Here is a 72,089-nt window from a genome sequence, read left to right as displayed (position 1 = left end):
GACCCCTATTATTCCTTAGATCAAAAGGACAGCTCATTCAACAGTGTCTTCATGGCACGCCAGCAATTTGCATAGGATGTTCATAATTGCACTTTGATTATCTAGTGCTTTGTGGATGTGTTGTGTATTCTAGAAATCCATTTGCAACATGGAGGCAAATTATCTCTTTTGTTTGTTTGTTTATCTGAAAATCAACAAATGGTTATAGAATGCCTACTATGTGCCAGGGACTTCTGGTCACAGCCTCAAACAAAAGAGATTTTTCTGTATTCTATTCTTCTGTAGCTTACCATAAATAAGAGCATTACATAGGTAAGAAAACAGTTAAATAATAAGATAATTTCACAGAATCATAACTTTGGGCCTGGTGTGATGGCTCATGCTTGTAATCCCAGCACTTTGGGAGACCAAAATGGGAGGATCACTTGAGCCCGGGAGTTCAAGACAAGCCCTAGCAACATAGTGAGACCACTCCCCCAGCCCCGAAAAAAAAGGAAAAATTAGCCAAGAATGGTGGTGCACACCTGTAGTCTCACTTACTGTGGAGGCTGAGATGGGAGGATTGCTTGAGCCTGGGAGGTGACGGTTATGAGCCCAGAAGGTGAAGATGAAGGTTATTGCTTGAGCCCTGGTGGTGAAGCTAAGATGGTGCCACTGCACTCCAGTCTGGGCAACAGAGCAAGACCCTGTCTCAAAAAAAAAAAAAAAAAAGAAAAAAGAAAAGCTAAATTTTATGAAAAAAATTATACAAAATAAATTCTATGAAAAGAATTATGCAGAGCAGTCTGACACAAAAGGTGGCTGGGATTTGCTGGCCTATGTCAGTCACATCCCCCTTGTCCCTTGCAGTTTCTAGAGTACATGCCAGAAGGTGAAATGCTTGTTTCCCCATCTCCCTTACTGCTAAGGGAGGAGCAACCTGACACAAATCCATGGCTCCAAACAAAATATCCTGAGGAACACTTTCCTGCCCAATAAAATGCAGAGCCAGAGCCACATAAGAAAAGACTTTGATCCTTTAAACTCTCCCTTCTCCTTGTTTGAAACAAAGACATAATGCCCAGAGGCACAGCAGCTATCTTGCAATCATGGAGTGATCATCACATGGAAGAATGTCATGGTGTTAATGACTACCGCAGAGTAGGAAGCAAGAAGGAGCCTGCATCTCTGCTGTCACCACTGAGCCCTGCAGAGCCTTCACCTAACTACCCTGGACATCTTCATCTGTGTGAGACAAATAAAGCTCCATCCATTTAGGCCTTTGTTAAGTTTGTTTTTATTTGGAGCCAAACACTTTACTAACTACTAGAGAGGCATACAGTTGTGGGTCAGAAGCCACTTTAGGCCAGTCATGGTGCCTCACGCCTGTAATCCCAGCACTTTGGGGGTCCGAGGTGGGCAGATCATGAGGTCAGGAGTTCGAGACCAGCCTGGCCAACATAGTGAAACCCCACCTCTACTAAAAATACAAAAATTAGCTGGGCATGGTGGCACATGTCTGTAATCCCAGCTACTCAGGAGGCTGAGGCAGAAGAATAGCTTGAACCTGGGAGGCGGAGGTTGCAGTGAGCCGAGACCACGCCATTGCACTCCAGCCTGGGTGACAGAGTGAGCCTCTATCTCAAGAAAAAAAAGCTAAAGCTAGTTTAACCATGTGGTTATGGAAGTCTTCTCGGAGGAGATGACATTTTAGTTGAGACCTAAATGATAAAAAGGAGCCAGCCATGTAAAGATCTGGGGAAAAGAATTCCAGGCAGAAAGAATAGCAAGTGCAAAGGCCCTTAGACAGAAATAGGTCAGCCATGTTCAAGGAACAGAGAAGATGTACCTGAAGCACCATGAATGAGGGGGATTTCAACCATGGTGGAGGCCCTAGAGGGTGGGGGCTAGACCTTGGGTAACCCTCTACACCTACCCAAAACTCCGAATTTTATTTTAATACCAAGGAGCAGGTTTGAGATAGATGGATTTGAGATATGTTTTGGCAGTAAACCCTTCAACAGGACTCATTGATGGAGCAAATGTAGAATAAGGGAAATACAGGTGACTCCTAGATCTTTGTTCTGAATAGCTATGTGGAAGATAGAGCCACTGCATGAGTGGGGAAGAATGTAGGAGGTCCGGGTTGGGAAAAGGGAGAGAATGCTGAACCAATTGTATTTTATGTGATGTTTGAGATGCCCATTACAATTGCAAGTGGCAGTGTCATATAGGAAGCTGGATACATGAATCTGAAGCTCCAGGGAGAAATGAGGGCTAGAGGCAAACATTTGGAACTATCCACATACTGATGCCATTTAAGTCACGAGTCTGGATGTGATTTCCTGGCCGGAGAATATAGAGAAAGAAGTTGAGGCCAGGTGCAGTGGCTCACACCTATAATCCCAGCACTTTGGGAGGCTGAGTGGGGAAGACTGCTTGAAGCCAGGAGCTGGAGACCAGCCTGGGCAACACAGTGAGATGCTATCTCTACAAAAAAGTAAAAATAATTAGCTGGATGTGGTGGTGCATACTGTGGTCCCAGCTACTCGGGAAAGTGAGACAGGAGGAGAGCTTGAGCCCAGGAGTTCAAGGCTGCAATGAACCATGATCATACCACTGCCTTTCAGCCCAGGAGACAGAGCAAGAACCTGTCTCAAAAAAAAAAAAAAAAAAAAAGTTGAGGCCTGTGATACTTCAACATTTAGACTCAGAATGGAGGTGACAGAACCAGCAAAAGGGACAAAGAAGGAGCATCCAGAGAAGTGAAACAAAATCAGGGAGCTTTGAGAAGAAGCTTTAAGAAAGAGGGAGTGATTGGCTCTGTTGAATGATGCTACAAGGTTGAAAAAAAAATGAAACAGGAAAGAGCTGTTGGATTGAACTTGTTGCGTGTGTTTGGTTATCTTGCTAAGAGCAGTTTCAGAAGACAGGAGAAGCCGACGTCTCATTTTTGTGGGATCAAGACCAAATGGGAGATGAGGAAAGGAAGTACAGGCATCTCTTCAGTACAGAGTAATTTCGCTGTGAAGGGAAGCAAGAAAAATGGGGCAGCAGCTGCAGGGTGTTTGGGTTAATAGAGGATTTGGGAAGAGTTTTTAGTTAGAGGACAGATCCCACAGCACTTGTCTACACAGTAATATAAGTTGTGCAGAGTGAAGCGGAGGGTTTGATATTTATTGAGCTCCTACTGCATATTAGACACTTTACAAATTCCCATTAATTCCTCTCAACAAGCCTGAGAGGTGGGAATTTTTATCCACTTTATAGAAATGAAGGAGGCAATATAATATATTGGTTAGTACTTCAGGTTTGAGTACAACAAAGTCAGAGCTCACTGCTTGTTAATTGTGTGAGCTTGACCAGTTACTTAACTCTCTTTGCCTCACTTTCTTCATCTGAAAACTGGGAATAAAAACAGTACTTACCTCACATGATTGCTGTGAGGATTACATAAAATAATCCATCTAAAACAGGTAGCACAAGGCCTCACATATAGTAGTTGCTCAATAAGTATTAGTTCATTTTAGAGATGAGGAAAGAGAACCTCAGAGATTATGTCCATTTATTTAACAAATATGTTGACCTTCTACTTTTTGCTAAGTACTGTGTGAGGCCAGAGAGTACAGCAATGAAAAAATAAATATCCTTGTCTTCATAGAACTTAGAATCCATAATAATCATGGTCATGGTAATAACAATAAGAGTAAAACCAACAATACTAACATGTACTGACTATGTGCCAGAACACAAAGGTTTAATTGTTTTGAGCAACAAAAGCAGAATCTTTGTTGCTCCATTTTGTCTTTTTATTATGTCATCCTTCCCAGGGGTATCATTTTGCAAGCAGAAGGAAACCCAAGTCTAACGAAATAATCCTCTTGTATGAGGATGTGCGATTGAAAGGAAAACATTAGAGTTGATGAATAACCTCTCTTGCTTTCTCCACTATTTCCCCAAGATAGTATGGGAAACAGATTTTAGGGATTAGTTTTCTCTACTTCCTGACTTGTTTCCCCTTCCCTGGTTTCTTCCCAGGTTGTTTAATTAATTAGGGACACAAATGTGGCAGGCACCATGTTATATACTGTGTGCTATCAAAAATAAGTGTTGTGGGCTGAACTGTGACACCACCCCCAGCAAATTCATCTGCTAAAGTCCTAACCTCCTAGTACCTCAGAATGTGACTGTATTTGGGGAAAAAGAGGTTTTTTTTTTTTTTTTTTTTTTTTTTTTTTTTTTTTTTTTTTTTTTGATTCAGAGTCTCGCTCTGTTGCCTAAGCTAGAGTACAGTGGCGCGATCTTGGCTTACTACAACCTTCGCCTCCCTGGTTCAAGCGATTCTCCTGCCTCACCCTCCTGAGTAGCTGGGACTACAGGCGTGCGCCTCCATGCCCAGATAATTTTTGTATTTTTAGTAGAGATGAGGTTTCACCATGCTGGCCAGGCTGTTCTTGAACTCCTAACCTCGTGATCTGCCCACGTCGGCCTCCCAAAGTGCTGGGATTACAGGCATGAGCCACTGAGCCTGGCCAAAAAGAGTTTTCAAAAAGATAGTTAAGTAAGGCCGGGCGTGTGGCTCACCCCTGCATTCCCAGCACTTTGGGAGGCTGACACGGCAGATCACCTGAGGTCAGGAATTTGAGACCACCCTGGCCAACATGGGGAAACCCTGTCTTTACTAAAAATACAAAAATTAGCTGGGCATGGTGGTGGGTGCCTGTAATCTCAGCTACTTGGGAGGCTGAGGCAGGAGAATCACTTGAACTCGGGAGTTGGAGTTTGCAGTGAGCCGAGATCAGACCACTGCACTCCACTCTGGGTGACAGTGCCAGACTCTGTCTCAAAAAAAAAAAAAAAAAAAAAAAAAAAAAAAAAAAAAAAGATAGTTTAGTGAAAACAAGGTCATATGGATGTGCCCTGATCCCGTCTGACTGTGTGCTTATAAGAAGAGGAGATTGGGACACAGACAAACACAAAGGGAAGATGATGTGAAGACACAGGGAGAAGACGGCCATCTGTAGCCAAGGAGAGAGGCCACGGGAGAAAACAGCCCTGACAACACCTTAATCTTGGATTTGTAGCCTCCAGAACTGTGAAAAATTAATTTTTGCCACCCAGCCTGTGATCCTTCGTGATGGTCGCTCTAGCACACTACTATACAAGTAAAACAGACCCTTGGCCTGCGAGATGTCACAGGGATGTGAGGGACATGGGACACGCTCATGACTAACTGCCTAGCAGGACAGGGCAAATATAGCACCACGTGAGAAGCACTAAGGTTAAATTCTCGGAGTACCAGGGATAAAGAGACCAGTCACGTCCGTGGAGGTGGACAGTCAGGAGAGATCTGAGAAAGAAGCCGATTGTAAACTGGGATGAGAATGACTCACTGAGACCTACTGGGTATCAGATGGGAGATAAGAGCATTCCAGAGAGATAGAATGAATCCTCTTTTCTTTTTGTCCATTATTAATTCACTCTCTTTGCACCTCCTCTTATGTATTAACCTTACCAGAATCTAATCAAATTATCATTCTGTTATTATTTCATTATTAAGGAGCAAAAGCATCATTATCCCTATTTTTCAGATGAGGAGGCTGGGGCACAGAGAGGGAGGTAACTTGTCCAAGGCTGTACATCTAGCAAGATGGACAGCAGGGTGCACGCCTGGGTGGTTCTCCCGCATTGATCCTGTAACTGAGACCAAGTGTGGTCAAGCAGCAGGTGGACATAGATTGAGGCAGTGTGGAGCAAACGGTGCACAAGAAGCAAGTGCAGCTCCTTTTTCAAGACGCACAGGCGGAATTGAAAGGACAGAAGTAGGACAGCAACCTGCGAAGAAAGGGAAAGCAAAGGAAGTTGTTTTTATCTTTGAACGGGGGGAGATTAGAAATTGTAAGTGAAGGTCGGGCACGGTGACTCACGCCTGTAATACCAGCACTTCAGGAGGCCGAGGCGGGTGGATCATGAGGTCAGGAGTTCAAGACCAGCCTGGCCAAGATGGTGAAATCCAGTCCCTACTAAAAATACAAAAAGTAGCCATGGTGGCTAATTTTAGGGTATGTTGGCGGGCACCTGTAATCCCAGCTACTCGGGAGGCTCAGGCAGGGAATTGCTTGAACCTGGGAGGCAGAGGTTGCAGTGAGCCAAGATTGCGCCACTGCACTCTGGCGTGGGTGACAGAGTGAAACTGCATAAGAAGAAAGAAAGAAAGGAAGAAAGAAAGGAAGAAAGGAAGGAAGGAAGGAAGGAAGGAAGGAAGGAAGGAAGGAAGGAAGGAAGGAGGAGGAGGGAGGGAGGGAGGGAGGGAGGGAGGGAGGGAGGGAGGAAGGAAGGAAGGAAAGGAAGGAGGGAGGGAGGGAGGAAGGAAGGAAGGAAGGAAGGAAGGAAGGAAGGAAGGAAGGAAGGAAGGAAGGAAGGAAGGAAGGAAGGAAGGAAGGAAGGAAAGGAAGGAAGGAAGGGAGGGAAGGAAATAAATAAATTATAAGTAGGTCAAAGGGAGGAAGGAGGAAAATAGTGAAGACAGTAAAGAAGATAGTTGGCAAAGAAAGGTCATGGAGGAGAGCAGAGGCCTAGGATTTAGTGCCTGCTCAGGGCAGGGAGAGTTTGGGGCGGTGAGGTCAGTGTTGGAAAGAATGCAGGACGCCTTCGGATGTGAAAGTGTAGGAGGGCTAAAGGGAAGAGATTAGGAGATGCAGGTGCCACAGGACTGAAGGTCGCTGGCCCTGTTTGTTTGTTTGTTTGTTTGTTTTGTTTTGTTTTACTTTTTTTTCTTTTTCCTTCCTTCTTTTTTTCTTTGTTTCTTTCTGTGACATGCAATGCAAGCAGAGGTGGCGGAGTGGGAGATCTGATGATAGGTGTGAAGTTTGGGGATTTGGAGAGATAGGACAAGAAAATGACAACAGAAGAGTCACCACCTACACGCAGCACAATTCTGTCCAGGAAAGCTCCACAGCAGAGGTAGGGGGTGGAGAAGGCAGCCAGTCATGGGAATCAGTGGGAGCTGGGTGTGGGGCAAAGTCAAGGAGAGCAGAGAACCAAGAGTAAGGAGAGATGTTGAAGGAACTGAGCGGGAGAACCAGGCTAGGGATGTGAATAGAATAAGAGAGTGAAGGCTTAGGAGAAACAGGGAGGGTTTCTAGGACTGAGAAGGATCCCATTCCAATAGCCATTGTCAGTTCCTTACTAGAGCTTTCCTTTTTATCTTTTTGTATAGATCTTTAAAAATATTTATATGTTTTTTATAGATGGGGTCATGCTCTGTTGCCCAGGCTGGAGTGCAGTGGCTATTCACAGGTAAGATCATAAACCACTGTAACCTGGGCTCCTGGGCTTGAGTGATCCTCCTGCTTCAGCCTCCTGAGTAGGTAGAACTAGAGGCACATGGCACTGTGCCTGGCTAATTTTTTTTTTTTTTTTTTTTTTTTTTTTTTTTTTTTTGAGACAGGATCTCACTCTGTTGCCCAGGCTCGCATTTTAAATATTTATTTATTTTTATTTGAGACCGAGTCTCCTTCTGTCACCCAGACTGAAGCGCAGTGGAAAGACCACTGTTCATCACAGCCTTGACCTCCCAGGCTCAATTAATCCTCCCACTTCAGCCTCCCGAGTAGCTGAGACGACAGGCACACACCACCACCACACCCAGCTAACTTTTGTATTTTTTGTAGAGACAGAGTTTTGCCGTGTTGCCCAGGCAGTTCTCAAACTCCTGGGCTCAAGCAATCCACGCTCCTCGGTCCCTCAATGTGCCGGGATTACAGGCATGAACCACCACACCTGGCCTCAGATACTTTAAATGAAGCATGAGCAGAATTTTGTTCTGTGGCAATGTTCATGATCAGCCTATGAGAAGACATCATGAACAAGGCATGACTAGGTGAGAATGTACCTTTTTACCCAAACATCAGAAATTACGTGGCCAATATGTAAGTTCTTCTTGGGAGGCCACATTTATTTCTTGGAGACTTCTTAGTGGGCCACGTCTCTTCCAGGGATGCAGCTGTTATCCCCAATATTTTTTTATCTTCTCTTGGCACTTTCCTTCACATCTCCTCACTTGTGCCATATCATCTTTCCTTTCTTTTCTTTTCTTTCTTTCCTTCTCTTTCTTTCCTTTTTTTTTTGTTTTTTTTTTTGTTTTTTTTTGTTTTTTTTTTTGTTTTTTTTTTGACAGTCTCACTCTGTCACCCAGGATGGAGTGCAGTGGCATGATCTCAGCTCACTACAACCTCCACCTCTCAGGCTCAGGTGATCTTCCCACCTCAGCCTCCCTAATAACTGGTACTACAGACCCGTGCCACCATACCCTGCTAACATTTGAAATTTTAGCAGAGGACAGGTTTTTGCCATGTTGGCCAGGCTGGTCTCAAACTTCTGGCCTCAAGTGATCCACCCACCTCGGCCTCTCAAAGTGCTGGGGTTACAGGCGTGAGCCACCACACCCAGCCAGCCTACCATAATTCTTTCTGTGTGAATTTGAAGTTGATGGATTTGATTTTTGGAAAAAAACCAAAAACCAGTAAGCATTGTTTGATTCGGCTGAAGTTTTTCCTTTAACAGAAAGCAATGGGGAAATGATTCCCTATTTAATAAATGGTGCTGGGAGAACTGGCTAGCCATATGCAGAAAATTGAAACTGGACCCCTTCCTTCCTACACCTTATACAAAAATTAACTCAAGATGGATTAAAGACTTAAATGTAAAACCCAAAACTATAAAAACCCTAAAGGAAAATCTAGGCAATACCATTCAGGACATAGGCATGGGCTAAGGTTTCATGACGAAATTGCCAAAAGCAATTGCAACAAAAGCAAAAATTGACAAATGGGATCTAATTAAACTAAAGAACTGCACAGCAAAAGAAAGTATTATCAGAGCAAACAGGCAACCTACAGAGTGGGAGAAAATGTTTGCAATCTATCTATCTGACAAAGATCTAGTATCCAGAACCTACAAGGAACTTAAACAAATTTACAAGAAAAGAAAAAAAAAACATTAAAAAGTGGGCAAAGGACATGAACAGACACTTCTCAAAAGAAGACATTCATGTGACCAAGAAACATATGAAAAAAAAGCTCAACATCCCTGATCATTAGAGAAATGCAAATCAAAACCACAATGAGATGTCATCTCACGTCAGTCAGAATGGCAATTATTAAAAAGTCAAGAAACACTGCTGGGTGCAGTGGCTCATGTCTAAAATTCCAGCACTTTGGTAGGCCGAGGCGAGTGGATCACTTGAGGCCAGGAGTTCAAGACCAGCCTGGACAATGTGGCAAAATCCTGTCTCTACCAAAAATATAAAAATTAGCCAGGCATGGTGGTGCACGCCTGTAATTCCAGCTACTCAGGAGGATGAGGCAGGAGAGTCACTTGAACCTGAGAGGCAGAGGTTGCAGTGAGCCAAGATTGTGCCACTGCACTCCAGCCTGGGCAACACAGCAAGACTCTGTCTCAAAACAAAACAAAAAAACCTCGAGAAGTCAAGAAACAAAAGATGCTGGCAAGGTTGCAGAGAAATAGGAATGCTTTTACATTGTTGGTGAGAATGTAAATTAATTCAGTCATTGTGGAAGACCATATGGTGATTCCTCAAAGATCTAGAACCAGAAATATCATTTGACCCAGAAATGCCATTACTGGGTACAGGCCGAAAGGAATATAAATCATTCTATTACAAAGATACATGCACACATATGTTCATTTGCAGCACTATTCATAATAGCAAAAACATGGAATCAGCCCAAATGCCCATCAGTGATAAGGTGAATAAAGAAAGTGTGGTACATATACACCATGGAATACTATGCAGCCATAAAAAGGAACAAGATCACGTCCTTTGAAGAGACATGGATGAAGCTAGACACCATAATCCTCAGCAAACTAACACAGGAACAGTAAACCAAACACCACATGTTCTCACTTGTAAGTGGGAGCTGAACAATGAGAACACATGGACACAAGTGGGGGAACAACACACACTGGGGCCTGTTGGGGAGTGGGGTAGGGGAAGGGAAAGCATTAGGTAAAATAGTTAATGCATGCTGGGCTTAATACCTAGGCGATGGGTTGATAACTGCAGCAAACCACCGTGGCACTTGTTTACCTATGTAACAAATCTTTGCTTCCTGCACATGTACCCTGGAACTTAAAGTAAAAAAGGTTTAGAAAGCATCGTTTGATAAATGAAGTAGTTGACCAAACTGAGTAATGTATTTTTGGCCAAGAATAAAATGACAAGGCTGGGTGCAGTGGCTCACACCTGTAATCCTAGCATTTTGGGAGGCCAAGGCGGGAGGATCACTTGATGCCAGGAGTTCGAGACCAGGCTAGCTAACCTGGTGAAACACCATCTCTACTAAAAATACAAAAATTATCTAGGCATGGTGGTGGGTGCCTGTGATCACAGCTGCTCAGGAGCCTGAGGCAGGAGAATCGCTATAGCCTGAGAGGTGGAGGTTGCAGTAAGCAGAGATCAGGACACTGCACTCCAGCCTGGGTGACAGAGTGAGACTCTCTCTCTCAAAAAAAAAAGGAAACCTAATCCCAATTTAATAAATTTTCTCCACAGAAAAATACACATGGCCAAAGAAAACAAAATTAAAACATCATCTTTGATATTGAGTTAGAGGAAAAATCAAATTTTCTTAATTGTATTCAATTTATTTTCACTCAAGATGTTATTTTCACTAGGATGCTTAATGTGTAAGGGAGGTAATAAATGTCAGTAGGTAATAAATCTGAGATAAATTTACCAAAAAAAAATTTATCTTCTAAAAAGAAGCTGCTCCTTAGTATAGTCTAGAGAGGGTCCCAGTGAAGGAGTCAGCAATCCTAACAAATCCAGGAGTCTGGCCTCACCCTGTCATTAAGCCACCATGGGTTTCCAGGCAGTTGCCACAATCAACACAGCCCCTGAAATTTCCTGCCCAGCTCTCAACACATGTAATAGTTTCTTACTCTCTCTTGCCTGTGCTGCATAATTCCCTTTCTAAGCACTGCAGTGAGCATCTTTAGTCCCTGTATTAGTTCATTTTCATACTACCAGGAAGAAACATCCAAGACTGGGTAATTTATAAAGAAAAAGAGATTTAATGGACTCACAGTTCCACATGGCTAGGGAGGTCTCACAATCATAGCTGAAGGTGAAGGAGGAGCAAAGGCACTTCTTACATGGTGGCAGGCAAGAAAGCATGTGCAGGAGAACTGCTCTTTATAAAACCATCAGCTCTCATGAGACTTATTTAATGTTTCAAGAACAGCATGGGAAAAACCGCCCCCCTGATTCAATTACCTCCCACTGGGTCCCTCCCATGACATGTGGTAATTATGGCAACTATGATTCAAGATGAGATTTGGGTGGGGACACAGCCAAACCATATCGGTCCCTAATTTCATTATGGAACTGAAATATGTCATTTATTTCTACATAAAGAAATACCTTAAAAGTTATTTACTTTAGTTATCCTTTACCCATTAAATCATGAGAAAAGATAATAAATGATAAATGTGGTTCACTGTTATAAAATAAATTATCTTCCTAGCTAGTTTGTTTTATTTGCTCAATTCAAAATTTGAACAGTATAATCAGTATATATTTTTGGTATGTATATGAAATTAGTACTTCATAAATATGAATCATGCTATTAACTGGGTATATTGTGATGTTCTCTAATCACTGTCATTTGCATACTACACAACTCTTATCTTCAATCGTCAAAGAATTGAAGAAAATTTTGGAGAGTGTACTGCATATACCATATTACAGCTTGATCTTTAAACACACGTAAGAAAAACTGTCTACAGGAAAACATTTCCACCTCCATCAAGCTAACAAATTCCAGGAGAAACTCATTTTAAAAACCCCATGGTGTAGAAAGAAGATTATGAGATTGCTTTCCTTCAAACAGAATGAAGACATTTTAAAAAAGTTTTCAAATTTGGGCATCTTTCCCCCCTCACCCCCACATTCATCTGGATTACTTCTTTTTTCTATGAAAATAGGGGGGAAAATACGTTTTTATTTAAATATGCAAAAGCAAAAAGATAATGTAATAAGGGTTATAACTGCTATTTATAAAACATTTGAGATAATAAATGATGTGGATCTCTTAGGAAAGCAATGAAATAGTGCATCATTTTGCTATGTCTCTTTGGTCAGTGTTTTCAATACTTGGGTTTTAAAGTGGTTGGCTGTGACAGTGGCCGTTCAATATGTAAAGCTCCTTAACACCAGTCCCATAACAGACCACACTTCCTGGAAGAGGTAAAGTTATTTAAGAATATGCGTCTTGCAGAGGGATTCACGGAACCTGCCTTCTGAAATGATATCCAGCTTTAACCATGGTAGTTTCTTCTGGAGGCATAAAACCACGATTTTCTTCTTTCTCAGTAATTCATGCTAAACCAAGAAGTCATTTGGGAATAGAAAAGGTCAAGAGTGTTTATGGTTTTGTTCAGATGAGGAATCAACCATCAGGAAAATGAAGAGAATTTACAGCAAAGTGATTTTTAATACTTTTCTGGTGGACTTCCCCTGTACAGTCTGATTTCCCACTATTTTCCCCAAGTAAATGCTTGTGCTCTGGGCATGCTGATCTGTCCACAGCAGTTCTCTAAGTGTGAGTTTCCAGACCAGGTGCACCAGCATCACTAGGGAGCTTGCCAGAATGCAACTCATCACACCTCATAACAGACCTGCTAAATCAGAAAGTCTGCTGTGGAGCTCAGGGACATGTATGTTATTAACACGTTCTCTGAATGAGTCTGATGCACACTGAAGCTGGAGAACCACTGGTCTGCAGCATGTGGCCTGTCTTGTTCTCAGTTCATTCATTTTCTCCTTCCTTTTAATGACTTTCCTTCAGCCCTAAGCATCTAACTAAACATCATCCCCCTCAAATCTCGTCTTGCTATTTCACCAAACTTCGACAACTCCTTACTTGAAATCATGTTTATTTATCACCTACATACCACAACTAAATGTTACCTAGGCCTGCAGTGATTTAAGGTCATACATGTCTTCCATTGTTCTCTAAGTTATTTCTATCCTGTGTTTGTTTCGTCACTTCAACTCAAATGAAGGCCTCTTGAAGGCAGGACCTATGTCTTATAGATAGCCCCCAACTTACAATGGTTCAACTTAACATTTTTCAACTTTACAATGGTACAAAAGGAATATACATTCAGTAAAAAGCAGTGGGATTCTCTTTCTCAATGCTGGGCAGTGAGCCACAGCTGCCAGGCAGCTACAGGATCATGAGGGTAAACAACTGATACTCTGCAGTGCACTGTGTTGCCGGATGATTTTGCACAACTATGGGCTAATGGAAGTGTTCTGAGCATGTTTAAGGTAGGCTTGGCTAAGCTATAATGTTCAGTAGGGTAGGTATATTAAATGCATTCTTTTTGTTTTTGTTTTTTGGTTTTTGGTTTTTGGTTTTTGGAGTCTTGCTTTGTCGCCCAGGCTGGAGTCAGTGGTGCGATCTCGGCTCACTGCAACCTCCACCTCTCGGGTTCAAGCGATTCTCCTGCTTCAGCCTCCTGAGTAGCCGGGATTACAGGAATGCGCCACCACACCCAGCTAATTTTTGCATTTTTAGCAGAGATGGGGTTTCACCATATTGGCCAGGCTGGTCTTGAACTCCTGACCTCAGGTGATCTGCCCCGCTAGGCCTCCCAAAGTGTTGGGATTACAGGCGTGAACTACCGTGCCCGGTGCCTAAATGCATTTTCATCTCACAATATTTTCATCTTACAATGGACTTATCAGGACATAACTTCGTTGTAAATCGAGAGGCATCTATACATTATTTTACTTCTCATAGCATGTATCAGTGCTTAAGCTACATAAGTCCTAAGAAAATGCCCACATTTTTGTTGCTTTTGTTCCCTCTCCTAAATGCTTCTTTCTTCTTTCCACCAACTTCCATGTATCCAAATTCCACCTATTTTTCAAGTTTCAACTCAAATGGCAATTTCTCTGATCTGGCTTATTCTCTATAAAGACATATTTTTCTTGCTTGGAAAAACCATAGAATGTAATGATATCTTTTCATTTTTCTGCTTCATACTACAGTCATTTGTACATGTATTATCTCTCTCATCACTGAAAATGGAAATAATTGTTCTAACCCACTGCTTTTTTTTTTAAAGGAAGAAAATAATTTTAGCATGCCTCAGGGTATAGGCGTATAATTAGTTTATTTTCCCTAATATTTATACCTATGATTTTTTGTAATTCGTCTATTTACACAGGAAGTAACTCTCACGTTTCAGAGAGATAGTCTTTTTCCGAGGTACACTGAGGGTCTGGAACAGGATCTGTGTGCTGGAGACAATTGTTCCAATTTGTGTGGTCTAATGAGTGGTCTCAGAAGATTAGACATGAAGTAACGGGAATCTGCAGGAAATCGAGCCGCAAGGAAACCAGGGCAACTTTAAGTCACATTGGTAAAAAAGAAAAGAGCCTCACCTCAGGGTAAGGACCAGTAGCAGAAGGCTTAATTGTTACCATGTCGCGGTGTGAACCCGCTGGTGCGGCTGCCTGGGCTAATGGGAACCTGATGTAGCCAGCTTCCCGAAACACACCAGTCCCGACTTCAAACACTGCAGCCCAGTCTTTAGGAGGGAGCAGACTGGATTCACAGTCACAGGTTTATTTCTTCTCCAACAAAGGAGATACCTCCCCGCCTCCACCCCATCAGCTACAACAGGCTGCACCAGGACCCAAGCAGGACTCTGAAACCACCCCTCCTGTTTTGCCCACTTAATACTTAATCCTAACCTCCCACTCCATATTCTGCATAAAAGTCTTCCAGACTTAGCAACCTCCAAGAGCCCCTGGCTTTCTGAGCTTGCAGACTCAGGAGTGAGAGAAAACTCACAGGTCATTTGCCAGCATATCCCACTTGGCCATCTGGGAATGCATCCCAGGTCTACATATGTGTGTCATGAAAGCAGGCATTGAGAATTCATCATGGATGAGCATGGACAATGCCAGGACGGAGGGTCCATGGGTAAGCCAAAACCTTCCAGGTCTGGCTCTCCTGCTCCTACCTGCATCTTTCACTTCTGTTTTACCACCAGCTCTTGACAAGAAAATGCCAAAGTAGCAGGCAATGAAACCCTCAGCTCATGTGCCTGGAAAAGGGTTTCCAGTCCCTGGTATTTGAGGTCAGCTCAAGGCCTGGGGCAGGCCAGCATCGCCCCAGGGCTCCTCTCTGAAAAGAAGGGGTGTTCTGGAACTTAGAGCTTCCTGAGCTCTTATTCCTACTCCAATCCCCGGAGACAGCCTAGGTGTTTTTCCTCTGCTGAGATTTCTCAAGTTCCCTTTTTTACATCCCTTATCGACATGTAAACTCCACACTAGGGTGAAAAGGTAGGTGTTTAAGATAGATGGCAACAGCTGGGATCAACTGCCTCTTAAAAGGCTGTCTTGATGAAATGCATCTCTTTATATTTGGGGCATTTGTAAGCAGAATGGGAATGAAACTTGAGAAGATTATGTGATAAGCAGACCATATCCTGTCAAGAGCGGGAGTGTTTCTCTAATAACACAAAGATGAGCTTCTAGATAGCCCACCAGATAGCCAGCCGTCTTCCGCCCAGCGTCTCCCATCATAAATCTTCATTCTTACTCAGGTTTTCTGTAGATTTTTGAGGATAGAGCTCATTTCCCTGGGGAGACAGGCCTAAGGAAAGATCTGGAATTCCTCCAGTTAAAAAAAAAAAAAAACACCATTCTGCTTAATCAACATTTACTCCATCAGAATCAATATCCTGCAGAGGGTGGTTTACATTGTTCTCAAGTCTGTTTGCAGGTGGCTGGGCAAAGATACAGTTCCTGACCTGGATTTTCTGAAAAGGAAAAGAAAATATTCCTCAGAATAGAAAAAAAAAAAAAAAAAGAAAAGAAAAAAAAAAGCCAACCGAACTCCACTTTTTACAAATAAGCTTCCTTTTGTGAGATACTCTGCCTAGGTTTGCACTCCTAACAAATTTCAGTAAGCTGATATAGTTCAAGAACATCTTTTTTCCCAGAGTTCCCTGTTATTTTTCACTAGCAGGGCTCAATCATTTACCAAGCATCTGTTAAGTTATTGGTCCTCTTGGAATCTTCATTTCTTTATCCCTGATAATAGTTCCCGACCTGTAGTTTCTAAATGAAATAGTATGTATAAAATTACCTAGCCCGCGTTGGACACTCAAGAATAAGTTTCTCACCTATCTTGATTTATCCATTGAGTGGATAAGAGGAGAATGGGTTTTGGAACTTGAACTAGGTTCAAGTTCTTGCTCCTTTACTTTTCACAGGCTGCCTCTAAGGCAAAACCCTTAGCCTAGTATGTTCCCTGAACTCCAGTCTCCTCATCTGTAAAAGTAGGATAATGATAGTTTTCCTCATTTCAGAGAGGGCTAAAGAGAACCGAATGAGCGAATATAAACTTTGTAGGAGGCATTTGAAACCATAAAGCACATAAAACTTGTTAGTTATAATCCTTAATACTCTTAACAATGGAATAAAATGCATCAAATACTATTATACATAACCACAAATATACTTAAGAAGTTAAAAATCAATTGTTTCTTAATTCATAGAAACCAATTATGATGCATCTTGTTGTAGTTTTGCTAGATTCCTTAAGGTTTTGACTCTTTTGAAGGAAGGCTTTTGTAGAGGTGCTGCACCAACTGAAATGCTCAAAGCACGTACTCTTTGAGCTACAAGGAAGAAACCCAGAAAATAAAGGTCTCTTGAAGTCAAATATATGGATACTCAAATAATATAAGAAACTCCGAGTAGACTCATTGTGTTCGTGGTGCTCATCTTTCCGTTTGAGCTCCCCGTGCTTCCTGAGCAGGATCACGCGCCCTGGGACCCAGTGTAGGTGGAACAGCTGGGGATCCTCCCAGTCTCCTGATGTCACAGCTTATCAGTGTTGACGGACAGAGCACACAAGGCCTTTCCTGCCTTGCTGACCAAACAGAAGACACACTTCTCTGTTTCCACCGTGCTCTTTTCTTCTTGCAAAGGAAAGAGCAACTTTGTTTATGACACTGAAATATATAGGAAGCAATGGATGCATTAATGTCACTGGGGAAATTCCATCCCTGAATGTCAGTGTGACCTAATTGCATGACCTACCTAGTTCTTGCAAACTCCAAAGTCCAAGGCAGGCAACTGTTGATCATCTGCAGAAGAAACACCACAGATCTTATGAAAATCATAGACACTCAGGATCCTCCTTTTTGTTTATTTTAACTGGAAGAGTAGGAAGCTGGAACCATCGGTGAATTAGAGAATGTACATATTAGATAAAGCAACTACACATGCTACAAATGGAACACACACGCACACACACACACACACACACACCACAATCCATTGGTTGTAAATTTGAAAGAAATAAGTTAATCTTATGTAAATTTTGGTTTGGGGTTGACCGTTTCACAGATTTCCAAATATATATATGTGACAAGGTTTTAGTGGAATCTCGTTTTTGCTAATTTACATCTCAAAAGCAAAGGTAAGCATAACCCTGAAGAAGTCTGAATTCACTTCCATATAATTAATAGATAAAAATCAATAAATTAATTTGTTGTTTCTTCCATAAATATTCTGTGAGTGCTGGGCGGTAGTGGCACACGCCTGTAATCCCAATTATTCAGGAGGCTGAGGCAGGAGAATCGCTTGAGCCTGGGAGGCAGAGGTTGGGGTGAGCCAAGATGGCACCACTGTGCTCCAGTCTGGAAAACAGAGTGACAATCTGTCTCTTAAAAAAAAAAAAAAAAAAGACTTTAAAGGCTCAGCTCAAGCTCCTTTCCTCTAGGAAAATCTTGCCCCTGACTGCCAACAGTCAGGTGTCCCTGCACTCTGCTCTTCCCAAAGCTGTGCACCGCTCTAACCCTCGATTGCACACTGGACTCTTAACGGCTTACTCGTGTGTTTCCTCTCACCAGAGGGCCTCCATCAGTGTTTGTTGAATGGATGAATGAATGCGTCAGTGGAAGGAAGGAGTCAATCTGTCTGGGTTGAACCCAGACTTCTCCACTTTCTAGCTATGTGCCCTTGGGCAAAATACTTGATCTCCCTGTGAATCTGAAAAACAGTAGTAATATTTATGTACACCTCATAAGGCTGTTGCCATGATTAACTAAGTCAAAACACATAAATCCATTAGAACAGTGCCTGGAAAATAGCAGGTGTTCAATAAATGTTAGCAATTGTTATTCTTATCTGACCTTATCTCCCATCATGGCTCTGCACACAGCCTGGAGTCCAAGCAGGGTTACTTCCCTTCTTGGCCTCTGCCACAATTTTCCCTGCCTACTTCTCCTCTCTACCCCACGCCCATGCTTTCACACATGGTGTGAGAACCTGGACAGCCTTACCATTTCTTTTCTTCCTAGCAAACTTTTCTTATTTTCTTAAAGGCTCGGCTCAGGTGCAGTGACTCACACCTGTAATCCCAGCACTTTAGGAAGCCGCGGTGGGTGGATCATTTGAGATCAGGAGTTCAAGACCAGGCTGGCCAACATGGTGAACCCTGTTTCTACTAAAAATACAAAAATTAGCTGGGCGGTAGTGGCACATGCCTGTAATCCCAATTATTCAGGAGGCTGAGGCAGGAGAATCACTTGAGCCTGGGAGGCAGAGGTTGGGGTGAGCCGAGATGGTACCACTATACTCCAGTCTGGGCAACAGAGTGAGAATCTGTCTCAAAAAAAAAAAAAAAAAAACAGTTTAAAGGCTCAGCTCAAGCTCCCTTCCTCTAGGAAAATCTTGCCCCTGACTGCCAACAGTCAGGTGTCCCTCCACTCTGCTCTTCCAAAAACTGTGCACCGCTCTAACCCTCGATTACACACTGGACTCTAAGGGTTTACTTGTGTGTTTCCTCTCACCAGAGGGGGCTCCATCAATATTTGTTGAATGAATGGATGAATGCATCAGTGGAAGGAAGGAAAGAAGTGAGGGAGTGTCCCTGGAACAATCTAATTGGGATACTGAATTGTAATGTGTGGAGCAGGCAGTGAAGAATTCTGAGCCCAGTGATTATTTCCTCTTCCTAAGGCTACTGCTCTCTGCTATTGGCCTGAAGACATAAGGGCAGACAGAGATTCAGTTAGAAACACAGAGCAGATAACTTATTTATGACTTTACAACCCATGAGCTCTGACCACACCAGAGGCCTGCAAGCACCCTTAAGATAGCATCTGCAGGCCAGGCGCAGAGGCTCACATCTGTAATCCCAACACTTAGGGAGGCTGAGGCTGCAGTGAGCTATGACTGTGCCACTACACTCCAGTCTAGGCAATAAAACAAGACCCTGTCTCAAAAAAAAAAAAAAAAAAATAGCATATGTACCAAACCTCTGTCTTTAAGCATGCGAATACCTGCATTTCTCAACAGGGATGTTTATCCATTGTTTTAAGAATGTTAAGTCTAGAAAGTTCATAGCTTCCCTTAGTAGTATTTGCTTCAGGATACTACTCAGCAGAAATGACCTTTCTTAAGCTGCAAATCAAGTCCATGATTACTGTCTTCAAAATTGGTTCATTCTTTCAATCTCTGGTTCACCAAAAGCGTTACATTTGATGAACTATTTGCATTTCCAACCAAAAAAAAAAAAAAAAAAGAATGTTAACGTCCCAATACCAAACACCCCAGACACATTAACATTTACCAAACACACGTGCACTGAGGGGTTGGGGGTAGGAGGGGGAATGTTATGTTTGGATATCATTTGGATCACAGTGCTGAAAAAAAAACACAGACAGACTCATTCACTGAGATCTCTGAAAGGGGTAGGTGTAATATTCATCAGGTAAAACTTTGAACTAGTAAGAGCTTTTAATTTCCCCAATCTGAATAGAAACAAGCATTAGAAAAACAAAGTATAGTTTTTCAAGTTTCAAAAACCATATCTCCATATCCTTGTCTTATTTTCATTCTCATCTTTCTTAGTCTTCCGCATAAGACCTACTTTCGGTGTATATTGAGCAATCTCCCTATCTCCATGTCTGGTTACCAGGGTGAGCCACTTTCATTTTAAGAAATAAGGCTTTCTGATGGCTGTCCTCAAAATAGGTTCACATTTTTACGCACTAATTCATTCAGTAATTATTTATTGGCCTAAGACAAATATTCTATGAACAAAGGGGATAAAATAGGGAGCAAAATCTGCCCTCTGCCCTGGGAAAGTGTTGACTAGTTTATGAGACTACTTGAGGGGGATGATTTGCATGTGTGTACCTAACTTTTTTTGTTTGTTCATTTGTTTTGAGACGGAGTCTCACTCTGTCACCCAGGTTGGAGTGCAGTGGCACAATCTCGGCTCACTGCAAGCTCCGCCTCCTGGATTCATGCCATTCTCCTGCCTCAGCCTCCCGAGTAGCTGGGACTACAGGTGCCCACCACCACGCCCAGCTAATTTTTTAAAATATTTTTAGTAGAGACGGGGTTTCTCTGTGTTAGCCAGGATGGTCTCGATCTCCTGACCTCGTGATCTACCTGCCTCGGCCTCCCAAAGTGTTGGGGTTACAGGAGTGAGCCACTGTGCCTGGCCATGTATACCTAACTTTAACTGACAAGTATATTTTGAAAATATTCCACCAGAATTGATTATTTCATAAAATTTAATTTTTTACAAAATGACATAGTCATATCCCCTGACATATTATCTGGATACTATAGGCACTTGGTAAAACTTCGTTCCTTTTTTTTTTTTCTACCTTTGAAAATCAAATTGTGTTTAAGATGCATTTACGGTCTTGATATTTCTGGTAAAGCATCAAATCCCACCGCACGGAGGAGCTGACTAATGGAGAATTTAAGAGCATAGTCTTTGGAGGTAGACCAGTCTGGCTTTCAATGCTGGTTCTCTCTAGCACTTAGTAGAAAAGTAACCCTCAGGAAGGAGCCAAAGCTCTCCAAACCTTAAGTTCCTCATCTGAAGAATGGGATACACAGTACCCATTTCTCTGTGTTGTCAGAATTGCTTGAGAAAAAGTATGTAAATGAGTCCTGCATCAATGGTAGCTACTTTTTTTCTTTTCTTTTCTTTTTCTTTTTTTTTTTTTTTTTGAGACAAGGTCTCACTCTGTCATCTAGGCTGGAGTGCAGTGGCATGATCACAGCTCACTGCAGCTTCAGCCTCCTCAGGCTCAAGTGATCCTCCCACCTTAGCCTCCTGAGTAGCTGAGACTACAGCTGCACACCACCATGCCCAGCTAATTTTTGTTTTGTTTTGTTTTTGTAGAGATAGGGTTTTACCATGTTGCCCAGGCTGGTCTTGAACTCCTGGCCTCAAGCAATCAGCCACCTTAGTCTCCCATGGTGCTGGGATTACAGGCGTGAGCCACCGTGCCCAGCCAGTAGCTGCTATTTAATTATTATTATTTTTTTTTGAGATGGAGTCTTGATCTGTCACCCAGGCTGGAGTGCAGTGGTGCGATCTCAGCTCACTGCAAGCTCCGCCTCCCGGGTTCATGCCATTCTCCTGCCTCAGCCTCCCAAGTAGCTGGGACTACAGGCACCCGCCACCACGCCCGGCTAATATTTTTTTGTATTTTTAGTAGAGACGGGGTTTCACCACGTTAGCCAGGATGGTCTCGATCTCCTGACCTTATGATCCACCCACTTCAGCCTCCCAAAGTGCTGGGATTACAGGCATAAGCCACAGCGTCCTGCCACCAGTAGCTACTATGTAATGTAAATAATCACCACACCTAACTTCCCAATTCATCTGCTTTGGGAAATCAACTTATCAACACTGGATTTTCTTTTCTTTTCTTCTTCTTCTTTTTTTTTTTTTTTTTGAGATAGAGTTTCCACTCCTGTTGCCCAGGCTAGAGTGCAATGGCATAATATTGGTTCACTGCAACCTCTGTCTCCCAGGTTCAAGCAATTCTCATGCCTCAGCCTCCCAAAGTAGCTGGAATTACAGGTGCGTGCCACCACACCCAGCAAATTTTGTGTTTTTAGTAGAGACAGGGTTTCACCATGTTGACCAGGCTGGTCTTGAACTCCTGACCTTGTGTGATTCACCTGCCTTGGCCTCCCAAAGTGCTGGGATTACAGGCGTGAGCCACCGTGCCTGGCCTAATTTTTGTATTTTTTTTTTTTTTGTGGAGACAGGATTTTGCCATGTCGCCCAGGCTGGTCTTGAACTCCTGAGCTCAAGCAATCTGTCTGCTTTGGCCTCCTAAAGTGCTGGGATTACAGGCATGAGCCACTGCCCTGGCCTAACACTGGATTTGTTTAAGGCAAAACATGCCCGTAATTTGCATCCAAACATCAACTCCAGAAAGGGAAACTATGGGATTCTGGCATCTTTGTTATTGTTTAAGATGTATTATGACAACCACCTTTCCCCCAAGAACCTTCCCTACCCTGGCAGAAAGGGGTTTGTACTCCCAGGCCAGTGCACACTCTTCCCATGTGATGGATGCAAATCTTGTTCTATATCTACCCTCCTTTCTTATCCAAGAGGTTTATCAAGCCTGAACCCTGTAAACACTTTAAGGTTCTCATTTATGCTCTTTCTTTTCGTTAATACATCCTCTCAGAGCACCCCTCTGGGACTACGAATTCTGGGACAGAGGTATTAACAGAATAGATCCATCCAAGGGAGAGCCATACTCTAGCTGCAGCATAACCATGTCAAGTAGTGACCCTGTGGGCACACCCTGCCTGCTCATGTGTGTCCTCTCCTAGTTACTGTTTACATTGAGTTACATGAGTCAAGCAGCCAGGCTCCATGTGGCAAAGTATACAGTAGACAGTGCATTGTACTTTGCAGAGCCTGTGATTGAGGGAAACCAATGCTCCCTCTTAAAATTACCTTTGCAAAATATTTAATATAAAACAGTAGTTCTTAAGCCTGGAAGAGTCTTGGCATCTTGAAAATTAGCAGATCTGTTCAACAGAATACATAGGGCTCTCTTCCTGGGTCTGGAGGAAATATACACAATTTTTACATATAAATTTTTCATCCCATTTCAGACAACTCAGACTCTGCAGTTTTTCTTTCTTTCTTTTTCTTTTTCTTTTTTTTTTTGAGATCGAATTTCACTCTTGTTGCCCAGGCTGGAGTGCGGTGGTGCAATCTCGGCTCACCGCAACCTCCACCTCCCAGGTTCAAGTGATTCTCCTGCCTCAGCCTTCCTGAGTAGCTGGGATTACAGGGATGCGCCACCACGCCCGGGGAATTTTGTATTTTTAGTGGAGATGGGGTTTCTCCATGTTGGTCAGGCTGGTCTCGAACTCCTAACCTCAGATGATCCACCCGCCTTGTCCTCCCAAAGTGCTGGGATTACAGGCATGAGCCACCGCGCCCGGCCCTTCCTGCAGTTTTTCCACACACTCTTTTGGGTATCCACCTAATCTAAAAGAATCTAAACCAGCACCTAAATTCTCAGCCAGATTCTAATGGTCTCTTTTTTTCAGTCATGAGAAATCCAGTGAAGTGGTGAGCTCCTAAGAATTCAAACATTGAGTCAGATCCCACAGTGTGGACTCTGTCTCTGCTCTGGGTGTTTCTGTCTGTTACCGGGGGATGATCGTTCCTCCTACTGGGAACATCCTGGCAGGTTTCCTCAGGCCCAGGCATTGTACAAAACTCCAGAAGCTGCTCAGTCCGACAAAAGCAGTGCTGTGCAGAAAGCCCCCGGGATGGTGACAACATGGGACCTTCAGTGGGCAGTTGTTTGAGGTCATTTTCTCATCAGCAGCAGCAGGCTCAAAATGGATGTGCAATGCCAACCAGGAGATTAGGGAGCACCGAGCAGCCTCAGGGGTTGTTTTCTGCCTGGTTCAGGAGAAGCTGCTGTAGGAATTTTTGCCGCCAGCCTCTTGTTGAGTGACAGGAAGAGAAAAAAGGATCATTTGAAGGCTCCCTGATTCAAATGGCGTATACAGAATGCCAGGCCCTGGCTGCCCTGGAGAAAGTCACTCTGGTGCCAGCTTAGGGAACAAATGTGTTCCCACTGTCTCCTGGAAAGGCTTTCCCCACCCCTGCTGAGGGGGTGGATTTCAAAGCAGCTGACTTCTTGCCCTTTTTAATAGGACTGCAAGTGTTCCCATTTTAATTCTAAAACTTTCTCCCAATTTTCTACTCCTCTAAGGCCTCCCCAAGAAAAGCTGGTATTCTGGGTCACTGAAATGGCGTCAGGTTATTAAGCAGGGAAAAGGGATTAGAGGAACAGTTCCTAGCAGCAGCAGCGAACACAGTTATGGTATTGAGAGCTTGCATTGCATGTTAATAAAATGCTATAAAACATCAAACCCTAAAGGTAGCAGTGAAAGCCACGTAAATCCCTTCCGAAGTTTGCCTTCTGCAGCTGTGGATCTAAAAGTTCCCTGCCTTTCCTGTACTTTGATAATCACGCTTTTCCTCCTTTAGAGACACACGCAGCCTCGCTCCCAAACCACGGTGTGTTTTAAATTCTGACCACCCCATCTTTCCCTGGCACCATGGAGCCTTTCAGTCTAAAACCCCAGAGTCTGCAAAGTCTGGCCAGTATGCTGGGGAGAGGTAGTAGAGTAATTAAGTTAGCTGTTAGCTGCTGTGAGTGGACTTCGGTATTTCATCGCAGCTGCCTGCCTCTGTCTCCCCAGCCGCCCTCCCACATCTTCCTATGAGACCGGCTGTGTGTGTGAAGGAGGTGCTGTTTCCCACAGCTCTGATCTAATTCAGCTGAAATTCAATCTCCGTGTGACCAACCTCAGCCAGCGCTCTCCCACCCGCCGCCGGCCTCCCCTCTGTAGGCTGTGTGTGCTGCCCATTTACACCATCAATCCCACAGCCTCCCCTCCACCAGTCCCTGGGTATAGACTTACGGTGTCAGCGGGCCAGCCTTGGGGGCTTGCCTGCTGCCCGGACGCTCACCCCGTCATCCCCAGTGCTCCAAGGGGAGACACTCTATACCTGCCACTCGGAGGCCTGAATGGGGCCTGTGAGTTATCGCAGGAGAAAGGGCAGTGGAGCCAGCTGAGGCTGAGAACCCAAAACAGATGTCAAAGACATCAGGCCACGTTTTCCATGGATCTTCAGTGCCCAGAAAGATTTATGACCTCTTTTAACCCCCTTTTAACGTGGGTTGAACTGGGCTTGTTTTATAGCGGGGAAACAAGTCTGGCAGTCGTTCAGAAAGTCACCAGAGCGACAGGGTCTGCCCTGGGTCTGTGGACCCTTGCTTCCTTTCTTTGTCATCCCTCTCTTAAGCTCCATCCCTTAGCCTCTGTGTTTGGTGGGGACATTTCATCACAGACTCATCACAGCTCTCCATCCCCTGACAGCCCAAAGCTGCTTGTGGCTTTGACCCTAAATGGTATTCAATTTGGGTTTGCATCTTCATACTGGACAAGGAAATAATAAGTATCTTTTAGAAAAGCAGAGATTGCAGAAGGCCAGCATCGGCCAGTGATGCAGGGCCCTGGCTTTTTTTTTTTTTTTTTTTTTTTTTTTTTTTTTTTTTTTTTTTTTTTTGGTCTAATTGTTACCTAATCATGTTATCCTGGATCAGGTGCACTCTCTTTTGACCAAGAAAGCTTTGAACTTTGCTTTGCACTTCCTGCAAGAGGAGGATTTCTACCTCGGGGCAGGGAGGCACAGGAAGGCAGAGGTTTGCGGGTGCCTTTTACAAGCCCTATGAAGCAAAAGGGAAGGGGTTTACAAAGGCGTCATAATTAGAAATGATGTGTCAGGGCAGGCAAGCACCACTCGAATGTGACGCTGCCGGTCTCCTCCCAGGCTGCCGCAGGAACACGGGAAATTCAGCATGGCTTCAGCACGGGCACTCAAGCCATTTTCCAATGCAAAGCATCCCAGTCTTCCAACCTTCCATTCGTTTTACTGCACATTGGTAAGTGACAGGCAGGGTCACACCTTCATACTTATTTTTTTTTAAGAGAATTATAATTTGCATGAAGAGATTCCTTTTTGCTAACAACCCACCCGCTCGCTTATCTTGATCTACAGATAAAAACAGGCCAGTGGAGCTGGAAAGTGTTTCCCGCACCTCCCTCAGACTCCCAGACACTCAATTTGCATTCAGTCTCAGAGAGAGTTTAGAGCCTGCTGTGTCTCCTTTTTTGGACAGTGGGTAGTTATGACCAGAATTAAAAGGAGAAAAGTCTCCAGCACTTAAAAAAATCAACTAACTTTTTTTATGAACTTCTGCTAACAGTTAGGCTGTGTCACAGAAGGAGGTGTCCTGGGAAGAAGGCTCACCCCTCCCTAGGGAAGAGGAAGCTTCCCGCAGCCAACCTCAGAAATAATCTTCTCCCTGAGTCCTGAGAAAACTGCCCCAAATGTTAACACATCAATCTTAAGGAAACGAGCCTGGCTTTTACCAACTTAATTTCATATAATTATTTCAGAGTTTAAGTCTTCACAAGAAAGAGGGAGTGGAGGGAAAGGATCAGAAAATTGAAGGGGATGAACAGAAGAGGAATGAGATTCCTTTGTTTTGAAGATTCCAATTTCTCTCCTGGTGTGCAGGGCATCTTCGTCTGTGCTTTCGTCTCTCAGGAGCAAATGCACAGCACACTCAACAGTATGTGGAGAGGCCTGGAAGGCACTGATTTCGGCTCAAGTCCATTTTTAAGGGACACTTTAATAAAGCTTCCTTTTGTGTATTGGATCTTAGAACACTGAATGTACAGTGAAATGAGGTCAGAAGACCTGCATGCCAGTCCTGACTCCTGACCACTAAGTTATAATGTAGTTGGCACAAGTCATTAAGCTTCAGGGACTTTATTACATCTCTAAAATGGAGGTAATGAGACCTCCCCTGTCCACCTCTGGGGGGTTATATATAGAAAACAGGAAAACACTTTGAAAAGTTAAAAATGCTGCTATACAATTAAAAGTTATTATTCTTACAATAATAAAATTTATTAAGAGCATTCTGTAAGTACATTTTTAAATTTAATTTTTTTAAACATAGAAACAAGTTCTCACTATGTTGCCCAAGCTGGTCTCAACCTCCTGAGCTCAAGCGATCCTCCTGCCTTGACCTCCCAAAGAGCTGGGATTATAGGCATGATCCATGATGCCCAGTCTGTAAGCAGTTTATTACCAGTATTCACATAAGAGTCAGCAGCATAGAATTCGTTAAAGAAAAAGCTGGGACACTGTCTAGTCCAATCAGTTTTAAACACATCTATTTAAAATGTAAATGACAAAGCCCCATCCTCCAGAAATATTGATTCCATAGGTATAGATAAGCCCAGAAATCTGGATTTTAGATCACCACCTTGGGATATTCAGAGATGGAATCCAACAACCTGACTTTGAGCAACGTTGTTTTGCAAAACGAGGACATTTCTCATTCTCCTATTCCCTGGCCATATCCTTCCTCCCGCTGGGGCTGGGTGTGAGAATAGAGCACATTACTTTCACATCTCTTCATTAATATTTCAGAATCTACAACATGAAGGACTGGAAAAAAACAAAGCAGAATGGGGGATTATGTCGATGGGTTTGGTTTCCCTCTAATGATGAGAAAAAATGCATGTCTGCTCTGAGCAGATGATAAATTGATCCAGAAAATGTTGCACAAGTGTTCTTTGCTAAGCTTCAGGGTCAAAGTCAACAATATAAAAGAAAATATACCTCCGTTTAGTTGAAAAGGACTTACATTCAAGGCGTTGCACAACAGGGCTGGTGTGGGTTACACTCTGTCAAATGGACCTGTTCATTTATTCAGCTTTCCACAGAACTTTGCCAAGGAGGACAATGAGGGAGAGAGAGAGATTTAGCTGTTGTGGTTGCAGTTTGTTTTTGCACCTGGTGGGTTTTTTTTTTTTTTTTAATGTCAGCATTTAATGACAATAGTTTGAGAATACCATAACATTTTTAAAGATAATGAAATCATTTGTATGTGAAGTTGGGATAATGAAATGACGGGTCTCTCATAAAAGGAATCTCCTTTTAGTAACCATGACCTATACTTGCATTAAGTGGAAAAAAAAAAAATGAACTGAGGAAGAACTTTCTAGAAAAATAGATAGCTCCTAGAAATCTGGGAGCTTTTCATCATTATTAAACTCATTTGTCTTGCAACTTTCTATTCCTAAAATGAGCAGAAAATTTAACAAAAGCAGTCTCTGGAAAACCAAAACAGAGAACTCATAACATATTCCATGTACTCATAGGAAACTCTCAGGCACCTCCTCACACCTCTTTATACACAGTTCTAATACACATCTGCATGGACACGTGTGTAAGTGTGTGTCTATATTGGTCTTCTATGCTCACAGTAAACATTGAACATTAGAAAATTAGGGTAGAAGAATCTCTGAAAATAGGTACATTGATAACCAGAGTGATAGGTCAATGGACTGATGAAAAGCAGAGAGACGAGAGTCTATTTAAAGTTTTCAAAATAACTTCAGAATCAGAAAATTTTGGACCCTTTATATGCTCCAAAAGACCCCCAAGGCCCTATTGCATTGCAGCAGAGTAACAAAATTTTGTTCACTGTCATGATCCCAAGGCATCAAGAAAAAAATTAAATTTTGTCCTATTTTCTCTGTTTAAGAAGGTACTAAATAATGTATTTTGGAAAGATTTTCATCAAAATGTTTAAAATTAAAAGGTGCCCATGCTGAAAGAGACAAATCCTTATGTTTTGAGAATTCTCATTTACTCAAAAATCTTTTTTCCCAAAGTTTCTGAATAAGCAAAGTTTGTCTAAGAAGTAAAGATTGGGAGAGAAGAGGAGGGGGAGGCGGAAGGGGAGTAACAGCTGTTTTGAGTTAAGAAGCATGTTAATGACAGCACAGGAGTCAGAAAGATGCTCGGGTTCGCCTGCTGGTCTAAGAGGCAATGTATTAAACTGTCTAATAAAAACAATTGTTCTAGGCCTGTGATAATGGACATGAGGAGAAAGATTCAGAAGACAGCATTGACGAATGACGTATCTGTGGCATAAAACCATCCTCCCCCGCGCCCTCAGTCCAAGGCTGTTATCAGAAGTAGGTGACACTGCACAGGCACGGGGTGACAAGGGGCATGCTGGAAATGGCCCAGTCTAACTCTCTCACATTTTGGCTTCACAGGGAGTGTTTTCTGAGAGGGTCGATCACCTGAACTGCAGATGGGCCAGGGCAGAAACAAGAGGGGAGAAAAGGGGATGCTTTCAACGGAAAGATCAATGATAAACACGAAATAGCGTGATGACTGTGAAGGTTTCAGGCACTGGAGACGCTAAGAAAAAAGAAAACGGAAAGTCGTTTTATCTTTGCAGTGGTTCCTATAAAGGGGTCAACAGGTCGTAGTAGAAACTATCAGTTAATTATCTCTAGGTTAGCAGCATGCCTCTAGTCAGAGAGCCCAGCCCCTTGCAAGGAGACACTGAGCTCGTTGATGCCAAAAGGCCAGGGGTGGCGGAAGGAATCTTCCCACTCACCTTCCTGAGCAGGGGACAGAAGCTGCACCAAGCCCCTCATCCTGCTTCCCTCTCACTCCTGCACCTACATCACATAGATACTGAAAACGTTCCCCAAACCTGCCACTGACTAGGGAACTCTGAATAGAAATAGAACTGAGACTAAAGTGTCCCTATTTTAGAAATGGAGAGATACACTAGGAACACAATCAGAATCAAAAACTGCTGTCTCAGAGCCTAACCCTGACCTTGACTTCAGCCCTCACCTTCTCCCCGGCCACTTGACAAGATGTAGTCACATTTAGGACATTGAAAACATGTAAACCCTTCAAAAAAATTTTTTTAATTCTATGTTATGTCATCTAATTGGTGCTGTAGATAAGACATATAAACACACATGCATTATTATGTTTTTTTTAAAAAGGCAGAAATCCTAGGTATCAACAACTCCCTATACATAAATGACTCCTAAATCCAGCTCTTTCCTCAGCCCTGGACTTGGATTTCCAATTGCCTGCTGGAAATATCCACCTGGCTATCCCATAACTTGTAAACGATTTGTTTGTGAGCAAATTTACTTTCTTGCAGATGCAGGTCTGTTGTCACCTTTTCTGTTTGGCAAGTTATTGAGATGAAGTAAGACTAACAGGATGAATAGTCACAAACACATCTGTCCCATCTCACAACAGAGGTAAAGATGTGTATTGACTGGTTCTTAAGGACACGTAAAAGATTTAGAAGCTGATTCAAGAATGTGTGCGTCATGGTCTTACATATCAGCAATTCTGAATCATGAGTAGTTGAGGTAAATTGTATTGTCAGCAGAAGCACAGAACAGGCATTAACAATAGTTTTTATCAGTGTTATGATCACTTAGGTATACAGCCCCAGGAGTTTCCCTTGACAGAAGTACATCCTGAGAAAAGTTTGGCATTGGGTGCCCATATCCCCATTGCTGGCCCTTTGCTCCAAGCGTAGAAACCTGCCCACTCAGATCCCATCCCACAAATGGTCCTACCTATATTGTCTTTTCTCATAGACTCACAGAAAGTTGAACCTAAAAAAAGTCATTAGAAATCTTCTAGTTCACCCCTTTATGTTCAGATGAGGTCATGGAGATGGAAAGAAGGGCTATCCCCATCGGCCACAGAAATCCAGTGGTAGAGCTGTAACCAGAACCAAGACCATCTGTGGTGTTCCTCTTTCCTTTCTGCTTTCACAACTATAATGAAGAAAAATTAATACCTTTCCCAGAGATATTTACATTTTAACAGTGTTCAAAGAATCAAGCTAACCCAGCGATAAGAGCAGAGCATTAGGGATCAACTGCAAAACCGAGCAGGTGTTTATAGACTAGCTACCTATGAGACTGAGTATTCTGAAATACATTCCTTTCAACATCACAGAGGTCTGACATGTTTACAAAGCTTCCTTGTCTCTGAAACTTCTTTCAATATTAATGCCTTCACAACTGGAAAGGAAAACGCCTGAAGTGATTACGTTGTATTACTTACTGTACAGTGTGCATGTCATAACCAGATGCGTCATGGTAATGTAGGGCTTCCTCTTACATGTGCAGTAATCTGCAGTATTTCCCTTGAAGAAAATTGAGGCTAATAAGAAATTCTCATTCCTTTTCTAGTTGTTCTTGGTATTTTGTTACCAATTTAGTGATGGCTCAACTATAAGTTTGAGCAGGAGGAAGGACTAAAGGTGTGGAGCAAGGTCATGGACATGGGCTTGGGTCCAAGAGATGTCTGTGTTTACTCTCTTTGATGATTGTCAAGTCATTTCCCCTGGGTATCTTAATTCAATCGCAAGAGAACCAACATGTCTAGTCCCAGGCATTGCTTCTGTAACACTATCTCACTTCCTCATCACTTCCCCATCCTTCCCTCTTTCAAGGCTGGAAATAGCTTTGTCATTTCCACTTACCTTCACCTCTATCTTCCTCACTTCCTTCCCATTTATCTTAGCAAGATAAACACAAAAGAAAATATATTCAGAAAACATGCTTGACCTAGCGTGTCATAGGTGTGCAATAAGCATGCTAAGATTAATCCCACAATTGGTATCCCTTCCTCGGTGCCTGTGGATAGATGCCCTGGAGAAACTGGCTTAGCATTCATGAAAAATACACACGTAAGTTGTACATGATACAGATTGAAATATTACTTAAATGCCAACAGGGTGAAGATTATGATTCTAAATAAGATTTTTGACATTTTTCATTGAGTTTTCCAGGGCTCCTTACAAGGAAGCTACAGGAATTTTTCCACAAAGGATCCATCCACCATTATGAAATCCAAGTCCTGTTCCATGTCCTCAAAAATCTTGAGCTGTTTTGCAGTCTATTCCATCATACATTTATGTTTGTTTTAATATAAAATTTCCCCAAAACGTCTTGTAAAATGGATGCTTCAAGCAGATGCACCATGTTTATCCTATGACTTTCAAAAGTCCCTCTAATACTACTGCATACTCCAGCTTGAGAAATCAAACTTAACCATCAAAGGAACCATGAAAAGAGCCATGCTCTTTGAAGGCCAGGGTCCCAATTTTATTTTAAGGCTTTCTTTTTCTTTCTATCAGTTATAAAATCTAACAAGTGTTCCTGCTGAATAAGTATACTCAACTTTTTTTCTTTTCTTTTTTTTTTTTTTTTTTTTCCCGAGACAGGGTCTCGCTCTGTCACTCAGGCTGGAGTGCAGTGGTTCGACCTCGGCTCACTGCAAACTCTGCCTCCCAGGTTCAAGCGATTCTCCTGTCTCAGCCTCCTGAGTAGCTGGGATTACAGGCACCCGCCACCATGCTCGGCTAATTTTTGTATTTTCAGTAGAGAAGGCGTTTCGCCATGTTGGCCAGGCTGATCTTGAACTCTTGACCTCAGGTGATCCACCCGCCTAGGCCTCCCAAAGTGCTGGCGTTACAGGTGTGAGCCACTGCACCCAGCCAGTATACCGAACTTCTGAGGTGCTCTCCAGTCCATGTGTCGTTGTTAAAATCTATTTTTGTCCACAGCTCTGTTAAAGGGATAGACCAGACCTTGTTAATTCTGTGTGCCAGCAATTTCCCAGGGTTGGACCCGACCCAGGCTGATCAAACCAGACACTCCTGAGAATTTAGAATTTAGAATTGGAACCCAGGGGGGTTACCTGGTTTGGGGCCCCAGAGCTGAGAGGTCACACAGAGCCAGGGCTGGAGCAGTCTTTTTATGTTTAGAACTTTCTGAAGTGGAACAAGTCAGTCCAGAGAGAAAAAGAGAATTAAGCAAAATTGCTTTAAAAAGAAAGGAAGCGGCCGGGCGCGGTGGCTCAAGCCTGTAATCCCAGCACTTTGGGAGGCCGAGGCGGGCGGATCACGAGGTCAGGAGATCGAGACCATCCTGACTAACACGGTGAAACCCCGTCTCTACTAAAAAAATACAAAAAACTAGCCGGGCGAGGTGGTGGGCACCTGTAGTCCCAGCTACTCGGGAGGCTGAGGCAGGAGAATGGCGTAAACCCGGGAGGCGGAGTTTGCAGTGAGCTGAGATCTGGCCACTGCACTCCAGCCTGGGTGACAGAGCGAGACTCCTTCTCAAAAAAAAAAATAAAAATAAAAAAATAAAAAAATAAAAAATAAAATAAAATAAAAAGAAAGGAAGCAATAATAAATAAGTTAATAATATATTTTTCTAGCAAAGGATGGGAAGATTGGGAATAAATTTTTTAAAAATCTAGTCAAAATGGGATTAAATTAGAAATAACAAAAGAGTATATTAAAAACTACCAAATTTATAAATTAAACAGTAACACTTATAGATAATTCACAGATCAAAGAAAAAAATCATAAGATAAATTCCGTATTTTGAAGTAGATGACAATGAAAACAGCATACCAAAATGTACGAGATGCAGCCGAAACAGTGCTGTGAAGGAAATTTATAGCATTAAGTGCTTACATTAGAAAAACAGAAAAAGGGCCGGGCGCAGTGGCTCACGCCTGTAATCCCAGCACTTTGGGAGGCCGAGACGGGCGGATCACGAGGTCAGGAGATCGAGACCATCCTGGCTAACACGGTGAAACCCTGTCTCTACTAAAAATACAAAAAAAAATTAGCTGAGAGTCGTGGTGGGCGCCTGTAGTCCCAGCTACTCGGGAGTTGGGAGGCTGAGGCAGGAGAATGGCGTGAACCCGGGAGGCGGAGCTTGCAGTGAGCCGAGATCGAGCCACTACACTCCAGCCTGAGCGACAGAGCGAGACTCCGTCTCTAAAAAAAAAAAAAAGAAAGAAAAACAGAAAAAGTCTCAGAAATTATCTAAACTTTTACCTTAAGATATTTGAAAAAGAAGAACAAATAAACCCAACTCATGCAGAGGACATTATAATAATGGCAACAGCAGAAATCAATGAAGTCAAAAACACAAAAGCAATAGAGAAAATAAAATCAAAAGCTAGGCCAGGCATGGTTGCTCACACTTGTACTCCCAGCACTTTGGGAGGCCAAGGCAGGTGGATCACCTGAGGTCAGGAGTTCGAGACCAGCCTGGCCAACATGGCGAAAACCCATCGCTACTTAAAAAAAACAAACAAAAAATTAGCTGGGCGTGTAGCTACTCAGGAGGTTGAGGCACGCGAATTGCTTGAACCCAGGAGGCAGAGGTCACAGTGAGTCAAGATAGCACCACTGCACTCCAACCTGGGCAACAGAGTGAGACTTTGTCTCAAAAAAAAAAAAAAAAAGATCAAAAGCTAGTTCTTTGAAATGATCAATTAAATTGAGAAACCTTTCACGAAACTAAACAGGGAAAAGAAAAGAGATGACAAAAATTACCAATGTCAAGAATGAAAGTATGAGCAGACTCTGCAGACATTAAAAGGTAATCATGGAATATTATGAAAAATATTATGCATACAAATTTCACAGCTTCAGTGAAATAGACAAAGTTCTTGAAAGACACAAACTATCACAGTTCACTGAAGAAGAAATAGTTAATGTAAAAAGTTCTATATCTGTTAAAGAAATGGAATTAATATTTAAAAATTTTCCCCAAAATAAAACCCCAGGTCCAGATGGCTCCACTAGTAATTCTACCAAATATCTAAGAAAGAAATTATAACCATTGTATACAAACAATGAACTTTCTAGAAAATAAAAAGGGAGATGACGTTTAGAACTATGTTATGAGTTCAGAATTACCCTGACACTGAAATAAGACAGATATTACACATAGAAAATGTTACAGATTAATATTCTCATGAGCATAGACACAAATATCTGTAACAAAATATTAGCAAATGGAATCCAGCAATGTATAAAGAGGATAATGCATCATGACCAAATGTGATTTTTCTTAGGAATGCAAGGTTGTTTTGACATTTGAAAATCAGTCAATATAATTTGCTATATTAACAAATCAAAAAAGAAAAATGATAATCATCCCTTGACAAAATTCCATACTTATTTCTGATTAAAAAAAGAAAATCACAAGAAACTATGAATAGAAAGGACCTTCCTCAACCTGATGAAAGATGTCTACAAAAAAATCAGAAGTTAATGATATATTTAATGGTGAAAGACTGAATGTGTTTCTCTGAAGGTTTAGAACAGTGGAAGGATGTCTTTTCTCACCACTTCTAGTCAATACTGTACTGTAGGTTTTAGACAACAAAATAAGACCAAAAAAAAAAAAAAAGGCATGCAGACTGTAAAGGAAGAAGTAAAATGTTGTTATTTGCACATGACATGATTGTGTTGTCTAGATTCCCAAGGACTCTACAAAAATGTTATAAAATAAATAATAAAAGCTGATAAGTGAGTATAGTAAGATAATATATTAAAAATCAATTGCATATTTTTATATACTAGCAAAAAATTGGCATAATCCTTGAAATAATAAATTGATAAGGCTGGGCACAGGGGCTCATGCCTGTAGTCCCAACACCTTAGGAGGCCAAGGCAGGAGGATCACTTGAGAATATGAGACCAGCCCAGGCAACATAATGAGACTCCCTCTGGATGGATAGATGATAGATAGATAGATAGATAGATAGATAGATAGATAGATAGATAGATAGATAGATTAGATAGATAGATAAAGCTGGACTTCATTAAAATTAAAAGCCTCTTCTCTGAGAAAGGCACTGTCAAGAAAATGAGAAGACAAGTCACAGACTAGGAGAAAATATTTACGAAACACTAATAAAACACTGTTATCTAAAACATATAAAGAACTCTTAAAATTCAATGATTTTAAAAACCTGATTTAAAATGGACAAAATACCTGGACACCTCACCAAAGAAGATATAAACAGGTGGCAAATAAGCACATGAAAAAATGCTCAACATCCTATATCATTATGAAATTACAAATATAAACAACAAGATACCACTACACATTTATTAGAATGGCCAAAATCCAAAACACTGACGACATCAAATGCTGGTGAGGATGTGGAGCAACAGGAACTCTCATTCACTGTTGGTAGGAATACAAGATGGTACAGCCAATTGAAAAGATAGTTTGGCAGTTTCTTACAAAACTTACAAACTCTTACCATATTATTTTGGCAATTGTGCTCCCAAATGAGTTGAAAACCTATGTCTAAGCCAAAACTTACATAAGAATGTTTATAACAGATTTATTTATAATTGCCCAAACTTGAAAGTAACCAAGATGTTCTTCAGTAGGTAAGTGGGTGGACTGTGGTATATTCTGACCATGAAATTTTATGAAATGCTAAAAAGAAATGAGCTATTAAACCATGAAAATATATGGAGGAAATTTAAATGCATGTTACCAAGTGAAAGCCAGTCAGAAAATGCTACAAGTTGTATGATTCTGACTATAAGATATTCTAGAAAAGGCAAAACTATGGAGACAGTAAAAGAATCAGCAGTTGCCAGGAATTAAGGAGGAGGGAGGGATGAATAGGCAGGACACAGAGGATCTTTAGGGCAGTGAAACTATTTTGTGTAATTCTACAGTGGCAAATACATATCATTATACATGCATCAAAACCCACAGAATGTACAACAAGAGTGAATCCTGATAAACTATGGATTTTGTGTGGTGGTAATGTGTCACTGTAGGCTCATGGATTTTATCATTACCATTCTGGTGTAGGAATTTGAAAGTAGTGTAGCTGTGTGTATGTGGGAGCAGGGGATACATAAGAAATCTCTATACCTTCTGCTCAATTTTGCTGTGAATGTAAAACTGTGCTAAAACATAACGTCTATTAAAAAATCACAAAGTGAAAATGTTTTCTTACCATTTATAGTAGGGTAAAAAATAAAATATTTAGGGATAAATACAATAAGTGCAATATTTGTATTCTGAAAACTATAAAACATACCCAAGAGAAAGTAAAGGCCTGGTACCATGGCTCTTACCTGTAAGTTCAGCACTTTGGGAGGCTGAGGCAGGGGGATCACCTGAAGTCAGGAGTTTGAGACCAGCCTGACCAACATGATGAAACCCCATCTCTACTAAAAATACAAAATTTAGCCGGGTATAGTGGCACACACCTGTACTCCCAGCTACTCGTGAGGCTGAGGCGGGATAATAGCTTGAACCCAGGAGGCAGAGGTTGCAGTGAGCTGAGATTGTGCCACTGCACTCCAGCCTGGGTGACAGAGTGAGACTCCATCTCAAAAAAAAAAAAAAAGAAAGAAAGAAAGTAGAGAGCTAAATTAATCAAGGTATGTCCCCTTTCTGAACCGAGTGATCAGTATTACTAAAGCATCAATTGTCCCCTAATGATCTACAGGTTCAGATCAGTTATTCCAGTTAAAATCTTGGCAGGCTTTTGGTAAAAATTGACAAATAGATTCTAAAATTTATATGGAAATGGAAAAGTCCTATGATGGCCAGAACAACATTTAAAAAGAAGAGCAAAGTTAGGGGACTTAAACTACTTGATTTCAAGACTTACTATAAATCTACAGTACTCAAGACAGTATGGTGCTGGTATAAGGACAGACATATAGATGCTTAGAATAGAAAGAAAACCCAGAAACAGACTTACATATGTATGGGCAATTAATTATTGACAAAGCATAAGAATAATTCAATGGGAATAAAAGTAGACTTTTCAACAAATGGTGCAAAAACAACTGTATATACATATGGGAAAGAATGAACCTCAATCCAAAACTCCTGCTATACATAAAAGATTAACTAGAAATCATTCATAATCAGATCAAAATATAAAGTCTAAAACTATAAAATGTCTAGGAGAAAACCTTAATAACCTTGGGATAAGCAAAGATTTCTGAGGACACAAAAGCACCATAAAAAAAGACACAATTTTCTTCACTAAGATTCAAAATATTTGCTCTTCAAAAGACACCAACAAGAAAATGAATTGACAGGCCAAAGACCAGAAGGAAATATTTGCAATGCATGTATCTAACAAAGGACTGCTATTCAGAACATATAAACACAACTTAATAATAAACAGGCGAAAAACAATGGGCAAAAGATTTGTACAGATACTTCACAAAAGAAAATAAACAAATGACTGATGAGTACATAAAAAGATGCTCAATATTCTTAGTCATCAGACAATGGAAATTAAAACCGCAGTGAGAAACCACCGCACACCTATTGGAATCACTAAAAATTTAAAAGTTTTATACAAGCAAGTGTTGGTGAGGATATAGAGCAACTAGAACAGTCATACATCACTATTGGGAATGTAAAATAGTATAACCACTTGGAAGGTTGGCCATTTCTTACACAGTTAAACATACAGCTACTGTACAACCTAGCAATTCTACTCCTAGATATTTTCCACCCACAGTGAAATATATGTTACACAAATTATTTTACCCAAATGTTCATTTGTTAATAACAGCTAAAAACTGGAGACAAGCCAAACATCTACCTTCAGAATAATAAACAAGCTGTGCTATATTCATGCAATGGACTACTATTCATCAATGAGAAGAATGATCTACAGATACATATAAGAACATTGTTGTCTCAAAAGCATCATATTAAGTGAACAAATTCACACAAAAACATTATATATGTTATTTGTATAAAATTCTAGAAAAAGCGAAACTACTTCATTGTTATAGAAAGCAGTTCAAGGGTTGTTTGGGGCTGGGGTTGGCAGGTAGGGGCACACAGGAGTCTTTTAAGGTGGTGAAAGTGCTGTGTGTATTAATTACGATGGTAGTTAAACTGATGTATACAAACATATCAAGCTAAGCACGTGGAATAAGTGCATTTTATTGGATACAAATTATAACTCAATAAGTGTTTTTATAAAATTAATTTGCTAGAGCTAAAATAGAAAGTATTTATGGACAAAAATGGCTTGGAATAAGACTATACAAGGTAGCAGGAGTCAGACCATGAGGGATTTTCATCCCACAGGCATTGTATATTTTGTTTAAAATATGTTTTTAAAAATATATATTCCAAAAAATGACTTGAGTTGTTTATGAAAGACAATTTGGTAATGAGTAGGGAATCTTTTTCTGATCATGACCTGGAATAGGAAGAACATTCTACATCATGACCCAGTGCACAAATACACACACGTGTAACAGTACTAACCCTTTCCTACATTCAATGAATATGTATATAAATAGTCATAGGAATAGAAATATTTTCTGTTTTATTCTTTTTTAAATGCCGGTGTCAATACTTTAATTTCATGACCCATTAATTGGTTGTGGCCTTCAGCTTGTAAAACACTATGTTAAAAACCTATCTGACATGACTAAATTTTAGTTAAGCAATTCAATATTAATTTCTAGGTAAGATCAAGCTTCAAAACAGAGGTGTTCTAGAAGGAAGAGACTGGGGGAAAAATGAGAGTTAAGAGGATTTGGACATAAATATTGCTATAGACCAAATTTCATGTGTTGAAACCTAATCACCAATGTGATGATATTTGGAGCTGGGATTTTGGGGAGTTGATGAGTTCATGAGGGTGGAGCCCTCACAGATAGAATTAGTGGCCTTGTAAAAGACTCCAGGGAAAGCTTTCATTCTTTTGCCATGTGAGGGCACAGTGAGAAGATGCCATCTATGAACCAGAAACAGGGCTCTCACCAGACACTGAATCTGCCAGCACCTTGATCTTGAATTTTCTAACCTAAAGAACTGTGAGAAATAAATTTCTGTTACTTATAAGCCACCCAGGCTATGGTAATTGCTTATAGTAGCTCAAATGCAGTAAGACAAAACTTGTAGGGATAGTCCTGTTTTCTTGCTTCTAGCTATATAGAGGAAGATGACTCAGAATCAATAGGCCTTGAGAGTCAGACAGACCTGGGTTCACATTTGGTTATGGCAATGACTGTGTGATTTTAGGTAAGTAATTTGACCTCCTGAGTCTCCGTTTTCTTGTTTGTAAAGTGGGGTTAGCAATAGTAAATATTTATCTCAGAGGATTGTGTGAGGATCAAGTAAGATAAAAGGTAGACACTCAGGGCCAAGATGGCTGGCTAGAACCAGCTACAGAGAGGCTCTCATGGAGAGGCTTTCATGGAGAGGAACGAAAGGGGTGAGTAAATATGGCACCTTCAGTGGAAACATCCAGATACTTGGATTGGGATTAATCAGGGAAACGGCTCAACTCATGTAGAACTGAGAAAACTAGGGCAGGGTGATGGCTCATCTGGGAGTGACACAGAGCCAAGGGAACATCCCATTGCCTAGGGAAGTAGTAAGTAAATGTGCGACCCCGGTAAACCATGCTTCTCCCACAGATCTTTGCAACCCTCAGGTCAGGAGATCCCCTCATGAGCCCATTCCACCAGGGCCTTTGGTGTGACACACAGAGCTACATGGAGCAGCTGCTCAGGCACGCACAGAGACCCAGGAGCTTTACATACCCTGGTTCTGGGCTCCCTAGCAAAGGGGACTGCAGCTCAGGCAAGGTGGGAGGTTGGACCTCCATACCCACACCTAGGAAGGGGGCTGAATCCAAGGGCCAAGCAGTGATGGTCTGTGGGCTCCACTTCCATGATGCCTCACAGGATAAGACCCACTGGCTTGGAATTTTAGCCAGCCACTGGCAGCAGTGTTGTGCCTAGTTGGGACAGGACAGAGTTCCCCAGGGGAGGGGCAGGTCACCTATCTTTGCTGTTTGAATGATTCAGCTATTCCAGCCTGTGGGTTTTGGAGATTCCAAACCAAGCCAACTGGGGACAGAAGGGATCCCCCAGCACAGCACAGCACAGCTGCTCTACCAAAATGTGGCCAGACTGCTTCTTTCAGCAGGTCTCCAATCTGTCCCCACTTACTGGGTGGAACCACCTCCCAACTGGGGCCTCCAGCCACCCCTGCCCCTGTTCTCCAGCCCAACAGATATTTGATTTCTTCCTGGGATGGAGTTCCCAGAGAAAGGAGTGAGCTGCTATCTTTGCTGTTTGGGCAACTTAGACATTCTAGCCTGCAGCCTTTGGAGAGCCCAAGCCAACCAGAGACAGAAGCGGTACCCCAGCATAGCACAGCTGCTCTACGAAAGCATGGCTAGTTCTGCTTCTTTAAGCAAGTCCCCAATCCCATTCTTCCTGAATGGGTGAGACCTCCCAACCAGGGTCTCCAGCCACCTCCTACAGGTGTGTTCAGGCTGGCAATAGGTCCATACCCCCTGGCATGGAGCTCCCAGAGGAAGAGGAAGGCTACCATCTTTGCTATTTTGCAGCCTTCACTGGTGATACCTCCAGGTACTGGAAAATCTGAGGTGACTGGGGACTGGAGTGAACACCCAGCAAATCGTACCATCCCTCTAGAAAAGTGGCTAGACTGTTAAAAGAAAAAAAGCCCCATCTGAAGGTCAACAACCTCAAAGATTTAAGGTAGATAAACCCACAAAGGCAGAAAAGAATCAGTGCAAGAATACTAAAAACTTAAAAAGCCAGAATGCCCTGTCTCCTCCAAATGTCTGCATCACCTCTCCAGCAAGGGTTCAGAACAGGGCTGAGGCTGAGATGGCTGAAATGACAAAAACAGAATTCAGAACCTGGATAAAAATGAACTTTACTGAGCGAAAGGAGCATGCTGTAACCCAATGCAAGGAAGTTAAAAACCATGATAAAACAGCAGGAGCTGACAGACAAAATAGCCATTATAGAGAAGAATGTAACTCACCTGATAGGGCTGAAAAACACCTTACAATAATTTCATAATGCAATTGCAAGTATTAATAGAAAAACAGACCAAGTAGAGGAAAGAATCTCAGAGCCTGAAAACTGTCTTTCTGAAATAAGACAGGCAGACAAGAATAGAGAAAAAAGAATGAAAAAGAATGAACAAAACTTCCAAGAAATATGGGACTATGTAAAAAGACAAAATCTACAACTGATTGGTGTACCTGAAAGAGATGAGGAGAATGGAACCAATCTGGAAAACATATTCCAGGAATTATCCATGAGGATTCCCCAACCTAGCTACACAGGCCAATATTGAAATTCAGGAAATCCAGAGAATCCCAGTAAGATACTCCATGAGGAGATTATCCCTGAGGCACATAATCATCAGAATCCTCAAAGTCAAAATGAAAGAATAAATGTTAAGGGCAGCCAGAGAGAAAGGTCAAGTCACCTACAAAGGGAAGTCTATCAGACTAACAGTGGACCTCTCAGTGGAAACCCTACAAGCTACAGGAGATTGGGGGACAATATTCAATATTCTTTTTTTTTTTTTTCATGACAGAGTCTTTACTTTTAAATTATTACTGATACACCAAGTAATAACATGTAACAAGTTCTTGAATTCTATCATCTAGTAATTTTGATTAAGAGAAACTAAAAGCAGCCCAAATAATTCCACTAGGCCGGGCGCGGTGGCTCAAGCCTGTAATCCCAGCACTTTGGGAGGCCGAGACGGGCGGATCACAAGCTCAGGAGATCGAGACCATCCTGGCTAACACGGTGAAACCCCGTCTCTACTAAAAAATACAGAAAACTAGCCGGGCGAGGTGGCGGGCGCCTGTAGTCCAGCTACTCGGGAGGCTGAGGCAGGAGAATGGCGTAAACCCGGGAGGCGGAGCTTGCAGTGAGCTGAGATCCGGCCACTGCACTCCAGCCTGGGCGACAGAGCGAGACTCCGTCTCAAAAAAAAAAAAAAAAAAAAAAAAAATTCCACTAGTATTCACTGTTCTAACCATTAGCAAGAATGGACTACATTAAAGCAGGCCGCTGCTTCACACAGGTTACAAAGAACTATTTACTACTTTTTCATAGATAAAGCCCCTGACCTTCAAGAAAGTGTTAGGGGAAAAAAATATTTAATCCCTTCCTTTCTTCAAAGAATAGTTATGTGGTGTTTTTTTTTTTTTAAACTAGATCTAAGAAAGAAAAAGTCAACAGTGATATACATGTTGCTTGAGCCAAAAGGCATATATACCTTGCCAAAAAGACAACATATACCCATTAAATTCCTAAGAAATATGAGGTAAAAAGATGAAATCTTTAGATAATTTGTAAGTCTGTACAAAAAAGCTAGATTTGCTACTGCCCAAAAAGTGGAAGGACCTACTATATAATATATGGAAATAATTTAATGCGATTTCATAAGAATATAACTAGAGCTGTGCTAAAGCTTCATATTCATGAGGGCATCTAAAATGCCACTCCACAAAACAGGTGCTTCTCTCTTCTTCTATCCATTTATGCGGTAGTTTTCATGGATTTCTGGCCGAATGTCACAGACAAAAGCCAAGAGGTTATCCAAGACTTCATCACTGTTCTGCCGGAAGTAGGTCTGGAGGATGGTCATCTTCTCCTGGGTCTCCTTCTCCACTTCAGTGCTGCAACTGCCATGGGATCCCAGTGCCGCAGCTTCCTTGGCCTTGAATTCTTTCTCCCTCTGCAGGCAGTACTGTTCAATTTCAGCCTGAGCTTCTTCTTTGGCCTGCTTCAGCCTCCGGTTCTTTCTTTTACGGGCCTTGGACACCTTCTCGGCTGCCCGCTTCTCGGCCTGCAGCAGCTGCTGAATCCCCTGAGACTGACTAGCCATGGCGGCAGCGATTCTGAGACCAAGGCAAGCCGCCTAAAGCACCTGGAAGGCCCCTTGGGTCAGCTGACACAGCCGCCCACCATCTGTGCCTGCTCCCCGCCAATATTCAATATTCTTAAAGAAAAGAAATTCCAACCCAGAATTTCATAACCACCAAAACCAAGCTTCATGAGCAAAGGAGAAATAAGATCCTTTTTAGACAAGCAAGTGCTGAGGGAATTCTTTATCATCAAACCTGCCTTACAAGAGCTTCTGCAGGAAGCACTAAATATGGAAAGGAAAAACTGTTACCAGTCACTACAAAAACACACTGAAGTACATAGACCAGTGACACTATAAAGCAACCACGTGAACAAGTCTGCAAAATAACCAGCTAGCATCATGATGACGTATCAAATCCACACATAACAATACTAACCTTAAATGTGAATGGGCTAAATGCCTTCAATAAAAGACACAGAAAGGCAAGCTGGATAAAGAACCAAGAACCATCGGTATGCTGTCTTCAAGAAACCCATCTCACATGCAGTGATACACATAGGTTCAAAATAAAAGGATGGAAGAAAATTTACCAAGCAAATGGAAAACAGAAAAAAGCGGGAGTTGCAATCATAGTTGACAGAAACAGACTTTAACAGAAAAAAGCAGGGGTTGCAAGCCTAGTCTGACAAAACAGACATTAAACCAACAAAGATCAAAAAAAGACAAAGAAGGACATTATATATAACGGTGTAAAGGGTTCAATTCAACAAAAAAGAGCTAACTATCCTAAACATATATGCACCAACACAAGAGGACACAGATTAACAAAACAAGTTCTTGTAAACCTTCAAAGAGACTTATACTCCCACACAATAATAATGGGAGACTTTAACACCCCACTGATAATATTAGACAGATCACTGAGACAGAAAATTTACAAAGAAATTCAAGACCTGAACTCAGCTCTGGATCAAATGGACCTGATAGATATCTACACAATTCTCCACCTAAAACAACAGAATTCACATTTTTCTCTTCTTCACATTCTTCACATTCACATTCTTCACATTCTTCTCTTCACTACATGAAACTTACTCTAAAATCAATTACATAATCGGAATGAAAATACTCCTCACAAATGCAAAAGAACTGAAATAATAACAGTCTCTTGGACCACAGCACAATCAAATTAGAACTCAAGACTAAGAAATTTACTCAAAACCATACAGCTACATGGAAACTGAATAAGCTACTCCTGATTGACTGATATGGTTTGGCTGTGTCACCACCCGAATCTCATCTTAAACTGTAGTTCCCATAATCCCTACATGTCATGGGAGGGACCCAGTGGGAGGTAATTGAATCATGGGGTAGTTACCCCCATGCTGCTGTTCTTGTGATAATGAGTGAGTTCATCATGAGATCTGATAGTTTTATAAGAGACTTTTCCGCCTTTTTCTTGGCACTTCTCCTTGCTGCCACCATATGAAGAAGGATGTGTTTGCTTCCCCTTCTACCATGATTGTAAGTTTCCTGAGTCCTCCCCAGCTATACTGAACTGAGTCAATTAAACCTCTTTTCTTTATAAATTACCCAGTCTTGGGTATTTCCATGTAGCAATGTGAGAACAGACTAAGAAGATGACATTTTCTTTTTTGAGACAAAGTCTTGCTCTGTTGCTCAGGCTAGAGTGCAGCAGCATGATCTCAGCTCACTGCAACCTCTGTCTCCTGGGTTAAAGTGATTCTTGTGCCTCAGCTTCCCAAGTAGCTGGGACTACAGGTGTGTGCCACTATGCCCAGCTAATTTTTATATTTTTAGTAAAGATGGGGTTTCACCATGTTGACCAGGCTGGTCTTGAACTACTGACCTCAAATGATCCACTTGCCTCAGCCTCCCAAAGTGCTGGGATTACAGGCACGAGCCACTGCACTCAGCCTACATGATTACTTTTGAGTAAATAATGAAATTAAGGCAGAAATCAATACGTTATTTGAAACTAATGACAGCAAAGATACAACATACCAGAATATCTCTGGGACACAGCTAAGGCAGTGTTAAGAGGGAAATCTATAACACTAAATGCCCACATCAAAAAGTTAGAAAGATCTCAAATTAACAACCTAACATCACAACTAAAAGAACTAGAGAACCAACAACAAACAAATCCCAAAGCTAGCAGAAGACAAGAAATAACTAAAATCAGAGCTGAACTGAAGGAGACAGAGATATACTACACACACACACACACACACACACACACACACACACACACACACATCATTAAAAAGATCAACGAATCTAGGAGCTGATTTTTGAAAAAAATAAAATAAAATAGACCACTAGCTAGAATAATAAAAAAAGAAAAGAGAGACGATCCAAATAAAAGCAATCAGAAATAAGGGGGATATTACCACTGACCCCACAGAAATACAGACAACCATCAGAGAATATTATGAATGCCTCTATGCACGTAAACCAGAAAATCTAGAAGAATATGGATAAATTCCTAGGCATATACACCCTCCCAAGACTGAACCAGGAAGAAATTTAATCTCTGAGCAGACCAATAACAACTTCTGAAATTGAAGCAGTAATAAATAGCTCACCAACCAATAAAAGTCCAGGACCAGATGGATTCACAGCTGAATTGTACCAGATATGCAAAGAAGAGCTGGTACCATTCCTATTAAAACTATTCCAAAAAACTGAGGAGGAGGGACACCTCCCTAACTCATTCCATGAGGCCAGCATCATTCTGATACCAAAAAACTGGCAGAGATACAACACCACCAAAAACTTCGGGCCAACATCCTTGATGAACATCAATGCAAAAATCCTCAACAAAATACTGGCAAACCAAATCCAGCAGTGCATCAAAAAGCTTATCCTCCACTATCAAGTAGGCTTCACCCCTGGGATGCAAAGTTGGTTTGAAATACTTAAGTCAGTAAATGTGATTCATCACAGAAACAGAACTACAGACAAAAACCACATGATTATCTCAATAGATGAAGAAAAGGTTTTCAATAAAATTCAACATCTCTTCATGTTAAAAACTTTCAGTAAACTAGGATTGAAAGAACATACCTCAAAATAATAAGAGCCATATATGACAAACCCACAGCCAATATAATACTGAATGGGCAAAAGCTGGAAGAATTCCCCTTGAAAACTGACACAAGACAAGCATGCCCTCTATCACCACTTCTATTCAACATATCATTGGAAGTTCTGGCTAGGGCAATCAAGCAAGAGAAAGAAATAAAGGGCATTCAAATAGGAAAAGAGGAAGTCAAACTATCCCTGTTTGCAGATGACATGATCCTATATCTAGAAAACCTCCTCATTTCAGCCTCAAAGCTTTCTAAGCTAATAAGCAACTTCAGCAAAGTGTCAGGATACAAAATCAATGTGCAAAAATCACTGTGTTTCTATACACCAACAGTCAAGCCAAGAGCCAAATCACAAACAAATTCTCATTCACAATTGGCACAAAAATAATGAAATACCTAGGAATGCAGGTATTTTACAATACCTGTATTGTAAGGGTGGTGAAAGATCTCTACAAAGAGAACGACAAACCACTGCTCAAAGATATCAGAGATGACACAAACAAATGGAAAAACATTCCATGCTCATGGATAGGAGGAATCAATATTGTTAAAGTGGCCATACTGCCCAAAGCAATTTATAGATTCAATGCTATTCCCATTAAACTACCACTGACATTCTTCACAGCATTAGAGAAAACTATTTTAAAATGTATAAGGAACCAAAAAAGAGCCCAAATAGCCAAGGCAATCCTAACCAAAAAGAACAAAGTTGGCGGCATCATGCTACCTGACTTCAAACTATACTATAGGGCTACAGTAACCAAAACAGCATGGTACTAGTACAAGAGCGACACATAGACCAATGAAACAGAATACAGAACCCAGAAATAAGACCACACACCTACAACTATCTAATCTTCAACAAAGCTGACAAAAACAATCCTTGTTGAAAGGATTCCCTATTCAACAAATAGAGCTGGGATAACTGGATAGCCATATGTAGAAAATTTAAACTGGACCCCTTCCTTATACCGTATACAAAAATTAATTCAAGATGGATTAAAGACTTAAATGTAAAACCCAAAACTATAAAAACCCTGGAAGACAATCTAGTCAATACCATTCAGGACATAGGCATGGGCTAACAATTTCATGAAGAAGATGCCAAAAGCAATGGCAACAAAAGCAAAAATTGACAAATGGGATCTAATTAAACTAAAGAGCTTCTGCACAGCCAAAGAAACTATCAACAGAGTGAAGAGACAACCTATAGAATGGGAAAAAAATTTTGCAATCTATTCATCTGACAGACTCTACAAGGAACTTAAATCCAATTATCTACTCTACAAGGAACTTATATCCAGATTCTACAAAGAACTTAGTCTATCCATCTGACAGACTACTCGATCTATTTAGACAGAATAGATCTATTCAATCTATTCATCTGACAGACTCTACAAGGAACTTAAATCCAGTTATATACTCTACAAGGAACTCATATCCAGACTCTACAAGGAACTTAAATTTAGAAGAAAAAAAACAAACAACACCATTAAAAAATGGGCAAAGGACATGAACCGACGCTTCTGAAAAGAAGACACTCATGTGGCCAACAAACATTTGAGAAAGAGCTCAACATCATTGATCATTAGAGAAATGCAAATCAAAACCACAATGATATCTCATATCAGTCAGAATGACTATTGTTAAAAAGTCAAAAAATAACAGATGCTGGAGAGGTTATAGAGAAAAAGGAATTTGTATACACTGTTGGTGGGAGTGTAAATTAGTTCAACCATTCTGGAAGACAGTTTGTTGATTTCTCAAAGACCTAAAGACAGAAATATCATTCAACCCATCAATCCTGTTACTGGGTATAACCCAAAGGAATATAAATCATTCTATTGTAAAAACACACATATGCGTGTGTTCATTGCAGCACAATTAACAATAGCAAAGATGTGAAATCAACCCTAATGCCCATCAATAATAGACTGGATAAAGAAAATGTGGTACATATACACCATGGAATACTATGTAGTCATAAAAAAGGAGATCCTGTCCTTTGCAGGGACATGGATGGAGCTGGAGGCCGCTATCCTTAGCAAACTAATGCAGGAACAGACAACCAAATATGGTATGTTCTCATGTATAAGTGGGAGCTAAATGATGAGAACCACATGGACACATAAAGGAGAACAACATACACTGGGGCCTACCAGAGAGTGGAGGGTGGGAGGAGGGAGAGGATCAGGAAAAACAACTAAAGGATGCTAGGCTTAATACCAGGGTGATGAAATAATCAGTACAACAAACCCCCATGACACACGTTTACCTGTGTTACAAACCTGCATATTCTGCACATGTACCCATGAACTTAAACGTTTTTTTTAAAAATAGGTTAAAACCCAATGCAAAGTAGTTTTTCTTTCCAATTTTTCATATCATAAAGCAGAAAGCCCTTTCTCCTTTATGAAACAGAAAAGTACTCATAGTCAGTAAAGAATGTTTACAGCAAATTTGAAATGCCCACAAGGCACAACAGTCCCTTTTATTTCCAGGAGGTTTTGTATTAGTAAAGGCTGGAAAAAGCCATAAATCCAGCTCTTTGTTGACCAAGTACCCTGGAACATTGTATCTCTGAATCCAGAGACAGAGAACTCATGTGTCCGAAAATGCACTGATTCTCAGAAAGGATGGAGGCAGGAAGGATTGTTTCTTCTGCATCTGAGATGAAATTAGAGCTAGAACAGGCAAGGTTAAGTAATGGCTGAATTTCATGGAGATATCAAATTGTATCTTTTTGTTTACACCTTATTCTAAACTGAGCTACTTTCTTATAAATGTCTGTAATTTGCGATTAGTAATTATCCAATTATAATTGCTGATCTCTGTGAGCTATGAACAAGTGCCCTGGAAGGCCTGCCCTTCTTATCTTCATTACTTCCCCATTCAGTTCTCCCCACTGCACTCTTGCTTCCCCTACCACCCATTCCACTGACACTGCCCTCACTGCAGCCACAGCAGTTAGGCCAGTGGCTCTAAAAGGGTTGTCTGTGCACCCAAAACGGGATGGGGATGAGAGGCAAGAGCCAGATCCTTTCAGAGTCTGCCAACAGAAAAGGTGTCTTAGAGGAACTCAACACTATGCATGCCAAAGAAAAAATTCTGAATGACTTTAAACCTTTTAGATTAATATCTTCTAAGAATTTTAAAAAATCACGTCTGAGAAATAGAAGCAAAATGATATAAAATAACAACAAAAAGAAACATCCAAAGAGCAAAAATTTGCCTTTTGAAATTAAATAAATATGACGTTATTTAGCCATTCCACAATGCATACATACATCAAAATCATCATGTTGTATACCATAAATATATATAATTTTTATTTCCCAAGTTAAAAAATAAAAAACTTTGAATTCAAAAGTTTAAAACATGTGAAATTAAAAATTGTGTAGAAAGTTTAGATGTTAAAGCTATAGAAATCTCCCAGAATAATACAAAAATAAAAAGAGATGGAAAAGGCAGGGAGTGGGGAGAGAAGACAATTAAGGATCAACCCAGGAGGTGCAATATGTGAAAATTTAAGTTCTAGAATAAAAGAACTTCAGAGGAAAAGAAAATAATCAAAGAAAGAGTTCAACAAAATATATCTGAGTTTCTGGTTCAGAAAGGCCTCTAAGTGCCGGCACAATGAATGAAACTAAATCCACATGAAAACATATCACAGTTAAATTTTAAACTGAGGACAAAGATTTTACAAATGGCAACGGGGAGAAACAGTTCTTGTAATAACGATTACTGATCAGAATGACTTCAAACTTCTCAATAGCAGGGCAAGCAACCCAAAACAATAAATGGAGTGCTGACCTCCAAATTCCAAAAAAAATTATTGCTCACCTAGAACTGCATACCTTCTCAAAGTAACAAGAAAATATTAAATACAATAAAGGTTTCCTTTAAAAACACACACACACACACACACACACACACACACACATGTATTATGAACTGAATGTCTGTGTCCACCCAAAAGTCATATGTTGAAGTCCTAACCCCCCAGTGTGGCTATATTTGGAGACAAGGCCTCTAAGGAAGAGTTAAGTTTAAATGAAGTTGGATTTGTGTTCTTTTAAGAAGAGATTCAGCCGGGCGTTGTTTGGCACACCTGTAGTCCCAGCTACCCAGGGAGGCTGAAGTGGGAGGATCACTTGAGCCCAGGAGTTCGAAGTTGCAGTAAGCTGTGATTGCTCCACTGCACTCCAGCCTAAGTGACAAAGCAAGACCCTGTCTAAAAAAAAAAAAAAAAAGAAAAGAAAATGCGTGGCGGTGGAGAAATTCTTTCTTCTGGCTGTCTCTATCTCTTTCTTCCATTTCTCTCTCCCTCCTCAGGCACATGTTCCAAAGAAATGCCTTGTGAGGACATAGCAAGAAGGCTACTGTCTAGAAGCCAGGAAGACAGTTTACACCAGGAACTGAATCAGCTGCCACTCTAATATGGAACATTTAGCTTCCAGCACTGCAAGAAAATATATTTGTGTTGTTAAGCCACTCAGTCTGCAGTACTTTGTTATGGCAGCCCAAAGCCGAAGCAAACTCACGCTACTAAAATTCACCTCCCCACTTACTCTTTCTCAAAAAGCTAGTAGAAAGTATTCCGGAGCAAAGCAAGAGAACAAGATGAAAAAGAGGAGATGGAAAACAGGACGCTCAACATTGAGAGGCTATGGGAATCCGGGAGAATGGGGATCTGAGATGGCCGCTGTGCCCCAGTCACAGAGGGCACCAGCCCAGAAGCAGCAGGTCCGGCCCCAGGAGAAACTTCTTTAAAAAGATGGGCTTGAGAGAATGAACATCTCCAGAGGCAATTCAACAAACGATGGAAATTCTGGGATTGAATTCCTAAATCTATGAAAAGAAAAAGAAACAAATCCATGGAATAGAGAAAAATAAAACACTTGTTAACCAGAGAAAACAATAAATTGTGTAGAAAATTAATCATGGTTTTCTTAAATGCTTGAATGGCTCTATTATGAATAGCATACATGTTCACTAATTATATTGCAATATTACCATTTTGAGAAAGTTAGGCATGGGGAAATAGAAAATTTACCTGGGTGGGGTGCAGTAAAGAGCATTAAATCTTCATCTTCCATAGTGGGAAGTTAATATTCAATTTTTTTTTTTTTTTTTTTTTTTTTGAGACAGAGTCTCGCTCTTTTGCCCAGGCTGGAGTGCAGTGGTGCAATCTCAGCTCACTGCAACCTCCACCTCCTGGGTTCAAGCTATTCTCCTGCCTCAGCCTCCCAAGTAGCTGGGACTACAGGTACATGCCACCGTACCCGGCTCATTTTTGTATTTTTGGTAGAGACGGGGTTTCAACATATTGGTCAGGTTGGTCTCGAACACCTGACCTCATGATCTGCCCGCCTTGGTCTCCCGAAGTGCTGGGATTACAGGTGTGAGACACTGCACCTGGCCCAATATTCAATTCTTAAAACTGAAGGAAGAATCAAAATGTAGCTCTGTGATCATGTTATTTAGAGTCATGGAGGCAAACAGAAAAAGTCAACTGAGAGAGGAGAGTAACTCTATTTGGGGAAGGGGAAAAGAGGGAAGGGAGATTGGGGACTTTTTCTCAGCAGACCTTGTTGAACTAGTCGATTTTTAAACTACAAGTATGTATAACTTTGAAAAAAATAAAAGCTTACAATGTGTACTTTCAAAATCAAATGTCCAAGCCTTTCAATCCTCCATTACAAGCTAATTTCATAATGCCCTATTTTCTGCAGGGACACAAACTCCAGTCATTCCCCCTGAGTCATTTTATGGCCTTTCATAATCTTTGTTTGGTTCCAGGGTTGCTCCTAGTAAAAGACAGCACATTGTAAAATGAAGATAAGGACAAGGACAAAGTATAGTCCAAAATTTTTTTCCTTACTATATTTGAAATGTCCAAATTGACTTAAAATAGAAATTATAGAAAAACAGGTAGGAATAAATCTAAATATGCCAGTAGTCATAATAAATTTGAATAGGTTACTAATTTTACAAAGCAAAGGCAGAGATTCTCAGCTTGAGTTCAAACCAAACCAAACAGGCTGGCCGTGGTGGCTCATGCCCGTAATCCCAACACTTTCGGAGGCTGAGGTGGGCAGATCACCTGATGTCAGGAGTTCAAGACCAGCCTATCCAACATAGTGAAACCCCATCTCCACAAAAATACAAAAATTAGCCGGGCATGATGGCAGGTGCCTGTAATCCCAGCTACTCAGGAGGCTGAGGCAGGAGAACTGCTTGAACCCTGGAAGCAGAGGTTGCAGTGAGCTAAGGGAAAAAAAAAACAAAACACCAAACCAAACAATCAAACAACTGTAATAGCACCACACCAAACACACACACACACACACACACACACACACACACACACACGACATTCACACTAAAGTTTCCTCTGTTGGGGTTACCGTTATTCCACCTCCATCCACATCACCCTGGGGCCCACTCTGGAGCAACTTCCTCTCCTCTCTCAAGCTCAATGTTGGGATAGCCTCTTCTGGAAGTTGCTCTGAGCTGCCTGGCTGAGTTAGTCGCCCTCCTCTGTGTTCCCATAACCCTCTGTTTTTATGTCCATATCCACACCGACTGCTGTGACCACAGTCCCCTCTTCTAGGGGTCTGTCCAAGAATTCCCTTCAGGGAGTCACCCTGTGTGCCTCTCACACATAACTTGCAATGCGGGATGCCCAGCCCCGTGGCCACAGCAGACGGGACCATGCATGCATCAGAAGCCAAGGAGATTTGATCTATTGGTAGACTCTAAGTGGTCAGGAATAAAAACTGTGCCTAAAAGAGATGAGCTGATTATATATGAGACTATAGATACTATAGATGCTCTCATTTGGAGCATCAGATTAGATACTTGGTATAAGGGGAAAAGTTGAAAGATGTAAGAGAGAAGACAGTATTCAGATCTCCCAAGGCAGTCAGGGGAAGCCACAAGTGAGTAGCCAGGATGAGTAAGTCAGAGCCATGCCATAGAGAAGATACTCTGGTAGAGTGAGATTAGGAAGCGGAAGTGGGAAAAGCAGAGAGGAGCTGAGTCACAACAACCAGTGTGGCTGAGTGAAGCGTAGTTATTAAAACTGCCCAGTCCAGGCGCTCACGCCTATAATCCCAACACTTTGGGAGGCTGAGGCGGGCAGATCTCCTGAGGCCAAGAGTTCGAGACCAGCCTGGTCAACATGGGGAAACCCTGTCTCCACTAAAAATACAAAAATAAGCCACATGTGGTGGTGCACAGCCGTAATCCCAGCTACTCAGGAGGCTGAGGCAGGATAATCAATTCAATCTGGGAGGTTGAGGTTGCAGTGAGCCGAGATCTCATCACTGCACTCCAGGCTGCCAGACAGAGCAAGACTCTGTCTCAAAAAAATTAAATAAAATAAAACTGCCTGGGACCCTACACATCTTTTTCACTTTGACATGGCATTTCAACTTCCCCAGAGACCTGTCAAGAAAACTGATCCTGGTTCCATGCGATTCCTGTTGCACTTATATGAGCCATTTGAGTGGCATTCTGCTCCCTGCTACTCAGGAAAAAGTAAAGACACCACCTCTCCTATCATTTAACAGTCTGCATTTCATTCTCTGCTTGTGCCTCCCCTTCTAGACAGAGAGCTCCCGAAGGGCACTTTTTTCTGTTATCATTCTGCATGCCTAGTACTAGGCACAGTGCCTGGATCATAGAGGCGGGTTTTACTTGCTATTTGAGTGAGTAAAAGGATGCATGGTAAGTCAAAAGTCTTACAAGCCCGTGTCCATGTTGTGGGTCTCACAGAGAAACTTTCCAAAGAGCACAAACTGACTTCTGTTCATTCTTCAGGACCAAATGCTAACAGATAAAGGAAAAACACTTCCTGGTGTTTGTGGCCCCCAAATTACCAGCTAAATATGCAGGTTTAGGAAGCTGATATCTGTGCAGAGATCTAAATCTCTAGGCTCAGCTGTGTACCTCTGCACATAATTAAGGGTTAAAGAAGTGTTGTGTGGGTTTTTATAGAAATCAAAAGTACATGCAATTCTTCTGAAAGCTTGCTGATTACTCTTAGTGCATTGTGTTTTAATTTTGATCTCTGGAAAATATCAGGAACAAGGAAAGAACTTCCCACCCCCACCCCACCAACCCCTGGCTCCATAGGAAAAACAGTATTGAAATAATACAAACATCTTGGATTGACCCTCTTTTAAAAGTAAGAAACTCGCCTCACCCTCCCAACAGGCCCAATGTCTGCACACTTTGTCCGCCAAAGAGTGGGATTTGGCAGCACTCCTTGTAAACTTCAACCACAGGAGGCCTCTGATTGAATTGAAATTGTTTCCTCGGGTCAGATTTTGTTGGTGGTACACCCCCTCAGGATGTGAATTCATCATGTTTGCTGTGGGGTGAGACTACAGCGGTGGTTGGGGCATGTGAGGGTGAATGTGTGTGCGTGTGCACAAGCGCACTTAAACGCCTGTGTGTACACACATGTACATACATTCATTTATTCCCTAGCGTCCCTAATCAGGACAAGGATGCAACCCAAAAGAATCCTGGAAGGTTATATTCGTTGTTGTTCATCCTTGATTTTTTTTTTTTTTTTTTTTTTTGCCTTATTTTCCTTTTTTTGAGGCAAATATGTGTAGCACATTCTGCTTCAGGAAATTGGATGCTTACATTTACATTTAGTGGAAATATGGATTTTTTAATTTTTTTAATTTTGATTTTAAGTTCAAGAGTACACACGCAGGTTTGTTACCCAGGAAAATTTGTGTCATGGGCATTTGATGTACAGATTATTTCATTGCCCAGGTATTAAGCCTAGTATCCATTCGTTATTTTTCCTGATCCTCTCTCTCCTCTTACCCGCCACCCTCTGACAGGCCCCAGTGTGTGGTTCCCGTCTATGTGTCCATGTCTTCTCATCATTTAGCTCCCATTTATAAGTGAGAACATGAAGTATTTGGTTTTCTGTTCCTGTGTTGGTTTACTATCATCCTCAATTTTTTTTATTATTATACTTTAAGTTCTAGGATACATGTGTACAACGTGCAGGTTTGCTACATATGTATACATGTGCTATGTTGGTGTGCTGCACCCATTAACTCGTCATTTACATTAGGTATATCTCCTAATGCTGCCCCTCCCCCCTTCCATCCTCAATATTTTTTTAAGTGATTAGAATGTAATCAGCAAAAGCGAGGCAAGAAAATTGGAAATGGTGAAATGCAAAAGGCAAAACTGGCAGCGGTTTTTCCACAAGTCATTAACCTGGCCTCCTTTGACAGCACACACATATTTTAAAACCTTTGAGGGGCCAAAGCTATTCAGAGGGGCCAGGGCCATGTCCTCTGGTTTATGGAGAGAGGAGGAGTGGGGAAGGGGAGCAGATTAGGGTTGTGATGAAATTTCACCATGGCCAGGTACTGTGTAATCCCACGCTCATGCCTGTAATCTCAATGCTTTGGGAGGCTGAGGTGAGGAAGATCACTTGAGGCCAGGAATTCAAGACCAGCCTGAGTAACACAGTGAGAGCCCTATCTCTACAAAAAGTTATTTGTTAAAAAATTAGCTGTGTGTGGTGGCACACGCATGTAGTCCTAGCTACACTGGAGGCTGAGTCAGGAGGATCACTTGAGCCTGTAGGAGTCAGTGGCTGCAGTGAGCTATGATTGTGTCACTGCATTCCAGCCTGGGCGACAGAGTGAGATCCTGTCTCTAAAAATGAAAATACCAGATCTGGACCAGTATCTCTGCTTGTTCTTCTTCAAGGGCTACCCTACCCTTCAGTTTCCTCCTGAGAAAACTGAAGCCCCATGAGGAGGTAGGAGGTGAAGGCAAGTGGCAGGGGTTGAGGGGAGCGTTTCTTCTTTCTGGTCACTAGATCTAGGACTTGAACTTCTACATTGAAAAATATGCCAGCCTAGGTGAATCCTCATGACGTTCCCAACCCGGACTTCTCACAAGTGTTGCCCAGGGTTAGAGCAGCATGCCAGAAAGTAATCGAAGCCGTAGGATAAAATGTAGCATATCTTCCAGTGCATCAGTTTTAGTCAGTGGTGTGTAATTTACAGCATTACTTTTGTATTAAAACAAACATACATACGTTAGTAAATATAAGGCATATATGAATTTCTTAAAATTCATGCCTGTAATCCCAGCACTTTGGGAGGCTAAGGCAGGCAGATCACAAGGTCAAGAGATTGAGACCACCCTGGCCAACATGGTGAAACCCCGTCTCTACTAAAAATACAAAAATTAGCCAGGCATGGTGGCACATGCCTGTAGTCCCCGCTACTCAGGAGGCTGAGGCAGGAGAATAGCTTGAACCCGGGAGGCAGAGGTGGCAGTGAGCCACAATTGCGCCACTGCACTCCAGCCTGGTGACAGAGCAAGACTCCATCTCAAAAAATACAGAACTATAAATGAATCTCCTGCCTGCAGGGGAATGCTTTAAATCACATACACGACAACCCTGGAAGGCACATTCTCTCTCTTCCCTGCCAATGGAAAACTGGTGGAAAGATTTGAAAAGCGCTACCACATCCCACCCAGGACCATGGAGCATGTTTTCCTCTTCCTATTTATAGAATTTTGTGGGCAAAAAACCCCATGAGAGAACATCTTAACACCTGCTGTCATTTTACACACGAGAAAACAGAAGCCTGAGCAGTGGAGACCTTGCTCACCTTGCCAATCCACGTAGATGTGTGTGATCCAGACTTAGAGGATTTACGTTTCTGAGAAAACAGTTGCAGGGATAGAGGGACCACAGACACTCACACTGCTCCTCGGACATGCAGAGAAAATGTGTTTATTGTTTCCGCTGCATTTGATTTGATTTGGCCCCAGTGGCTAGGAAGTGAGAAAACAATAACTAAATCTCTGTCTTAGCTTTAATTCAGTGCAACACACTTAACCAGTTCGTTAGGTTAGCCTCTCCCTTCTTCCTTCTCCTCTGTCCTGCCCAGAAGGGTGGCTTGTGTACTGAGCGGCCCCCTGACCTAGTGGAGGCAGGGTGACTGGGCCTCGGGACTGGCCGGCTGTTCTCTGGACCAGCTGCACAGTGGCTGTTCCAAGGTCCACCGGGGAATCATTGGCTTGAGTGGTTCCTGAGTATTCAGCTGGTGTCCGTTGCTAATATCCTGCAGCTGATAAACTTGCAGTCTATTCTTTCGCAGCCAGTCAGGGCGTAGGGACTCTTCCCTGCTGAATCCGCCTCCCCTTGCCTTTTGTTGGCCACTGACTCCCCCAGGTTTCTGCCCCATTCTCCACCTGGCTTCCCAGTCTCACACGGTCATTGCTCTAAGACTCCCTCACCGTCCCACAGCAGGCCCCTTGGGGACTCACTGACTCACCCGGGGCAGCTCCAGGTGCACCCTGGACCCTCTCTCCATCTAACCACACTGCCCCACTGACTAAACTATGCTTAATGGTGGTACTGGGCCCCAGCAAAGTGAATTGTTTCCAAGTCCCAGATGAGAGGCAGGGAAAGAGACCCCAGACCTTGCTGATTCCCAACTTTGTCTAACTTATCTATCCCTTTCAGACTGAAACATACAGAGGGGAGAAAGGAACACCCATCTTCACTCTTCTTCCTATCCCCTTTCTCCCTCTTTCCTTCTCCTCCCCAAATCCACTGGTTCAAAGAGGCAACCTTTCTCTGAATTTAACACTTCGGTCTTTTGGACAGGAGTTTAAACTATGGGGCAGTCTTGATAATCTGATGGGACAAGCTCACTCTCAAGGGACAAATGAAGAGCCAAAAGAACCTACAACAATCTCCCTTTCTTCTTGGTTTTAAAGCCTGTTTTTTGTTTGTTTGAGATGCACTCTCACTCTGTCACCCAGGCTGGAGTGCAGTGGCTTGATTTTGGCTCACTTGCCTCCTGGGTTCAAGTGATTCTCGTGCCTCAGACTCCCAAGTAGCTGGGATTACAGGTGCCTACCACCACACCCAGCTAATTTATTTTGTATTTTTAATAGAAACAGGGTTTCGCCATGTTGGCCAGGCTGGTCTCGAACTCTTGACCTCAGGTGCTCCTCCCGCCTCAGCTTCCCAAAGTACTGGATTAAAGGCACAAGCCACGCGCCCATCCAAGCTTGTTAAGGGCTCACCCTACCTGCCTTCTCACTTGGCTTCTTAGGGGTGGGAAACTGTCAGGTGGTGGGAGATGCAAAGAAGGGAATTCAAAAGCATTAACTGAATGTTTATAAAATATATTCCTGCAGCCGGGCGCGGTGGCTCAAGCCTGTAATCCCAGCACTTTGGGAAGCCAAGGTGGGCGGATCACGAGGTCAGGAGATCTAGACCATCCTGGATAAGGCAATGTAAACTCCATCTCTACCAAAAATACAAAAACAAAATTAGCTGGGTGTGATGGTGGGCACCTGTAGTCCCAGTTACTCGGGAGGCTGAGGCAGGAGAATGGTGTGAACGCAGGAGGCAGAGCTTGCAGTGAGCCGAGATCGCGCCACTGCACTCCAGCCTGGGCAACAGAGCGAGACTCCGTCTCAAAAAAAAAAAAAAAGATACTCCTGCTACATAGGTATATTTATTATAGAGTTGAATGACCAAAGTGTAAATGACCTCTGTAAATATATAATCCAAAAACTTTTGCTTCAAAATGCTTCCCAGTAATCAAAATTGCCCAGTATTTTCGATAACAACTTTTTCTTGCCTCTCTCTGTGCAGCACCATGTCATCTTAATAGAAGACTGGAGTATTTGGTAACTTTGCCTTCCTCCTTAATGGAAGAACAGTCCTGGAAGAAAGTGACAGCTCTTGATCTCAGAAAGAAAGGGGATGGAGATGTCCCCCAATATCACTCCATCATTTGAAATTTACAGAAAGTTGTCCTATGAGTAACTCGACAGACCTGACCCATCCTAAACAGTGCCCCAGTGGGTGGCAGGACCTCTGATGGAGCAGATGAGTGTCTGGGAACCTTAGAATGTAATAAATGGTCTAATAGGTTTGTTAGGACACTACAATGGCACAGAAGAGCAGTCCTTAGCCCTGCTGTATATCTCCATTTTTTTTTCAAAATAAGGAGAATAATATTTTGCAGACAACAAAATCATGCGACAAAGCTGGCAAATGTTCTAAAAACAGAAGTTGGATTAGTGAATCACATTACAGAACTGCTATTCCATGTTAGATACAAAACACAATAATTTGGTTTTGATTTTTGTCATTGTTGTTTGTTTTTTTGAGACAGGGCCTCTCTCTGTCTCCCGGGCTGGAGTGCAGTGGAAATGATCACAGCTTACTGCAACCTCAAACTCCTGAGCTCAAGGGATTCTCCCACCTCAGCCTCCTGAGCAGCTAGGACTACAAGCATGCACAACTACACCCAGCTAATTTTTACAATTTTTAGTAGAGATGAGGTCTCACTGTGTTGCTCAGGCTAGTCTTGAACTCCTGGCCTCAAGCGGTTCTCATACGTTGGCCTCCCAAAGTGCGAGTGTGGGATTACATGTGTGGGCCACTACACCCGGCTAAAGCAGAATAATTTAATAGGGACTTTTTTTAAAGCAAGGACACTAATGACATCATTTTAAATGTCAGACACCAGGGATTCAAGATTCCATAGAGTTTAACCAGGACATTGCACAACAGAACTTTGGTCACAAACCCCTCATTCCAGGATTTAGAATCATTTAACATTGTCACAGGTGTGGTTTGAAAGAAGTCACCTGTAAGCCCTCCCCCTCCTCTGCACAGAACAGGTGGGAGCATTCTTGATTTCTAATTCCGCCCTCTATGCCCCCCAACCTCCGGCCTTCCTCCAGGGCAAAGAGCGGGGAATCATGTTTTACAAGGGAGAGCTAGGGGAACTCTCCATGCATTCTTCTTAGATTACAGAAGGTATGGTCAAGTGAATCTCAAACTTGCATTTCTCATCCCGGTTGTTAGGTTTCCAAAAGACCTTTTAGGCCTAGCATCTGAAACTTGTCACTCAAGGGATATGAACCTGTTTTATTGCAACAGCCCACTTTTTTTTTTTTTTTTAACATTCCAGACCCATGCTTATTTATCCACTTTTATTTAATTTTCAACTGAGTAATTGTAATCAAAGACTGTTCCAATTATACAGTTAAACTTTCTCTTAGATCCATAACATTTTATGTACAAAACAGAGAAAGAAAAAAATTCAACCTGAATGTTAGTTTCCTAAAAGAAAACAACATATGATAAAAGGAAAATCAATTAAGAGGTTATTAAGAAAAGATTTTCTTGTATAACTGTTTTAATTTGTTATAATGTGGCATTAGTTTTTATATCATTCTTTCAGTGTACTTTTCTGGTCTTATTTTAATGTCTATTGTATGGAAAGTTAAACAGTTAAATGCATCTTTCAAAGACTAAAGTTTCTCTGAAATGTTTATATTATTGTAATGGATTTTGGTACTTTAATGCAAACTCTCTGCTCTTGAATAGTCAATGGTATTATTAAAACACTGTGGGGTTTTAGTTTGCCTGCATTCAAGTGGTTATTCTTGCACAAAATTTCAGATAAAGATATAAATGATAGTGGAAAATTGAAAGCAAAGCATCTTCATGTAGATTTTATTATTATCACTAAGCAGAAAACCTAGAGGGGTGGGTTTTTTTTTTTTTTTTTCTTTTGACAAGGTGTTGCTCTGTCACTCAGGCTGGAGTGCATTGTCAGCAGCCTCAACTTCCTGCTTAAGGGAGGGCTCAAACAATCCTCCCACCTCAGCCTCCTGAGTAGCTGGGACTACAGGTGTGCATCACCATGTCCGGCAATTTTTGTATTTTTTGTAGAGACGGGGTTTCACCTTGTTGCCCAGGCTGATCTTGAACTCCTGAGCTCAAGCAGTCATCCTGCCTCAGCCTCCCAAAATGCTGGGATTACAGGTATGAGCCACCATGCCTGGCTGGGGATTTTTTAAGTGCAATCCTATGTGAATCCTCTGACTAAAGTTCAAAATGTCTCAAAACTTTGAGTTTAGAATTGTTTAAATGCAATTCTAAATGAATCTTCTGACTAAAGTTCAAAATGTCTCAAAACTTTGGAAGTGATCATAAAACTCAGGTGGCACCAGCACAAGTTCCATCATGAATTACATGGATGACTACAACTGAACCAAAATGATACAAAGCACGACTCTCATCATGACAAAAAAAATTTACATAGGGGCTGGGCACGGTGGCTCACGCCTGTAATCCCGGCACTTTGGGAGGCCGAGGCAGGTGGGTCACATAGTGAAGAAATCGAGACCATCCTGGACAACATGGTGAAACTCCGTCTCTATTAAAAATACAAAAATTAGTTGGGCGTGGTGGCGGCGCCTGTAGTCCCAGCTACTTGGGAGGCTGAGGCAGGAGAATCACTTGAACCTGGAAGGTGGAGGTTGCAGTGAGCCAAGATTGCACCGCTGCACTCCAGCCTTGTGACAGAGCAAGACTCCCTCTCGAAAAAGAAAAAGAAAAATTGCACAAATAATTTATTTCCAAATATTGCTGTTAGACTGTAATAACCCCATCCCATCTTCCTTTTCTCTTTCCTCTTGGACCGAGGCCCATAAACAAATGGGAACTGGGTTTTTCTGTATGTGTACTTTCATGTGGGCAGCAAGATGTTGGGATAAAGCAGTAGTCAGTGCAGGCACAAAACTCAAAGAGAACCAGGACAAGCAGAGGTAGCAGAAGCCCCTCTCTGCCAAATCCTGTCAATAATGTATGGGCTGTCAGTGGTTTATCACTAGCAAGCCCCTCTCTCTCCTTGGGTAGGCTTCTTTCCCAGTGGACAGTCAGGCCAGCTGTCTAGGCAGCAGGAATAGCGCTCCATTCCCAAGCCCAGACCTGTGGGAAAATCTTCACTGGCCAGTAATTGATTCCACCCTGCCAGCTCCATTACTCTAAGCTACAGTCACACTGGCAGCAAGCTGGAGAAGGGAGCCTGCTGAGGGCTGAGGGCTGAGGGATGAGGGGTGGGAGCAAAGGCCCTCGAAGGCCGGGGGTGGCGGCGGGGGGAAGGCTGCAATTAACACTAATCTGAAAATTGGCCTCTGACAGCAAAGCCCAGCACCTGACAGCTAATTACTTGTGTCAGACTGATGTGCACTTCATATGGAAAGGTTATTTATCAGAGACCAGGGTTTTCTCTCCCTCCCCTCTTTTTTTTCTGTTTGTCTTGCTGAAAACAGTGGGGAATTGTTCCTGGTTGCTTAGATCCTGGAAACCCTGAAAGTTCTCATACTTCACTCAACTGAAAGCCTCCTAAAGAACCTATCTAAGACCTGATGCATGAGGGCTGTGCTGCTCACCTGTGCTGGAGACCAGAGAAAAATGTACGTATCCAAGACAGCGGGCCTCATTTCCTTTTGCAAATGAACCAAAGTGATGGAGACACATGCAATTCAAATAATCAGTGTAGAAACAATAAAAAATTCCAGAGGGGTCAGACCAATTTCATTTATCTAATTTTCAAAAAACCAATTCATAGTGGGGAAGATAAATAAATGGCTTACATTGCAAACAAAATTGAAAGTCTGTTGTCTTTAATCATTTTAATATATTTTCTCTAATCCTTATATAGCTATACTGTCTATGTGACACACACAGTTATATTGTCTTTATGTTGTTGATTTCATCTGTCTTACCAAAAATTAAAGTGGTTATCAATGAGGGAGATGAATTTATATGAGACTTTCTCCTTCTACCTTATACTTTCAGTTGACAAAATTTTTTGAGCACCAAATATTTTATGCCAGGCAGTCTTCCGGGTCCTGAGCACACAAAATAAACCTAGTCTTACTCTTCGGAGGTTTAAGGTTTGGAGAGGAACACAGATAAGTAAGGAAATATACAATGTAGCATGATACACTTTAGATAAAGGGTGAAATACACAATTCGGAAGCACCTAAAACTGGACCTAACCTAAATTTGAGTGGTACAGAGAGGCGCCCCTGGGCTGAGCTCTGAAGAATAAACAGGAGTTAGGCAGGCAGAGGAGGGTGTGTGTGTCAATGAAGGATAAAGATAAAGGAAATGTCATGTACACAAAACCTGACATGAGAGAGAATTCAGCAGCCTTGAAGCCTAGAGCAGACATGACCCAGATGAGGCTGATAATTAAGGCACATGGTTCATTTGTCCCAGGGTTTTCCAAGCAGAAATTATAAGGCCTGTAGTTTAATGAACTTTTCATTATTTGTTCTTAATATCCTTTCATCCAAACTGACCCCCAGTTCAGGTACCTAAGTATTGGACAAGACCATGCCAGAGAAAATACAGTGCAATTGAGAAGTAACAAGGTTTATTGGTTATTAGAGCAAAAATCAGAAGACCTGGGAGGCTGGACAGCTACAGGTTTCTTTGGTTTTCTTTGTTGTTGTTGTTGTTGTTGTTGTTGTTGTTTTGTCCATCAAGCATCCATCTTTCCAACGGGATTCTCTCTCCCATACCCTATGTGAGTCTGGGTTTTTGTAAGAATTGATTTATTTAGGCTGGGCATGGTGGGTCACGCCTGTAATCCCAGCACTTTGGGAGGCCGAGGCAGGCAGATCATGAGGTCAGGAGATCAAGACCATCCTGGATAACACAGTGAAACCCCATCTCTACTAAAAATACAAAAAAACTAGCCGGGCGAGGTGGCGGGCGCCTGTAGTCCTAGCTACTCGGGAGGCTGAGGCAGGAGAATGATGTGAACCTAGGAGGCGGAGCTTGCAGTGAGCCAAGATTGCACCACTGCACTCCAGCCTGGGCAACAGAACGAGACTCCTCAAAAAAAAAAAAAGAATTGATTTATTTGCCCAACAAAGGTTTTGAGTGTGTCCTCTGTGCCAGGTAATAAGGAGGCACCAAGAATACCGAAATGAACTAGGTAGGCATGGGCCCTGTCCTCAAAGAGCTACTACATACCAAGGAGAGGACAAACATAAAACAGTTACATAACAACTGCATTGGTAAGTGCTAAAAAAGTAAGAAATACATAATTGAAAATAATGATCTGCATGAAACTGTTATGAAAATTCTGTATAATAACTAAAAAGAAAAGATATTGTCATCAAGATAACCATAATATAAAGTAATGAGGAAAAGACAGAGGAAAGAAAGGCACATCAGTCAAGTTATTGCCATGGGTCTGGTGCTGGGATAATGCCCATGTGTTCTGTGTCACTGGTTTCTCATAACAAACTTATGAGGGTGTTCTTACTTCCCCGACTTTGCAAAGCAAGTTACTGAGATTCTAAAGAGCTAAATAACTTGCTCAAGGCCAGCCAACTGGTAAAGGATGAAATGGCAAGGCTGGGCCAAGCTTGGCAGCTTCCCTCCATCCCTCCCAAGTGAGAATGCAATCCCCTCAGCACCCCAGTGGACTTCATTCTTCAGGACAGGGGAATTAGTTCACTCCCAGGCAAGGGACCATATCTAGCACCAAAGCAAAACTGACTGGTGTGTTCTATGGCTCTTGCAGGCTGCCTTTACTAATTTAGTAAAATTTATCAACTTATATCATCTTGGGACAAATATTTATCCTTTCCTGGGTACCATTTTTCACAGGACCCAGTAGACATTAGGACACAAATGTAATTTCTATCCTAGTCTTTATACTGCATCTACCACCCAGGAAGTCAGGCCCTTTAAGAAGTGTGGTATTAAATCTAGAACAACTCATCAAACTGACAGTTTTGAAAGACAGAGAAGTTGCTAACAAAGCAGAAGGGCAGGTATTTGGTGTTTCTGAAAACAGGAAATCAGAGGAATAGACCAAAAAGAAAAATGAGTTTGCAAACAGGTGTCCTATCACATAAGTGTTGCAGGCATACTGCACACTTCTTGGTTTCAGATGGGCCCCGAATGGCAGAATTATTACTGTACAGTCAGTATGCCTGGTTATTATTTAGGAAGCATTATGGTTTCAATAGTCATGACCAAGTCTCTGGGTACCAGCAGGAAATAACTCTACTCGAAATAAGTGATGATCAGAGAGAAGCAGTAGTCTAGCTCAGACAAAACACCTGATGAAAGAAAGCCACCTCACACTCTGTGTGATGCCCAACGGTCCCCAGTACTGAAGTTTTCTCATGGCGCCAAGCCCATAGCTCCAACTCAAGTGACCCCTGAGCTGGTGCTCTTGTCAAGACCATGTCAGCAGCAGCTTCTGGAAACCTCAGGCACTGTGATCTCTGTCCATAACAGATCATTATGTTTGGGCTTTCTAATCACCCACTTGGAGGACAGAAAGAGAACACTAACCAGAGTGACCAGGCTGAGGCCTGTACTTGGCCCTCTGCACCCGCTTGGAGGCCATCTCCCCACAAAGGGTTTTTTTAGGAACTTCAATGGAAACAGATAGTCACTTGGCCCCAAGTGAGATCTCCATTCCATAGCTCCTGCTGTCTGTTTAGCATGAAACCCAAGCATGTGACACATTCACATCCTCTTGTGTTTTCTAAATGCTTCTGTGGTCATCACTGAAAATGCTTAAGGCTTATCAAAGTCCTATTTTTCCTTCATCTGTCTGTCATTAAATATATCTATTTTTAGCTAAGTAAAAGAAAACAAAAGACCTCTAGTGCCAAAAATGAATAAGATTTTTTAAGCTTTGACTTGGTTTTTGAAATGATTTCCTATCGATTTGTTTATAAAGGGCAAAATGGTATGATTTCTGATTAAAGGACAGTCTATACCCTCTGTTTTATAAACAAAGGATTCCTGTTTTCGTCTTCTCAGAAGTGCTTAGTTTTTTCATAATAAATAGTACCTAACACCATCTTCCTTCTAAGCATGGAGTTTCTTGCAAGCCAGCCCATGGAATGGCCAAGAGCATGGAATGCCAATATGCCCACCTGGCTCCCACCACAAATTTCCATTCCCCTCTGCTTACCACATATCACAAAACCATATGTTTGCCCAGGACCCCAAAATATTTCTGCATGAGGGGTTCCCCATACAGCCCTCTGGATTGCTGGAAATCAGCCATCGCTCTCAAAGCTTCCGAAGTCCCTGGCCACCATCAGACTGCACCTCTGAGCCGAGTGACACCTGCTCTCTGCCTGTCTGGATGGGTAGAACCCTGCTGTGAGATCATTGGCATGGTGGAAGACCCCCAGAAAACTCCCTTCACCAAATGCTAGGCAGGTGGGCACCATGGCCACAGCTCCAGGGGCCCACTTGGAGCACTATATTCAAAATCATTGTCATCCAAAAAAAAAAACAAAAAGAGTATTTTTGGCAGCCCGAAACATAAACTCTCATCAAGCTTAATAGAGAATTATTATAAAGACAGGTTTTCTTTCAATTCTCATTTGGCCATATTCTGATCTCTTTGGGGCCTATTTGGCACCCATTGACAACATGAAAATTGTTTCACCTGGAATTGCCTTTCTTAAGCTAAATTCATTGCACCAAGAAGCTAAGTACAGATCAACATTTTCTTAAGCATGAAGATAGTTTTAAAACAGTAACTATTGGTTTGGCTTATATGGTACTTATTCCAACAAAGAGAAATGCACATCTTTCATAATCACTATCTGGCACTAACTGGTATGCAAATTCCCCCTCCCACCCCTGGAGTACACGGAGTTGCATGCTGCACAGCTGTGAGTCATCAGACATTAATGTAGACTTAATTTGAACTGGTGCTGGAGGTAGTGGGCACAACTCAAATTAGACATGTGGTGGGCGTTTAACCACAATATTACCAATTCCCATTCTGACATCTGACAGCCCTTAATAATTAACTGCATGTAAATGGTCAAGCCTTCCCTCCCTGTTGGACCAGTCTCCAGCTATACCAGTCTCTGCATTGTAATTGCTAGTTGGGGCTGTCAGTTGCACTTGAGACAAATCATAGGCAAGAGATCAGACAGCTTCAGGAGCCCTGCGTTCTCTGATCTATCTGCCTTTTAATTGCACTGGAAAGCCTTCCCAGCAGCTCCCATATGCTGCCTCTTTAGAAAGATATAATATTCTCTCTGGATAAGAGGGAAATTTGTTGTGCTTTGAGGCTTAATTGGAGGTTTTTGTGATGGGACTTGCTGGGTTCTCTAGAACACACCAGGCAGGCATGTTGCCCCAGATTCTCACCTTACTTCTCCACCTCTGAATTCTCATCTTTATCTAACTTCTCTTCCTTCTCCTTCGAAACTGTCTTATTCAGATTTGAGCCCCAGAGTCACAGGGCTTCTTTTGAGTCTTCCATTGAACAATGATTGAAGTGCTCTGAAAATCCAAGGAAAATATCACATGGTAGAGGTGATCAAACCCAGAATTATAAGCCCACTATCTCTTGAAAAAATGATACCACATTCAAACTTGGAAGCCCCTGAGCAAAGCATTGTACTGTTTCTGCTCAGCCAAGCTAAGGTCCTAAAGCTGGGTTTGTCCTTCTTGGACAACACAAAGATTCAATTAATTATGCAGGAATGTATGATTGTTCACAAAAAGATCATTATACCTATTAGTAAAGGAAATCTCGATTGGTGATGGGTACAGCCCACGTACTGTAACCCGTATTCCACATAGGAACTAACGACACAATGATACTTACAATAGACATTTATGTAATGTGTATAGAAACAGAAGTGGCTTTTACTTTTGTATTATGATTTAAAAACAAGCACTTACTAAACGAACAAGTAACATAAAACTGATTATAGAATTTGTAAAACAAGTAAAAACATGAAGTTTTTAGTGTTGTGAAGTTCTTTGATATGCCATTTAAGAATAGTTGATATGGCAATTATGAAGTTTGTTCTCTTTTTAGTAAAAGAGATCCCCTAAAAACTCGTTGTAAATAGTATTTTATTACTCTAGTTGGATGCTCTTCAAAACATTAAATTTGAACTTGTTTTATAAGAGTCTAAAATTCAGGCTGGATATATCAACTCAGGCTGCAGCAGAAGCTTTTACGGTGGAGCAGGAGGATATCTCACTCCAGCTGCTAGGAAACAGAGAAACAAGCCTGATGTTATGTGTTAAATAGTAAGTAAGTAAACAATTAACGTGGCTGTCAGGCTCTGTCTGTGTTCTTAATCCTGTATTCACCCCACAGGCTGAGAAGGCACACTCAGAGAATCAGCCCAGCTACAACCTAATGGAATAAAAATGAGCTAAGCGAGAACAGGAGCAAGAAACAGATGCATTAAAGAGAGAGAAAAAAGAAAGCAGCGTTCTCTAAAAATCATCATGTATATTTGTACATAGAATACACAAAGCAAACAGATGTGAGGGCCCTTGGAATTTAATATATGGCTGTGTCCTGGTCATTTCTCTGTCACAGAAAAAAAATAAGCCCTTTCAAAGCCCTGGTCTGAAGGAAGAGCTAACATCAAACAGCCTCAGAATAACCAGGAGATTAAAGCCTGACGCTATTCAACTTCCTGCCTTGTAACTAACTAATCTCCTTAGAGATGGAAGAAGACGAGAAGCCGCCATTGTATCAGAAAAGCTTTCCAGATCAGAGGCAGCAGCAGCGTGGTATATTAAAAGGAGAACAGGACCAGGAGTAAGAGGACTTGTACTGCTGCCCCTCCTAGGTCAGCGCCCAGAATCCTGTGCAGCCCACACATATCCTCTCTCTAGAGGTTAACTCGATGACCATCCCCCCACACTGCTCCCCTGCTCAGCACACCTGAGAGTAGCCTTTGCCACAGTGAGCGCAGAAGAAAGGCTTTCTGGCCGAGGAAGAACTCGGCACCATTTCAAAGGCTCCTTGCAGCCAGCTCCTCCCGACCACTCATGAGGCCAAGGGCACCTCTAACATTTGGTTGACTCTCGACTGTTCCCTAGACTCGATCTTTAACCACTAGTTTCTAAGCACTCCCCGGTCCTGCCAGCTCCCGGGTCTGGCTCTCCTATTGTTCCATTCCCAGCCTAGCCTTGGCAGTCCCTGGTCCTGGCCTCAGATATCCGCCATAATTCAAGGGCCTGGCATGGCAACAGTACTTTAACTAGAAACCTAAAAGTATTTTGGAAAAATGACTGTGAGCAAATATGAGAGGGTAAAGCCACTTCCACAAACCAGTAATGCTGACCCAACTTCCACAAACCAGTAATGCTGACCAACAGACACAGCTTTCTGTTATTTGGTGAAACTTAGGAGAAACTTTGCAGAAAGTTTTAATACTGCTCCTGCCCACCCCCCCTCCAAAAAAAGTCAGATCTCTTTATCAGTCAGTCTTACATTCATAATCAGCTTGTGAAACTGGGGATATTATTAATACTTAAACTAAAAAATGAAGTATCTGCAAGTATTCACCTTGCAGTACCCTCAAATACTCAGTACATCACAAAAAGTAAACTACAATATTATAATGTACTCAAAACCACCCAAAAGGTACTGATCTAAGCAGGGAAAAAATACTGATAAGTTGTAAAAGCAAATATATCATCAAAACCTAGGGACTAATGTTCCAAGGTAATGTTCTATTGAAACAGAACCATAAGAATAATTATATTCTGCCATATATATATGTATATACACACACACACACACACACACTTTTTTCTTTTTCTTTTTTTTTTTTTTTTTTTTTTTGAGACAGAGTCTGGCTGTGTCATCGAGGCTGAAGTGCAGTGGCATGATCTTGGCTCACTGCAAGCTCTGCCTGCTGGGCTTAAGCCACCCTCCCACCTCAGCCTCCAAGTAGCTGGGACTGCAGACATGTGCCACCATACCCAACTAATTTTTGGTGTGTTTTTGTAGAGATGGAGTTTTGGCATGTTGCTCAAGCTGGTTTCAAACTCCTGAGCTCAAGCAATCCACTCGCCTCAGCCTCCCAAAGTGTTGAGATTACAGGTGTGAGCCACCGTGCCCAGCCCTATATATTTTACAGTTAAAATATCCTGACCTGTCTGTATCCTCTCCATCCCCCAACTGAATTCTATGCAAAGTCATAATCTTTTTTTTTTAGGCAGAGTCTCTGTCGCCCAGGCTGGAGTGCAGTGGTACGATCGCGGCTCACTGCAACTTCCGCCTCCTGGGTTAAAACAATACTCCTGCCTCATAGCTGGGTTTACAGGCATCTGCCACCATGCCCAGCTAACTTTTTGTATTTTTAGTAGCAACAGGGTTTCACCATGTTGGCCAGGCTGGTCTTGAACTCCTGACCTTAGGTGATCCACCTGCCTCGGCCTCCCAAAGTGCTGGGATTATAATCCACCACGCCTGGCCTTCATAATCTTCTTTCTGTTTGTTGTTTCTCAAAAAACAGGCAATCACTTGAACAATAATACGAAGATTGCAAATATTCACCAAGCAGAATTTAGCACAATGAATGCCTGTTGAGTGATGAATAGATGAATAAATGAATGAATGAATGAATGAGCAGACGAATGAAAATTCAACTCTTGTGATTGCTGCTGAAAAAATTCAGAACCAGAATCTGATCTTTTTTTTTTTTTTTTTTTAACATCTGGTAGTTCAGAAGACTTGCCTCAGTGTAAGGTGGCATTTAAATGATAGTCCAGAGCTATTTTCACAGTGAACAGAAACATATGATTCAGGTTCATTTTAAAAGTCAGACTGGTTTGACCAGGTTGGCTCTTTTCTTCCTGCGCACTTGACTCCTGCGCTCTTGGCACTGGAAGTGATTAAGAGGTATGAGCCATCCCACTGGAGCTGCTGTTTGTTCACAGTGATGACCCTGGAGCCCGCCAGGCTGTTTCTCTAGGCAACCAAACTTACAAAGAACTCAAGGAGGCAAACTCTTGATTACATTGTAATGTTTTCAGAAGCAACATAAGGCTTCTCTTGAAAATGTCTTTGTGCTCTATTTCTTTTATTTTATTAAAACTTAAAAGTCAATGGCTCCAAGAAGAAACAATGGAGAGCCTACCTCCCACCTTACTAGAGTCATTTATGGACCCAAGAAAGAAAGGCAGGGGGCGGCATTCTGAGCATGTATTCATTTTATTAGACGCCCTGAACCAAGGAAGAGCCAGATCCATGAGAATACACGTAGTGCCCACTTTCCCCCAGTTCCCCCAGTTCCTCAGTTTGCTGCTTTGTTTATGCCTTCTATGTCATAAACGATTAGATTTCACCTCTAATACTTTCTTCCCACAGCATCAAATGTGTCTTGTTTTGTTTTCACTTTTTTTTCCTTCAGATTCAACGGTTTCTATCAATATACTGATAAAAACCACAGCACAAACACTAGCTGTATAAGTAAATATACAGTTAAGATTTTACCTTAAAACAGTATACCTTCTAAATTGTCCAAGGAGCATGTTTTGGCTTAAAGTAGATTACATTACCACATTGTCCCCATAGCAGAGGGAGGGGTAGAAACTCTTAGCCCATTAGAGCTGGTTTGGAATTGCACCTCTAGGACTGACTGACTGTGTGATCTTAGGTGTTATTTAATTACTGTGTGCCTTTGTTTCTTCATCAATAAAATAAAGATAATACCTATGTGAAAGGGCTAATAAGTGTTAAATGAGTAATGTAAAGGAGGAGCAGAGAGCAATACTGGTACATGACAGGCATTTAGTTAATACTACTAACATACTACTGTCAGTCAACTACAGACTTTGAAAAATATCAAGTCCTAAGCAAATATAAGACACTATTAATGACCATATGCTTGGGTTTGGGGAGCAAGCAGTGTAAAGATTTGCCATTCTGAATTTTGAAACATACACACAATAATAACATCGAGCTATGCAAATAGAT

General features: G+C 41.9%; 1 long non-coding RNA gene and 1 pseudogene across 2 annotated transcripts; both read right to left on the bottom strand.

Moving 5' to 3' along the window:
• Window positions 1–16,541: 16,541 nt before the first annotated feature.
• Window positions 16,542–31,046, bottom strand: LOC115899564. Its single transcript, XR_004059204.1, has 3 exons — window positions 30,897–31,046; window positions 17,132–17,178; window positions 16,542–17,043 (listed from the first exon to the last, which is right to left on the bottom strand). It is a non-coding gene; the product is annotated as an uncharacterized LOC115899564 (long non-coding RNA).
• An 11,437-nt stretch (window positions 31,047–42,483) lies between these two features.
• Window positions 42,484–43,441, bottom strand: LOC104674228 (annotated as a pseudogene). The gene has a single exon (XR_004059280.1). The product of XR_004059280.1 is annotated as a V-type proton ATPase subunit G 1 pseudogene (transcript).
• Window positions 43,442–72,089: the final 28,648 nt, after the last annotated feature.

This window comes from Rhinopithecus roxellana, chromosome 9 (assembly GCF_007565055.1).
Source record: "Rhinopithecus roxellana isolate Shanxi Qingling chromosome 9, ASM756505v1, whole genome shotgun sequence".
Taxonomy (NCBI): Eukaryota; Metazoa; Chordata; class Mammalia; order Primates; family Cercopithecidae; genus Rhinopithecus; species Rhinopithecus roxellana.
The sequence above is the reverse complement of the archived record's forward strand: the minus strand, read 5'-3'. Positions and strand labels throughout refer to the sequence as shown.